Below are 72089 nucleotides of genomic sequence, written 5' to 3'. Positions count from 1 at the left end.
CTTCATAAAATTAAGGTTGAACCACTGGAGTCACATGGACTATTTTAACAATGTTTTTACTACCTTTCTTGGCCTTGAAAGTGTTAATTAAACAGCTGTCTATGGAGGGATCAGAGAGCTCTCGGATTTCATCAAAAATATCTTAACTTGTGTTCTGAAGATGAACGAAGGTCTTACGGGTTTGGAACGACATGGGGGAGAGTAATAAATTACAGAATTTTCATTTTTGGACGAACTATCCCTGTAACTTAAGAAAAAAAATACTAGTGCTTTTTTTATAGGTTCTAGTAACATATTAGATCAAAGATATCCTTACCTTAATAGATACTAGTTCTATTTAAATAATCAGTATGCAAATAATATGTTAAATAATGAACCAACAACTTATCAAAAAGAGATGACACAGGAAACAGGAGAAGAGAGGAGAAAGAATTAAGGTGCAAGAATTGAGGTTGCTGATTCGCAGAAAATGCATTTATATATAATTAATAAATATAATAGCCTACCTTTTTAATGGTATTAGAGTAAAAACATATAGGCATATGTAATATGCATACATGACTCACATTCTCAGACGCAGATTCATATTCAGAATTTTTGATTGTAAGGAACTAATCTCTGGGTATTGTGGTTGTTTGGCTGGTGGGTATGAACCAGTTTTTGGATCTACTTAACTGTTGTTTGGATTGTATTATTGGCAGTTAAGTCTTTATTATAGCCTACTCTACATTCAAAACAATAAATGTCATATTAAACATATATTTCCTTGCGTTCATGCTAACCAATTAGCTAGATAAAACAAACAAAGCTAGTTAATTTCAAAAAAATATATCTTCTATAGCCTTAGTTTAGCCTGCATTAAAATATGAACTCTGATTGGATGGTTGAGAGTATACTCATGTTTATGTAATGATTTGTTTGAAAGAAGATATGTCTTAATGTTTTCTTACTAGTTCCTTATGTGTCACATGTTTGTTGTGTTCATTGTGTTTTTCATTAAGTTCCTGTGTCCTGGGCTGAATCCGAAATCGCCCCCTATACCCTCAAATAGGGCATTATTTGAAGGGACATCCATTTGGTGGACGAAAAAATTGTGGACATTATTGAGTGCACTCATTCAATCCCACATTGCACCGCAATAACGAGTGTAGAGCCGATGTACACACAACGGCTGTCTGACTTCACGCACTCATTTTCATTCACTCCTTCAAGTGAACTATATTAGTGGACTAACGTAGGGAATAGTGAATGAGGGTTTAGGGGGCGATTTTGGATTCAGCCCAAGTTTTTCCCAGTCAGTCTAATTAGTCATGTCTTTCACCTGTACCTCATTAATCACCCCTCTGGCTGCATCCGAAACCTGGAAAATGCTGCCTTCGGAGGACACATTTCAAGGTAGGAAGTCACCAAGGCACATCCGAATCTGTTAGCTTCACTTCCTGTCTCCTGAGATCCCTTCATCTGATCGATTTTTGAAGGCAGCACAGATGAGGACCCAAAGGCGAAAGCAGGTAAATAAGTCTTTAATAGAAAATAAGTAAACAGCCACTGAAGACGACAAACAGAAAGTCTTTCTTGACAAACAACAACTCAAGAGGCTGTAGACCCGGGTAGGCAGACCGGTCCGTAGATGCAAAATGTCGGTGTCGGGCAGGCGGCCGTAGAGAGGAGAACTCAAAAGTTCCGATGGCTGCAATCAGCGGCAGGTGAGCTGGGCAGAGCACAGATTAAGCACAAGCATATAAGCCGATCCCGTAGATAAGAAGGTCGAGTAGACCAGACAGGACAAGACAGGGGTAGGTGATAACAGGCTCCGACACATCTGTAAACAGAGTTAATAATCTGGCAGAGAACAAAGGGCCAACAAGGACTAGAAGTAGAGAAACCATCAGAGAGGAAAAGGGGAACAGGTGTGGAAAGAATGAGCGTGATGGCAACAGGTAATGAGGGGCAGGTGAGTATATGCGTGTGTGTGCCCGTAGGAAGGGCGAGAGTCTAAAGCCGCGTTTCCACCGCAGGAACTTTACCCCGGAACCAGGAACTTTGGGGGGGAACTCGGTGTGTTTCGACCGCAGGAACCAGGGTCTAAATGAAGTTCCGGGTAAATATTTCCCCCTCCAAACGGCCCTGCTTGCGAGGTGGGACTTTTGAAAGGTTTGCGAACTTTCGGGGGTGGGACTTGGGCGCTGAACATGCTGATTGGTTGAGCTCTCGCAGCTATTTTTTTTTCCACCGCCATATTTACAAGTCTTTTGCGAGGTGAGTTCTGTGGGTTTTGCGTTCAGTACATTTTTTTTTTTGCAACAATGGAGTTCAACAATAAATTCGACAGATGGACCGACGACGAGGTTCAGGCTTTATTGAGCATATATGCGGAGGAGGACATCCAGCGGGAACTGGAAACGGCGACCCGTAATGAAAAGGTATAACGTTACCTGAAGATATCGACTCATTTCCAGTCACACTGGAAAACAGTGCAGAGAGAAATTGAAGAAATTAAGACAAGATTACAAGAAATTAAAGGATCATAACAACCGGAGCGGTTCCGACCGGCGTATCAACAAGTGGTATGACCGCCTGGGACGCGTTGCTGGGACACAGACCGTCCTTTTCTGGCGCAGCGGTAACGAAAGACTCGGCTAGTGCGTTGTTGGAAACCATCCAGGAATCCGAGTGGGTTGAAGGTAAATATATCATCTTGTTATCATCTATTAAACTCGTTGCAGTGTTTAAACACGTTGCAGTAACTTTTTTCAACGTGCTTTTCCAGACATAACGAGTGGCCCTGATGAATCGCAGGCAACGGAGACCAGCGTGTTTCCCCCGCGGTCACCAGTACGTTATAAAGCTGACAAAAAAGTGTATATATTTAAAAACTGATGTGTAATCCTTAATGGTTTTGTTGTTTTTAATTGTAAACTTAAATTGCCCATGATAAAATTTGCACACTGGGCATTGTTCAAGCTGGCCAAACAATTGTTCATTATTTGTAGTGAAAACACTTTAAATAATTAATTGATGGTTTCTATTGTTTCATGGTTGCCTTGTGTATTAATTTCCATGTGTTTCTGTGCAAGTTTTCTACTTAGGGAAAAGGAAAAAGGACTGTGACTTTTTTGATGCACTGAGGGACATGGAGGAGCTGGGCCGTCCTGCAGCATGGACAAGAACAGCCTGACCAATATATTCAGCTGTTACTGGAGAGCCAGGCCGAGGAGAGATGAGGAGGCAAGAGTTGGCATTCCACCAGTCAGAAGCGGAAGAAAGCTGACGGCAGCAGAGGGACTTTCAGACCGGGTTTCTGTCTGTTCTTGGACAGTTTGTCCAGTCGTTCAAGAAGTAGCCACAATGACCAGCCGCTTGAATGAAGCATTTGCACTACCACACTTGTACTTTATATATTGTACGTGTTGGCACAGCTCTTGGAAAGGTTACTGAAAAATTTACTTTTTTTTTTATATTGTTGTTTTCACATTTTATATTTTCATTTTATTGTTCTAGTAATTTATTTGTCTTTGCACACTTTTATTTTAATTTTGTAAGAACTAATCTGTCTAAAATAAAGTAAAATGTGTAAAATGTCACTGTGTCTTTAATTTCCACATTCTAACTATATAACCACATTCTAATTGTAGTCATATAGTGTAGGAAGCAAATAAAAGGGCTGCTGCTCGCAAGTCTTTCTGAATATGCACATAAACATATCTAGAAAACCCAAATATTATATTTTTAAATGTATAACTATGTGAATGTAGTATAATAACTTATAACCACAACTTAAGTGAAGCCATAAGTGTGGTCCTGCTTCATTTCAAATTTGAGGAAGAAGTCTCTAAAATTATGCATTTAATGAAGCATATTGTAATACTAGTCATGTGAATTTTTTTTTTTTGTGAATGTTAAGAGATGTTATTGTGATAAAAAATAAAATACTTGCAGTCTAGTACCTAATCTTTCAACTGCTTAATTCAGTCTATTGTTTTCATTCAATTAACTTTTCACACATCTGTCATGACTGAAACCTCATTATCCTTTTATAGAAAATGTTTTGTTTTGGAATTGAGCTATTACAACACATTCAGATTTTGGATTGCCCATCATCGCATTTTGCATTAAAATGGTCAAACCAGGTGAAAGTGCACGTTTAAATAAACAGTGTTGGTAATGTGTGTACATAATCAGCAAAAGCAGCGCTGCTTGCATCACCTACACTTGTTATTGTTGCAGACAGTATCGCGCAATAGTGATTACTGTCCGTCGGTGACTGGGAGAAGCAGTCGCGCGCATTCCCACGTCACCGGACTAATTTGCCTAATCTCCCCGGTACTTTAGACCGCGGTGGAAACGCAGATTGTAGCAGGTCTGGGGGAGAAAAAGTTCCTGGGAAAAAAGTTCCTGGTACAAATAGTTCCGGGTAATTTCGGTGGAAACGCGTAGTAAGAATGTCCAGCAGAGGGAGAAAGAGAGAGGGAGCCAGGATCATGACAGTGCCTTCCTGCACAAACGCTGCCTTTCAAGCCATTGTCTGATAAGGCAGCGAGGCAACGAGTCAGCTGCCTAGGTTTTCGGACGCAGCCTCTGTGTAAGTTCTCCCTCAGTGTTTGTCCATCTTTGTCTATGATACTACGTGTATGATGTGAATTCTGTGAGTTTTGTTATTAAATATTCTGTTTCCTGTTCCTCCTTGTCTTCGTGAGCTGTTATGCTACACGTTACGTGACATTATGAGGTTGAAGATATCTGCAAATGAGTAGATACTAGTAACTATTCTGTTTTGATATCATCTATTAATTTATGACTAGTAATTATTCCAATATTGACTAGTATGATTTAAAATATTACTAGTAGTATTCATTAGATGCTAGTACTTATTTATTGTTTACAATTACTTTTCATTCTATACTATTACCTATTTAATAGATACTAGTAGTTATTTGTTAGGTACTAATACTTATTTATTAGACACTATAGTATCTTTTTTTATTGTAACAAGTAACATTTCTTATCTAACTAGTCACAACTGCTTTTTTACTTGTCTTATGTTATGACTAGTCAGAATGGCCACTGTAGAGTTCAATTAAAAATCTTACTAGTAAAATAAAACATTTGTAATAAATACTAGTATCTAATAAATAGGTACTAATATAAATCAATAAGTACAAGTAGCTAATGAATAAGTACTAGTACCTAGTAAATATGGAGTAGTCACAATTGGAATACATTAGTCAGAAATGAATAGTTAATATCTGAATGACAGATCCTCAGAAGTCAATGGCAAAAATGTGTTACTAGTAACAAAAGAAAGTTACTATCAAAATAGGTACTAGTATCTAATGAATAAGTATAGTATCTATTTAATAGGAATCTAATGAATAAGTTTTAGTATCTAATAGTAAGTACTAGTAACTAATGAATAAATACTAGTATCTAATAAATAAGTAGTACCAATTTAATAGGCACTAGAATCTAATGAATAAGTATAGTGTCTATTTAATAGGTACTAGTATTTAATGAATGAGTACCAGTATCTAAAAATAAGAACTAGTATCTAATGAATAGCTATATTTTAAAAAGTATCTAAATAAAAGGCACTGGAAGCTAATAAATAAGTACTTGTAGCATGAAGATAGATACTAGTTCGTTTTAAGGATTAAATGTTATAACGGTTTGCCATATCCCATATTGATTTTATACGGGACACATCATTTTGCCTATAAATATGGGACGATTTCGTGTGGCAACCCAAGTAATTACTTGTTTTTTTAAGGCAAAAGTCATCGTTCATAGTGAGAATTGGACCCTAGTCTAAAGTGTGACCGAATTTATGTTGTGTATTTTAAAAAATTGTAATTACACATTTGTAATGATTAAGTTGCAATTTAGAACATTTAACATATATTAACTTTAGTTAAATGTAGTATTGAATAACACACTACAGTTAAATTATAATCAAGTAAGGTGCATATTCAATACAATAAAGGACACTTGTTCCCATTCAGTCGGTCACGTTCGACGTACGTCGGACGTACCGAAGAATTGGGATCACTTCAGGGAGCCCCTATCAGCTTCGAGATATAGAGAACAGGCCAATGGGCCATTGGCGTGCGAGATTTGCATCTCGCGCTCCGCCTCACGCTCCGCCCCGCACCACGGGTATAAACAGGAAGCGAGAGCGAATGCACGCTGTCATTCACTTCGGAGCCGAACGGCGTTGATGAAGCAAGACTGCTTTTCTAAAAGAGAGCCTATCTGCAAGAGAGATGCTCCAGAGAACGAAAAGGACGCTCTGTGTTGGCGAAAAGGCACAATCAGCGCGACCGCATGTTCACCGCTGCATCAGCATTACAAACTGCTGTTCTCACAGCAACTGTCTGTTTGGTGAGGGCGTTTGTTTCAGTGAGTGCACCACAGGACTGCACTTACCACCTGTGTGTTGCCGCGGTCTTCCCCTGGGTGCTTCAGCACTGTTTAAAGAGCGTTTCCTCACAAAAGAGCAACACGGGTGTGACACTGCGTCTTTTTCAAGACGTCATTCCACTCGTGCGTTTCTGGATGCGGTTGTTTCCTGTCCTGACGGCCACGATCCCTCTCGCATAAACATGTTGAGACTGTGTCGTGGGTGATCCATGTTCTCTCAGGGGAACGGGATCACGTCGACGCGCTGGTCATCTCACCTTCCGTGTGAGGGTTTGAGTGTTCAGCGCGCCGTGTGCCGTCTGGCTGCTGGGTGACAGCGCGGGTTGCCACGGCAACTCTGCGCGCGTCACTCGGCGCCTCCGATGCGCGGTCGAGACTATGATGCCTCAAACGGGGTTGAGTCCCTTCGCTTATACCCCGATCTAGTCTCTTTTCTGGTGCACCAGAGGGGGGACTATTTTGGCTGATAAGCCTGGGTGGCCTGAGGATTACAGTGAGGCTTCCCCGCCGCGTACATCTCTGTGGGCCCCTCACTCCTCTATCGCATCGCAAGCATGTTGAGACTGTGTTCGAGGGTGGTCTATGCTCTCTCATGAGAGCATAGCCACGTCGGCGCGCTGTTCGTCTTGCCTTTTTCATAAGGGCTTGAGTGTTCAGCGCGCCGTGTGCCGTCTCACGGCCACGCCCACTGTCTCACGTGTCTGCTGGTAGCTTACAGATGGGATTGCTGGTCCTTGAAAGGGGACCTAGCATTTCATTTGGGGCTCTAGCAGAGGACAGATGTCAATCGCTGCATCGGAGAGAGGGCTGTTATGTGTTGAAAATGAAGATGATGCTGAGATTCCCACCGTAATAGTGGGCGCTCGTGCTGAATCAGATTCATACTTGACAGCCATGCTTTCCCGGATGGCTGAGGCATAGTGCAACGCGTAAATCGCCTTGCCTGCCCCTTGCCTTTTTTCGGATGTGCATTGGAAGGCTTTGGCATTGTGGAACTATTGGTGCCAAAATATGGAACACCAATAGGGCCATAATCTGTATAAAGTTTTCCTCTCTCTCACTACCCTCATCGGTGGGGTGGCAGTGCCACTGGCAGGCCACCTCCGCCCTGCTTAGTGCACGAGGGTAGTTCTGAGCCGAGGTTGAGCTGCGCACAGCGCTGGCCTTTGGCTAGACGATGTCCACCCTGGTCCAGAAACACAATTGACCCGGATTTGGTCTGGAACTGTTCTTCCCCGGAGGAGGGCCGGGTGGAAAACCATTAGTAATTCTGTTCCGCCACTGATGTTAAAAACAGCCAGTGGTACCCAAAAAAAAAATTAAAAAAAATGAGCAGTTCCAATACCTCTGGGTCTCGGGAGTTAAGGAATGGCAGCGTGTGACGCTACAGAGCCTCGCCGCTTTCATTCCCCTCCCCACAAGAGGGCGAGAATGGCAGTGTGTGACGCTACAAAGCCTCGCCACTCTCATTCCCCTCTTCTCAGCGGTGCGTGGACAACAGTGCGCGACGCTATGCCTCGCCACTCTTGTTCCCCGCTGAGGAAGGAGGTGAGGCAGACCGTGCGCAACGCCACAAAGCCTTGCCATGCTCAGCCCCTCCTTCATTTGGGAGCGCGCTTGGCGGTGGTCGACGCTCCCATGCCTCGCCACCCTCAGACGCCTCTCCCTTCGCCAGCAGGGGGCGCCGGCTGTGGGAACGCACTCAAGCGGCCTCCCCACACTCGCACGCCCCCTCCGCGGACGCAGGTAAGTGTTGCACAGCACACTCAGATCCCACTTCGGGCCGCTCCATGCCGTCCGAGTCGGATCCCTGCATTCCGCGTCGCTGCCCCGCTGCGGGTACGTCTGTGGTTAATCCCCTTGCTCGGTGTCTGGAAGCCTAGCTAGAGCTTCCCAGCCCATCTCGGGGCCGTACCATCAAACTCGGCTATGCGATTCAGTTCGCCAGGCGTCCCCCTAAGTTTGGGGGCGTTCACTTCCCAGTAGCGAAGGAGAACGCCCCCGTGCTCCGGGCGGAGATCGCAGTCCTACTGGCGAAGGACGCGATGGAGCCGGTCCCTCCAGCCGATATGAGGTCCGGGTTCTACAGCCCGTACTTCATTGTACCCAAGAAAGGCGGCGGGTTATGGCCGGTCTTGGACCTGCGATTCTTGAACTGGTCCCTTCACAGGCTGCCGTTCAGAATGCTAACGCAGAAGCACATCTTCAGGTGCGTCCGTCCCCAAGATTGGTTTGCAGCGATCGACCTGAAGGACGCGTACTTTCATTCTCGTTTCCCCTCGACCGGCCCTTTCTGCGCTTCGCGTTCGAGGGACGGGCATGTCAGTACCGCGTCTTGCCCTTCGGCCTGTCCCTGTCGCCCGCGTCTTTACGAAGGTTGCGGAGGTGGCCATTGCCCCCATGAGAGAGCATGGTGTTCGCATTCTCAACTACCTCGACGACTGGCTGATCCTTGCCCAGTCGTGAGAGCAGTTGTGCGAACACAGGGACAAGGTGCTCAGTCACCTTAGCCAGTTGGGACTTCGGGTCAACTGGGAGAAGAGCAAACTCTGTCCCACACAGAGGATCTCTTTTCTCGGTATGGAGATAGACTCGGTCGCCATGACAGCGCGCCTCACCGAGGAGCGCGTCCAGTCAGTGTTGAACTGCTTGAATTCGTTCAAAGGCAGGACAGCGGTACCACTGAAACATTTTCAGAGGCTCCTGGGGCATATGGCATCCGCAGCCGCAGTAACACCGCTCGGATTGCTTCATATGAGACCGCTTCAACGCTGGCAACACGATCGAGTCCCGAGATGGCCGTGGCATAGCGGTTCCCTCCGTGTCCAAGTGACTCCGAGGTGCCGCCAAACCTTCGGCCCATGGTCAGACCCTTTGTTTCTACGGGCGGGAGTTCCCCTAGAACAAGTGTCCAGGCACTCCGTTGTCTCCACGGATGCCTCATCCACGGGTTGGGGTGCCACGTACAACGGGCTTGCAGTTTCAGGTCTGTGGACGGGGCCTCAACTGCAATGGCATATCAATTGCCTCGAGTTGTTAGCAGTTCGCCTTGCACTCAGCCGCTTCAAAGTTCCGCTCAGAGGCAAGCACGTTCTGGTCCGTACGGACAACACTGCGACCGTTGCGTACGTCAAAAAACAGGGTGGTCTACGCTCTCGTCGCATATCACAACTCGCCCGCCATCTCCCCTTATGGAGTCAGAAGCATCTGAGGTCGCTTCGTGCCATTCACATTCCGGGCCTGCTCAATCGTGCAGCCGACGAGCTGTCACGTCAGCCGGTGCTTCCGGGAGAATGGCGACTCCATCCCCAGGCGGTCCAGCTAATCTGGAGTCGTTTTGGGGCCGCACAGGTAGACCTGTTTGCCTCCCCAGAGACGACCCACTGTCAGTGGTTTTATTCCTTGACCGAGGGAACCCTCGGGTCGGATGCCCTGGCCACAGCTGGCCCCGGGAAGAACGCAAGTATGCGTTTCCCCCAGTGAGCCTTCTTGCGCAGACACTGTGCAAAGTCAGGGAGGACGAGGAGCAAGTCCTGTTGGTCGCTCTATATTGGCCCAACCGGACTTGGTTCCCGGAACTAGTGCTCCTTGCGACAGCACCTCCCTGGCCCATTCCTCTGAGGAAGGACCTCCTGACTCAGAGACGGGGCACCCTTGGCACCTGCGTCCAGACCTCTTGAAATTCAATGTCTGGTCCCTGGACGGGACGCAGAGGTTCTAGGTGACCTACCGCAAGTGGTAGTTGACACCATCACTTCCGCTAGAGCCCCCCTACGAGGCGCCTCTATGCGTTGAAGTGGAACCTGTTCGTCGATTGGTGCTCTTCTCGCTGAGAAGACCCCCGAAGATGTTCGATCGGATCTGTGCTTGCCTTTCTACAAGATGGGTTGGAGTGAAGGCTGTCTCCCTCCACCCTCAAAGTCTATGTTGCCGCTATCGCCGCTAATCATGAGCTAGTAGATGGAAAATCTCTAGGTAAGCACGATCTGGTCGACAGGTTCCTTAGGGGGGCGAGGAGGTTAAATCCGCCTCGTCCTCCCTCCATACCCTCTTGGGACTTAACTCTGGTGCTAACTGCACTACAGAGAGAACCCTTTGAGCCTCTGCAGTCAGCTGAGTTGAAAATTCTGTCGTTAAAGACAATACTCCTGACTGCGTTGGCCTCCATCAAGAGGGTAGGGGACCTGCAGGCATTTTCGGTTGACGAATCGTGCCTGGAATTCGGGCCCGGTAACTCTCATGTGATCATGAGACCCCGGCCTGGATATGTGCCCAAGGTTCCCACTACTCCCTTCCGGGACCAAGTGGTGAGCCTGCAAGCGCTGCCTTCGGAGGAGGCAGACCCAGCCCTAGCTTTTCTCTGTCCCGTCCATGCTCTCCGGACTTACGTGGATAGAACGCAAAGCTTCAGGACCTCAGAGCAGCTCTTCTTCTGTTACGGAGGACAGCAGAAGGGAAAGGCTGTCTCCAAGCAGAGGATGGCCCACTGGATAGTGGATGCCATCGTCTTGGCTTATCAGTCCCAAGACGTGCCCTGCCCGCTCGGGTTAAGAGCCCACTCCACTAGGGGTGTTGCCTCTTCCTGGGCGCTGGCTCGTGGCGCCTCGCTGACAGATATTTGTAGAGCTGCGGGCTGGGCGACACCTAACACGTTTGCTAGATTCTATAGCCTCCGTGTAGAGCCGGTTTCTGCCTGTGTGCTCACTTCCCATAGTCAGTAACACCGAAGTGCCCGTTCTAGTGTCGGCTTGCTGCGCCATTCCCTCCCCTATGGTAGACGGATGCGTGCGCTTATTCTGCTCCAGTCGAGTTCCCCGGATCGGCGAACCCTGTTGAGTCCTCCGCAACCCGCGGCAGTCGGACGTGGCGGAGCGTTCGACGCAAGGTCTAACACTCGTATGCATTGGTGGAACTTGTGTTAGGCTGGGTTCCATATGTGGTGACCCCCACGGCGGTCCCATGTGTGTATTCTTCCACGGTACGGCTCCCTACGGCGAGCCCGTGTCTTTCCCTCGGCAGAGTGTCCTCTGCCGTCCCAGGTACGTGTTGTCCCCCTCCACGAATTGGCCGGGGCCACCCCTGGGACTTCCGTATGTTGTGCTGCCCACGGCCAGCCCATACGTGTATTCTCCACATGTTAACTCCCTCTGGGCATGATGTGGCTTCCGCAGCTGCCTTCACAGGCACGCTTTCCCAGCGTTATCCAATACAGTCAGCTGAATGGGTCTTGCGGAACAGCAGCTTGGACTCTCCCTGCGTGAACTTTCCCGCCCGCATCAGATCGGGGTCTGAGGGGCTCATCGCTGGGCGCTGGAAGTGGTAGTAACTATGGCGTTTTCCATAGGGGATCCCAATTCGTCGGTACGTCCGACGTACGTCGAACGTGACCGACTGAATGGGAACGTCTCGGTTACGTATGGTAACCCTCGTTCCCTGAAGGAGGGAACGGAGACGTACGTCCCGTCGCCACAGTTGCTGTACCATCACTGCAGGTTGAGCCACTAAGTTCGGCTCCTCAGTGAAAAACAGCGTGCATTCGCTCTCGCTTCCTGTTTATACCCGCGGCGCGGGGCAGAGCGCGAGATGCAAATCTCGCACGCCAATGGCCCATTGGCCTGTTCTCTATATCTCGAAGCTGATAGGGGCTCCCTGAAGTGATCCCAATTCGTCGGTACGTCCGACGTACGTCTCCGTTCCCTCCTTCAGGGAACGAGGGTTACCATACGTAACCGAGACGTTTTATTTTCACAAGGGTAAGACCTGTTCACTACATATCCATAGTTTCATATAGCTTTATTTGGTTATAAGGCCTTTTGTAGGTTTGCCACATTGTCACTCAGTGACTACAGCTGTAAATATGTTCATTCAACCAAATGCATGGAAAGACAGTTTCCTCCTGGTAGAAAATAAGAAATGTATTTTCCCAAATACACCATACACATAATAGCTTTCTAAAAAGGGAAACATAACGTTTGTGTTTGTTTGTTGCTAAGGAGTTGAATTGTCTTACAAAATTATGAGTTTGTCAAAAAAAAAAATTTAATTGGCGTCATCATGACTTGATGAAACCAGTACAGATGAAACTGATTTTGTGCAATTTCTTGGTTCTTATAACTTTCTAAAGGAAATGGTTTGGCTTGTTGGAGCAAGTAAAAAAAAGTCATAACAATTAATTACTGAATATTTGGGAGGAGCCCTGTTTGTTTCCTGATCATTGGGGTGGGATATATCTGAAGTCTGTCAGGCTTTTGACACAGCAAACACAAATAGTTTTTCTTGATTTGCTTTGTGTTATTTTTTATTATACCATTTTCATTTCTGTTTTGGATTACTTATCTTTACTTACATGCGTACTTATCTACGCATCTTTTTGGCAATGACATCACTCCTGATCACCGCAATGAAGGTTACGGGTGCTTTGTACATGAAGTCAAGGTCTACAGGGTTAACCAAAGTCTTCGAAAACTTGAAAGGTAATGCGTAGGCTCAAAGTGGTTTGTGTGGAGCATGCTGAACATTCATTAAAAGCAGTGTATGTACAAATTGAAACTTCAAATTACACATAGGGGAAAGGGGAAAAAAACGATACAGCATATGTAGCAAATTAGCTCAAAGGGGAAAATATTAATAATTATTCATATCTCGTTATGATTATTCATTATGATTAATTATAAATATTTGAATCAGTTAATGAGATTAACTTGATGTAGCTACATTAAGATTACAATCAATCAATCAGTTCATTCTATGAACACTCAGTATTGATTATTAATTCTATGAAAAGGGTTTTTTTCATGGCCACAGAAAAATTCAATTCATGATCATTTAAGTGAAAATTTGTTTGCAGGCAGGGAGTCAGAACCAGATATGTATTGTGCACACATTTTATTAAATAATTCACGAACACGACTAAACTAGCATAAACACATACATACAAATCACACACACACGGATAAGATGGTGTGACAGAATGAAGAACTAGATCGGAACAGAGGAATGAAACACCTGGGAGAACCATCAGTGACTACAAGCTCCTTTGTCTGAAAAAAAGGGGTTTATAGCTTTTACTAACTTCACAGAGATTTTTGTATATCGTACGTTATATAGCCTGAGATATTGAAGAGCGTCCGATGTAAAAAAAATAATTTTCAGCAGTTTTCTCAATAACAATGGCAAGTTTTATACGGCTTCTATTTGCGGCTTGCAATCATACAACTTTACTAGTAAACAAAATCTTCTGTTAGGGGGAACAGTTCTGTCAGACCAGTTCTGTTTTAAAGGCATGTGAAGAAAAGCAAGACAAATGCCTTCCAAGACTAAAATCTTCTCCGCTCCCTTTATACTTCCTATTAAATACAAATGTTCACCTCTGTCTTCTATTAATAGTAATTTCCCACTGAATTGAAAGTGTCCATATTTGTCTTTCAGGAGGTAGTGACCTAGAACAGTGTTTCTCAACTGGTGGGTCATGACCTAAAAAGTGGGTTGCAACAGTTGTGCAGTCAAAGAAACAACAGTAAACATAATTCAATTTGATGTTTTTATGAGAGACTTTTATTTTGAAAGATGCGAGTGAACGCTGTTGACCCTTCTGTTAAGGTTTAAGGTAAGTGTGCCTGAGAAAAACACTTTGTCCTCATTCAGTATCTGCTGTCAGATTTGATGTTATCAGGCTATATGTCAGGCCCTGTTTAAACCTGGTATTAAGATACGTTTGGGTCCAGATCACAAGTAGATGAGGCAGACACATACCCGTTTACACCTGGTGTTTTAATCTATGTTTTTTGTCCACTTTCAACCACTTTTGTCCTGATTTCTTTGAGTGGAGGGTCTATGGGGAGGGTAAATGTATGGTTTTTGTCAGATCTTTCGATCTAATGGACAAAATCATTTTCAAGTATAATTGCGCAATTTACATATGAACGTACCCGGAGACAAACCAAATTTGGGTCTCCAGCCGACAAAGTATATCCCGTCTGGCTAGTGCGCACTTCTCATAATGTTTATGCAGGTCAGTATAGGCGGAGAGTAGGTGGTCTTCTGTTAGCCTGGCTCCGCCCTCCTACGTAATTCCGTTCAATTTTAATTTTCCTTCAGAACTCCGTCTGGGACTGCGGTATATTCTTAGGTTTTCTCCAAACAAATTTTTAGCGGTCCAATCAGTGAACAGAGGGAGTGGCTGAGAACGTTGACGTTGATGTCGTGCGCTAGTTTTTAGAGTTGTAGTTCAGTAATGGCGGCGGATAAAGATGCGAGCGAAGCCATTCATATCCAGAAGTTAAAGCTGGAGCAAGAACAAACTTTGCTGAGTTTTGTTGGTGGCCATGATCTTGTGGCCCGGGAAAAGTTAGATTTTCCAGCTCGCTCCGTTAGTGGTGAAGGAGTTGGATGAAGCCCCGGTAATTGTTTCTCGTGCGTTCGTAAGGTATTGTCATCATTTACAGCGGCTAGTCAGTGATTGCCGTCCGTCTCCCACCACCCGCGGAAAAATCCCCGGCCGAATGACCTACTGTTTTAGACAAACACCAAGGTCGTGTGGTAATTGAATTGCTGTCCGAAACCACATCGCTGAGTTTTCAAGAATATATCACTTTAAAATTCACTGTTTATATCCTTTTTGACCACTGCAGAGCACTGTGCGGGTGCGCTTCGCTGTAATTTGGATGCATTTCTAGACTTGTTTCTTTAAATGCTTGCAAAGATTTTCAAGAGCAATATATTTCATCACCGCTCAAAAAACAAAAGGAAGAAAAGAACGTAAACATTTGAATTGGGCCGTTATTTACGGCAGGATTTATTCTTCTCATACCAAGCATATGATATTTTATTTACAGCATACAATCATGTTATGGACCACGTGAGCAGCGCGTTCCCGATCACAAAACTCTCCCCTCCACTGTGAATAAATCTCAATCCGAATGCACAAGGTTTTATCACTGAGGTGGCTACACATTTATTTTTACGGACTTCCATGTGAGAAATAAATGCATGACATACGTCATAACCAACCGTTAGCGATTGGTTATGGCAGATCCAGAGTGGCTTTGGGCAAATCCAATAGTTTTAAACTTCAACAGAGTACCCGCCTTCAAGGAAGTAAACGCTTGTCAATGGAGAGAGGCCAGACTCTCTGTACAAATGAAATGAAACGAGAGTCTGGTAGGACCAGGCTAGTCTTCTGTGGCAGTTTTGAACCAAAAAAGTTTTTTACGAAAGCAATCTGGTTGAATGTGTTTTCGACTACCTCTGGAAGTGTGCAAGCTCAAAATGTTTTAGACCGTGTTTACACCTGTATAGCGTCATCCACTTGTGATCCGTTCGCCCAAAATGCATCTTAATACCAAGTGTAAACAGTGACTGAAAGATAATGTGCTGATGTCGACTCTTATGCAAATGATAGATGACTTCTAAGTGAAATAGAAAATGTGTCATAGTTCTAATGTTAAAAAGCCTGAACTTTCCTGTCAAGCGTTATACTGTACTCACGTGCAAATGCGGAGGCGCACGCTGTGTATCACTTCAATATAATTAATTAGCTGGGAATTTCAATTAAATTAAAATGTATTATAGTTTACATTTATATTAAATGCAATTAGTTGAACTTAAGAGTGCTTTTGACCCACTCAAGTAGGACTTAAGTACATCTTTATATTTAATTTCTTATTACTTATATTGTCTGAAATATGTTTAAGTGTACTGTGACAAGCATTTACCAATTTCTTGGTTCTTATAACTTTCTAAAGGAAATGGTTTGGCTTGTTGGAGCAAGTATAAACTTCATACCAAAGAATTACTGAATGTTTGGGAGGAGTCCTGTTTGCTTCCTGGCCATTGGGGTGGAATATATCTGAAGTCTGTCAGGCTTTTCCAGGCAGTGACACAGGACACTCTTCACAAATCGTTTTTCTTTTGATTTACAATATTTGTATTATTTTTTACTATACCATTTTCATTTCTGTATTGGATTACTTATGCATCTATTTGGCAATGACATTACTCCAATATACTGCTGATCACCACAATGAAGGTTACGGGTGCTTTGTACATGAAGTCAAGGTCTACAGGGTTAACCAAAGTCTACGAAAACTTGAAAGGTAATGCACAGATTCAAAGTGGTTTGTTCGAGCATGCTGAACATTCATTGAAAGCAGTGTATGTACAAATTGAGAAGAAAATCTTCAAATTACACATGGCCACATGTACAAAGACAAACATGTACATTATTCTCGATTCGACATCTGTAGTTGGAACTTAAAATTGCATGTTAAAGTTCACAATAAAATATAACATGCAGAGGATCTGAATGTATATTGTACTTCATCAATCTGTGATGACGCACACGGTTAAAATGCAAAAATTGCAAAAATGTGCTGAAATCATAACCCTGGGGCAGTACCGTCAAATTCCCATCTTTGTGCCGTACAGGCAAGTAAAAGTTACATTTTTTAGTAAAAATGAACAGATCTCACTAGCTATACCAAGAAAGCCCTACAAGATCTATACATCAAATATATTGCTTGAAGAACAAAGCAGCATATCTGGCGGACATGACGTAAGTAAGCAAGGACCACGTGGAGTCTTACAAATTTGGCGCCATTTCACAGATCTGACCCGGAAACAAGGAATACCTCCAAGATTCAGAGTGATTACAATCACCCATCGATTAGTAAAAGCAGGTGTAAATTACAAAGGAGTAAAATCAGATACATCCATTTTTGAGATCGGAACACATCATAACTGTTCAACGACAGTTTAAGTTGGTTCTTTGTCATCTCCGAAGCTATGGTACGTACAGCACGGAAAAACATTACTGTCATCATCCAATTTCAGTTGTACTGTTTATAGCTAGGATAATTCGCTTAAATCTATAACTTTTTACCATAAATTGACTCTATAACTCATTACGACAGTAAGAGCACAGTATCTTCCTACCATGTAAAGACAACTAATGTGTTTTATACTTTTGTTTATGAGCTGACTCTTTAAATGATTGTTGAATGTATTATAGAGTGTGACACGAGAAGAAAACAGTGGAGAGATTCACCATGAAGTCCGTTTTGATAATACAAACTCATCTGAAGTGAGTAAATAATACCTATTGTTAGTTATACACTATTATTATATCACTGTTATTTGCTCTGTTATTATAGGTGGCAGACTTTGGATAGCCAACTCAAATGTTTAATTAAAGTTCATTTGTATTTGTTCAAATCTTTGTTCAATTTAAAGTGATTTTTTTTTCAGTTCTGTTGTTTTTATTTTTTTTATTTTAAGGTTTCTGTCCAATATGTGGACAACCAAGAAGGAATTTATGAAGAGACATTTGAGGAGGCTAATATATTAACTGACCCATCTGTAAAGGTACTGAGAAGAGAGATTGGATCATGATTTCTCCAACTGATTTAAGATTAATGTCTAACAATTACGCATTTTCAGCTTTCAGTGCAGTGCGTGGAGAACCAGAGTGGCCTTTGTGGGCAAATTGTGTATGATGATGTGTCATACCCCATCCATTTCCAACTTCAGGCTGAGCCAGATATTGATGATGAAGGCATTGTGATCGACATGGAAGAAGATTAAGGCCAGAAACTGGATTAATGTTCAATTGATGTCAACTGCATCATGAGGATGATCAGGGGAGGAAAAGCTTGAAGGTCTTTTGCCAGCCCTAGTTAACTCAGTTTCAGCAAGATTTCACATAATTTTGAAAGCACCTCTAGGGTTAGCACCTCTAGGTTATGAAGTCCTGCATCTGAGTAAAGTTACAATGGCTTTGGTTATGCATGTTCAATAGTGTTGAAACTAAATATTTCACAGGCACTTTTACTTGAAGAAACAAGTACAATTCAAAATGAAGAAATCAGTATGAAGGCATTATTTGTTTGAATTTTGAACAACCGCTCAAGTGTGGATTCTGTTATTCTGCTGGCAAACTCTGTCACTTTATATGTCTAAAATGTGATGCAATGGGGCATTTATTTGATGACTCAGGAAATCTTTTGAAGTATTGTTGTCTAACTCAGCATATACTGTCTCAGTTGTCTAACTCAGCACTATGCATGATGTTCATTTATGTTCTTCCATCTGTATGGTCTGAGTTTGAGTCTATTGATCTGGCTTCCTGTAACAATATTGTCAATCACCTAAAAGCTACTATTTGTGCTCAGGATATTATTCCACCTCTTTTCCTGAGACAAATCATGAACACAGTTGGCCCTGACCTGTTGTTGGTTATTAACAAATGTTTGTCTACTGGTTCCTTTCCCTAACAGTCTAAAACTTGCTATGGTGATGGCGTATCTTAAAAAACCAAACCTTTATCCTTCTTCTCCTTCTAACTTTCGTCCTATTTCTAATTGACCTTTAATATCAAAGATCCTTGAGAGAGTTGTTCTGACTCAATTACAATGTTATTTGGCTGCAGAGGTGGGTAGTAACGAATTACATTTACTTCGTTACATTTACTTGAGTACATTTTTTGGGTAACTTGTACTTTTAGAGTATATTTAAAGATGGGTACTTTTACTCTTACTCAAGTAAATTTCTTGTGAAAAAACTGTACTTTTACTTAGTTACATTCGGTGGCGTTCCTCCATTACTGTCAAATGGTAATAATTATATATATTAAAATAAGTTAATATGACTTTCTCAAGTCTCGCGAAACGTTGGAGAGGCTGCTTCGCGAGAGGTTGCTACGCATCTCCCGCTTATAATTAGCGCGCGTTTAGTCGGAGGATGATGGCCGAAGCAGAGGAAGATGTGTGTGAGCTACGGGAGGCAGATCACCCGTGGCATCAAGTTCAGTCTATGTTTTCACTCCAAGATGTCAGAAATAATAGTTTCATAATGTGTGTGCTGTGCACCAAAACGAACTGATATCTCAGCATACAAGAATTCCCCCCTGAAAAGAACATAGCGGTAAGTGTCACAATGATGCCTATATTTGAACACTATTAACGGTAATTTGGTAACTATGGGAAATTTTCCCTTATTATAATACTATTTCACACAATTCCGAGTGTTTTCCTCATATGCGCTCTTGTGCAAGCAATGACAAATCGTTTGAATCCTCCAAACAACACACGTCCACGAACAAACGTTCACATCTGCACATTTACATATCCTTTTCTTCACAAAACGAAACAAATTGAATAGCCTCCCAGCCAACATTTATATGTGGGGCCCATATGGGTATGAAATGGGCTGAAAAATGGGCCCCATATGGGATTGTCCGCGGGTTCCATAATGGCCCCATGTTAGTTGCCCACATGGATTTCATATAGGATGGCACTTGCCACTAGGTGGGACCCAAGTGGGCAACATGCACAAGACCCATCTCGGTCCCAGCTTTAACCCAGACAAAATTTATATATGGGGCCCATGTGGGTATGAAATGGGCTGAAAAATGGGCTCAATATGGGATTGTCTGCGGGTTCCATAATGGCCCCATGTTAGTTGCCCACATGGATTTCATATAGGATGACACTTGCCACTAGGTGGGACCCAAGTGGGCAACATACAGAAGACCCATCTCGGTCCCAGCTTTAACCCAGACAAAATTTATATGTGGGGCCCATGTGGGTATGAAATGGGCTGAAAAATGGGCTCAATATGGGATTGTCCGCGGGTTCCATAATGGCCCCATGTTAGTTGCCCACATGGATTTCATATAGGATGACACTTGCCACTAGGTGGGACCCAAGTGGGCAACATACAGAAGACCCATCTCGGTCCCAGCTTTAACCCAGACAAAATTTATATGTGGGGCCCATGTGGGTATGAAATGGGCTGAAAAATGGGCTCAATATGGGATTGTCCGCGGGTTCCATAATGGCCCCATGTTAGTTGCCCACATGGATTTCATATAGGATGACACTTGCCACTAGGTGGGACCCAAGTGGGCAACATACAGAAGACCCATCTCGGTCCCAGCTTTAACCCAGACAAAATTAATATGTGGGGCCCATGTGGGTTTGAAATGGGCTGAAAAATGGGCTCAATATGGGATTGTCCGCGGGTTCCATAATGGCCCCATATTACTTGCCCACATAGATTTCATATAAGATGACACTTGCCACTAGGTGGGACCCAAGTGGGCAACATACAGAAGACCCATCTCAGTCCCAGCTTTAGGTTTTATGTGGGTACTACATGGTTCCTATATGGGCTGAAATACGGGCTGTAAGTGGGTTTGTCCACGGGTTCCATGTTGGCCCCAGCAACTTGTTCATGTGGGTTTTAAGCAGGATTTCACAGGGCTTTAGGTGGGGCACAACTAGGGATCATACGCATGGGGCCCCATTAAGGATCATCTGGGTTCCATCTAAATGAGTAGCAACACCACACAAATACATTTTAAAGCATTAGAGCACACAGTGAGATTAAAAGTTTTTCAAATATCAATTTTATTGAAACTACCAATCACATTATGCTATATTCTGACATTTGCGGAGACAATATTTAAGCTGTTTGAAGAGTATCTTTTTAAAGGTATATACCTAATGTTTAAATAATTGAAATAATTAAAGTTAATACACATTTTGAACCTGTATTTAAACAATCTTTACTCAAAGCTTTGGGCATTTGAACAGGAAATACAGTGAATTAGTGTTGTCAAAAGTACAGACCGCAATACCAAGTCGGTACTGAAATTAAAAATTGACGCTTTGAGCACTGTTGATCAGAATCGTAAATAACTCTGATTGCCCATTGTGCTCACACGCTCATCAAATGTGATTGGCTACAATGACCAGCGCTTCAAAAACATGTTGTTAATATAAATCAATTATGCTTTTCACTGAGCGCTTAAACAGATACACACGGGAGTGTTTGAATGCAGGTGCCTATCAACCTACCGGTCCGCTGGTTGATGCCTGCTTGTGCTTTCAAATGCTCCCGCTTTGAAAACACTTTCAAACACTTCTTTCTGCTTTCAAACGCTCCCGTGCGTTGATCATTGTATCCAATCACAGACACATCCAATGAGCGTGTGAGCACAATGGCCAGTCAGGTGTTTACGATTACAGCTCAACAGCGTTCATAGCAGCATTTTTAACATTTCAGTACCGACTTGGTATCGCAGTCGGTACTTTTGAGAACACTAAAATACATACAGTGGGGACAATTACAAGCAGCAGCCACTATACATTTTTCAGTACTGCTTACACTGTAGACAGTCATTTGTGCATTCTAGACACCCTCAGTCCTCCTCCGTCTCTTGTCCCAGTGAACCATTTTGAGAGTTCCCACTCAGCTTCTTGCCGGTTGATCTTTGACATCACCAGTGCAGTCTTTTTGAGAGCCTCTGCAAAACAATTTGTTTTTTAGATATAGCTATACAATATAACATTAAAAATTTCACTTTTTTGCTTGGTTTAATCAGGGTAATATTAAAAATGGTGCTAAATCTGACTAAATGTTATTTTCTGCAGTCGATTTAAAATGTTTAATCTGAATGTAAAAACTGTTTGAATTAGGGCTGTCAAGCAATTACATTTTTTAATCTAATTAATCACACATAAAATTTGCCTGAGAAGTTAGTCCAAAAATATAATTTAAAGTAATCAAATAGAAATATTTTTGGGTGAACTTTACTGTTTGTTTTTATTCATATTGAAATATGAAATTATACTCTAAATAATAAACTAAATGTCTAATGGAGTAAGTCATTGAGTCATTCATTCGATTCGCTCAAATGTGAACGCAACACAGACCCGGGTGGGCAAGAAAAGTAACCTGCGCATGCGTTTTATCAGATGATGTTGTATTTAATTCAATAAAACACATGTAAGGGATGATGGTGTTGATGATTTACCTTGGATACGAGAGTGAGTCTGCAGTGTATGTGTATTCGCACACAGCACCGGCAGGAACATCGCGCTCTGACACGGACAGTGTAAAAACGCCCAGAGACTGAAACATTTTTGCCCTATATCTTGCATTTTAGGCACACCGTTTTCTTAGGCCTTTTATAGAATTGCATTCTATAGGGTTCATTACGCAGTCAGTTGTTGCCCTGCATCATATTTTTCATGACCTAAGTAGGGGTGGGGCAAGTGCGCTAAATGCGTTAATAATTTTAACGCATTATTTTTTACCGTAAGTAAATAATCAAAATGTACGCGTTAAATCGACACCCCTAGTTTGAATGAATGATTTAATGACTCACTAAAATACATGTTTCATTACTTTTTTTAACAAATCTCTTGTCGCCACCTACGGGTGTAACAATGTGACAATTTTTATTTTAAGTGTCAAGTTCCTTTCAAAAGGTGATTTACTTGCTACTGTAGACAGTGTTTATATCTAAACCATAAACTTTTTACTTCTGTGATCATTTGAATAATTGTAACACAGAAATAACAATAGTGTGGTTAAAAAGACCTGAATATTAAGTCTGCATTTTAAAACAAAGGAGGATGGTTAGTATGCAGACCTGCAAACTCAGAGTAAAAAAGGTGACAGTGGGGGGTGGGGGGTGCGTACCCCTGGCTCGGTTTTTTTTGTTTGTGATTTTAATATGCAAATTACACATTTCTGAGCGTGACTTAAAGTGAATGACATTTAATATTTTAAAAATAATTTTATTTACAACAAAGAAACGCCTGCAACTCAGGGAAGTGTTGTGACGCATGACACAAATAAAAAGAAAAGACTGACATTAGGGGTGTAACGGTACACAAAACTGACGTTTCGGTACCTTGGTTTAGAAATCACGGTTCGGTACGAGTTCGGTACAGCAGTTTTACAAAATTGCTTTTTATTTATTTTTATATTTAACAGTGGTTTACTGAAGAAGAAAAAGTGTCTGTCCTTAAATTAATAAAAATCATATCTAAACGTTTATTGAAGACATTTCTGTAAAATATATAGGGAGCCCTTACTTGCACACTAATATTAAAGGTCCCGTTTTTCGTGTTTTTTTTTAAGCTTTGATTGTGTTTACAGTGTGCAATATAACATGTGTTCATGTTTCGCGTGTAAAAAAACACAGTATTTTTCACACAATTTACTTATCTGTATACCGCTGTTTTCACTGTCCTCAAAACGGCTTGAAAGATTTCCCTGTTCTATGAAGTCCCTCCTTCAGAAATACGTAACGAGTTCTGATTGTGCCAGCGGTTCCCGTGTTGTGATTCGACAGCAGCTTAGCGCACGCAGAGCGCACGTTACCGGAAAGGTCACGCCTCTCACCATAACGGGGATGCATGCGCTCAATGATCTCTAAGTACAGCGTCCCTGGGAAAGCCAAACAAAGGTGACTTGACTACGGGATGAAAATAACAGCGTCTCGACGACATGGCGACAAACATTATACAAACGCAACCGAACGCAACACTTCCTCTTCTCCACGCGGGAGCAACAAGACCACGCCCCCTTTTTCGCGTACTCTTGTGGGCGGAGGTTAGTCGACATACTGCTCTACTGACGTAATTAAAGCAGGATGTACAGGGATGTAGTCCCAACCGGCCGTTCGCTGTAGGCTTTGAAAGGGAACTTCTGTTAAATAAAATATCTCGCTTGGCATTGAACTTTGAGCTTTATAATTTTACAGGTATTATATATGCTCTAACAGCAACATTACACACTAACTAAAGTTTGAAAAATGGGATCACGAAGAACAGGACCTTTAAAGGTTAACAACAGAGCCAAAACTATTAGCCTAAATTCAGTTGCTATTTATTTTTAGGTATAATAATCAACACTCAAATAACACATTGTATGCAAACATGTAAACTTCGCATAAGGCAGTTTTTGCATTAACTTCTAAATCGAATTGTAAAATTGTTTTTCATCCAATTCATTGTTGAAATATAATAATTTATACAGTGTCTGTCATTTTCATGACAGGTTTATTTAACATGCTTGAAATAATCAAGACATCACTAACAGGTAAAGTAGAATATAATGAATAAATAGGCTAATATAGTGCATATATTTATTGAAAGAGTTGATTTCTCCAGTGAATTAAATTCTGTGGACACTGAATGACTGCCTGAGGTAAATGTGATGCTAACATTACATGACAAGATGGGCATTCATGTTTATTGGTCAGTGATCAGTCACACCACATCGAGCGTCAAAATGGCATTTATCGTTTGAATTTCGTGGTAAAATGGACTGAATACTTAATATGTTCGTGTGGAAACTCGAAATTGAAGTGTGTTCTGCGCTTAAAACAAGCCGACTGTGAACTGTTAAAGATTGCATTCGGAAACAGTTCGGTAACGTTACACGCTTGTGACATAACGCACACATCAACCTGATCACTTTATTTCGTTTATTTCTACTGGCAGTGAAAACGCAGATATGAATGTTAGCTGTACAACGAATCGTTGTCATTTCGGAAAAAATATTGTGTGGGTGTTTGAAGCGAGATCACAATAATTTAACAATTAATCAGTAGCTCTATTTTCTGATAATATATGTGGCTCTGTACATTTCTGATATGTAGAACTATTACACTTATTTCAAAATCCTAACTACACATTGTATTATGTTAATTGTGTAAAATCTAATTAAGTAAGTACATTTAAAGGAACACTCCACCGTTTTTAGAAATAGGGCTTACGGTATTCAACATCTTTCCTACATTTAGATATGTGGGCAAATGCATTTTTGTCTCAGTGCATGCATTGTTTTAGTTTGGCAGGGTCGCCGCTAGCTTAGCTTAGCATAATGAATGGAATCCTATGTTGCCAGCTAGCATGTCCTGAGTAAACATGATAAAAAAAACCCCAACCTAATTACTTCTTGTGGCCTGCATATTCACAACGAGTACAAACAGCGATGCAGATTAAGACTAGGCGATTTCCTAGGCACCCGGGGTGCGTGTCCCAAAACCATAGTTGCTAACCTGTTAGCAACTTAGGTCGTTGGCAATGGGAAATTGCATTGCAACCAACAAAGTTGCTAACTTAGTTAGCAACTATGGTTTTGGGAAACGCACCCCAGATATTGACTTGGGACTATATTATGGGGAAGCACAGGCGAAGCACTGCTACTTGGGCGCAGAGATATCACACAACACATGAAATCCCCAAACTTCCGTGAATAGTAGGTGGCTATTTTTCATACAGTACATGAATGGCGATGAACATGGCTGATTTTGTTAGAGACGAAGAGGGTTACTTAGAAAGTCAAGATCCAGAACCATAGCTTGAGTTTTCAGAAGAGGAGCTACGCCTGCGTGCTTTGGAAATAGAATGACAAGAGGAGGAAGTTGCGATCGCTCAACAGCCGGAGGACGTGAGGAGGATTTTTCCGGTGTGATAAAGTGAACTGGAAAAAACTGCATCGCTATTTGTACTCATTGTGTATACGCAGGCCACAAGAAGTAATTAGGTGTTTTTTTGATCACTTTTACTCGAGACATGCTACCTGGCAACATAGGATTCCATTCATTATGCTAAGCTAAGCTAGCAGCGACCCTGCCAAACTAAAACAATGCATGCACGGAGACAAAAATGCATTTGCCCACATATCTAAATGTAGGAAAGATGTTGAATAAGCCCCATTTCTAAAAACGATGGAGTGTTCCTTTAATTAAATTAAGTAAAATCAAAACACCTCACATATCACAAAAGGTTAATGAATCCATTCCATACCATAAGTGATAGTGCAGCAGTGCTCCATGCAGTGTAGCAGGTGAAGAACAATCCTCCACCAAATCGCCATTAATCAGCGGAATCCCCGGTCAATCTGGGGTGGGGTCGGCTGACAAGTCCTTAAAAAGAAATGTATTGAAAAATACAACAAAATGTATTGAAATTCTAACAACATTTGCCATTATAAAACATTCAGACAACATGAACAAATGGTGAACTTTGAGACTTAGTTTGTATACAATTAAAATGTTAAACATATTTATATTCATATATATATATATATATTTATATTCATATATATATATATATATATAATATATATATATATATATATATATATATATATATATATATATATATATATATATATATATATATATATATATATATATATATATATATATATATAAAAAAAATGAAATACCCAAATTACATTGGATTCACAACAACGGTCTCTTTTCCTAGATGTATCATAGCAAGGTAAACAAAATTGTAGCTTTAAAAAAGCCAAATGGCACACAGATATCAATCTAATAAATTTACCTGCAGCCGCATTTTTCCTGTCATGACATCTCTGAGAGTCATGAGGGTCTTTCCCTTGATGTTCTCCAGTGAATTAAATAAAGGACTGATGATGATGATGGTGATAAGTTCTTCTTTCTTTATGTCACTTCAGAGGAAGAAAAGACAAAAGTTACTCAGATTTATTATCACTAGTGGAGGAAAAGGAAATGTCTTACAAATGTAATTTTGATGATGAAAATAACTTTTAACTACATTAATCCCAATGTAAGGTTTAGAAACAATGGTTAAAACAGACTAATATCTTACTGCAGTTGATAAATGGATTCGTTTCTGGATCTTCTTCCAGTGCTTGATCAAAAATAAATGTAAACAGACATCTTATCATTAGCAGTTGGCTGTGTTCTACATAGAGTTTCCTAGTGTAAATGATGCTTTTATCAGTCACTTTACTAATTCCAATGTCCCTCGTTTTAAACTAACGTTACAACATTATGATACATGAGAGGAAACATTGAAATACGTGCAAATACGCTAATCGCGATTAGCATCTCATTTCAACATCTTTAATGAAGCAGTAAGTTACACAGACACTGCAGGTTGTAACGTTACGTCTGTTACCCATTTCTAAAGCTCTCATGTGTACACAGAGCATTTATTTAAGTTAATGAACACCATTAACACAAGATTTGTTTATCTGCATTATTTAATATTCCATTAACTATATTAACACGCTCATCCGCTTATTTTAATTGGATACCTTTTAAACAAATATATTTATTTAGGCTATTCATCTATCTGTGTATCTAAAATGATATTGGGATACATACATTAAGTAACGTTACATGAACACACAACACAACTTTACTATGACTGAAAAATCTCTTACCTGATATTGCATATGTTTGCAGTACCTCACAGATCCAGTCTGAGTCTGACCCTTCCTCTGTGTTCTCATTCCAGCTTTTGTTCTCCGTTAACATGCCACAACTCAAATTAGTTAAAAAATAATAACTTAACAGACACATTAATCGGGGACTGACAGAAATCTTGCTGAGCAGTAGCACGCGACTCGTTACCAATTCAAACTCACGTATTTTGAAACTCGACCTGTAAAAGGGCGCGCACAGTTGTCATTGGCCAGTTACGTAGATGACAGCACGATTAACCAATCATGATGCAAAGAAGCAAGGTGAAACAACCAATAGCAATTGTTTCAGCATGGTAATGGAAAGATTATTTTATTTTTCAAAGAAATGTATGTGTTTAGTGTTATTTGTAGGCTGTATTATTTGATTAGCTGGTCGAATAGTATTTTCATGACAAAGTATAAATAAAATACATTACTGCATGGTAAACTATAGCCTCACACACAAAATTGTACACAAAATCACACAAAAAGTTTATGCTGCACTGCTCTCCAGGATTAAATGACATCCATTATTATTATTATTGATAGCCTACTTATAATAATTATATTTTAACATATACATTTAGATTTTTGAATGGTTTTGAACGAAATAGATAAAATGCTAACAAAATAATAATTTGAAAGGCATATATTTCTTGAAGACATGACATTGAGTCAACATACAGATCTGGAAAAAAAAATGTATATTGATTTATAAGGTTTTTTTTAACCTTTTTCAATAGCTTAGCATTACATGTTATATCAACATTGTGTCAACGTTGAAACAACAACTTACATTATTTTAACCATATTTAAACTTTGAAGGAAAGTGCTGACTAGGATTGAAAAAGAAAATTAAACTGCACTTTATTATGTAACGTTTGCTTTATTAAAAAAGTTTGTTTGCTGCAAGTATGATTTCTTGCAGTTTTTTGTTCGCTTTGTTACTATTTTCACAAGCAAGGTGTACATTTTCAAAACTCATAGTGCTAATATCACAAGATCATCAAAAGTGCACTTTTTTTCAAACATTTCAGCATATTTTCAATTGTGTGAATACAATACACAAAACCACAAAGTATCCTTTTCACTATACAAAATAAGTGTTTCATCTTTATAAATGTTTAATTCACAGTTCATTGGACCGAAATATTTGCAATTTGTGAATAGAGCAGAATAGAGTATAAGGGAGTGGAAATAGTCAATGACGGTGTAACATCAGACAGATGGCATGAAATATAGCATTTTATATTACAGTATGTATGCCATGTGATACTGTAAACCGATTACCATGGTAGAGACTGTCACATTACTGTAACTGTAACCCTTATAAAGCTCAACTACAGTAGATTCAGTCATATACAGTGAGAACACTTATTGGCAGCAAACTCTGATATAGCACAGAACCTCATGGCAGTGTCATAACTTTATCACACCAGATAACACACTGAATACTATTACAAACATCATGGGTTCAATGACACAAGTTAGGTAATGTAAGTGTATTTTCTAATGAGGCATATGTAGCCTGTGTTACTGTAAATAATTCAGCAACGAGGGAGATTTGAAACAAGTATCTTGCATTGTTCGCTGTTGGATGAACTGATTGTTTAAAGTACTAAACTGAAAGAAGATAATATTGTGTTTCGGTGATTAAACCAACATATTATAATAATCTTGTGTTTGAAACAATGATTATGTGGGCTGAAAATATGTGCAACTGAATGAAAGCATGAGATCAGGTTTTGAAAGAATGACGAGCTGTTACAAGTGTGAGCAGTTTAGATTTTTGTACCAAGAGTTTTGAAAATGTACACCTTACTTGTGAAAATAGTACCAAAGCGAATAAAAAAAAACTGTAATTTACATTGGATTCCCTTCAAAAATATGAATTTCCATTCTATCTTTCTTTACTTGGGCTATTTCACCATCTGATGAGCCTTACCTTTCAATGTTCAAGATAATATACCTCATCATTTATATACTGAATTATATACCCAGGTAGAAGAAATCAAAACTAGCAACAACCATGTGCAACAGCCATTATAATCCCATTATTTTGATAGATTAAGTAGCCTTGTGTAACCCATTCTTCATTTTCATATTCTTCATATCAAAATATTTTGAACAATTTGTATACATTTTAAAATAACTGTATGGAGATAAGCATTTGCTGTAACTCACAAAATCAGGCACTAAACACATTTGATATTTAATGTTAATGACTGTGTCTCTTGCCCAATTTCAGACACTAAAATATGTGTACCAGGCCATTTCTGACACCACCAGGGTTTGACCTAGTTTACCTCTACCAGGGTTCTTCAACTCCTGACTTCTGAACTCATCAACAGCCTTTAAGATCGTTTTTCTTGCTGAGTTTAATTCTAGCTTTAACCAAACATGCCAAACAAGCTAATAACAATGTTCCAAATTACTTGTAAGTTAAAACAGGTATGTTTGATTGGGGTTGGTTTTAATGTCTGCTGGACACCAGCCCTCCAGGACTGGAGCTGAACAGTCCTGGCATATATTATACTCACATATAATGCACTCCTAACCATATTTGGTTTGTCCAAAAGTGCTCCATATGTATTTCTCCATTCTGACACTGATCCAAATATCACCTATGTGGGTACTACCCATAGACTGTATAAAACATGACGTCTCCAGTAGGTTTCTGAAGAGCATTTTTAAAGCCCAAAGTGGACGGAGCCAGCTGGAAGGTTGCCACTTGGTGCTACCTTGGACCCATGTAGGCAGCCTATATGGGGCTGATTGTGTGTCCTACTCATATGGTTTATCAAAGCGGGCCCCATATGAGTTTGCCCATTCAGAACCCATATAGAGATTACCTATGTGGGTACTATCTTGGGCCCATGTAGGTAGCCTATATGGGACTGATTGTGTTTGCCCATGTCTCACCCATATTGTTTATCAAAGCGGGCCCCATATGAGTTTGCCCATTCAGAACCCATATAGAGGTTACCTATGTGGGTACTATCTTGGGCCCATGTAGGTAGCCTATATGGGACTGATTGTGTTTGCCCATGTCTCACCCATATGGTTTGCCTAAGCGGGCCCCATATGTATTTCCCCATTCAGCAACCATATAGAGGTTACCTATGTGGGTACTATCTTGGGCCCATGTGGGTAGCCCATATGGGACTGATTGTGTTTGCCCATATCTGACCCATATGGTTTGCCCAAGCGGGCCCCATATGTATTTCCCCATTCAGAAACTATAAAGAGATTACCTATGTGGGTACTATCTTGGGCCCATGTGGGTAGCCTATATGGGACTGATTGTGTTTGCCCATGTCTGACCCATATGGTTTGCCCAAGCGGGCCCCATATGTATTTCCCCATTCAGAAACCATAAAGAGATTACCTATATGGGTTCTACCATGGGCCCATGTGGGTAGCCTATATGGGACTCATTGTGTTTGCCCATGTCTGACCCATATGGTTTGCCCAAACGGGCCAAATATGTATTTCCCCATTCAGAACCCATATAGAGGTTACCTATGTGGGTACTATCTTGGGCCCATGTAGGCAGCCTATATGGGACTGATTGTGTTTACCCATGTCTGTCCCATATGGTTTGCCCAAGCGGGCCCAATATGTATTTCCCCATTCAGAACCCATATAGAGGTTACCTATGCGGGTACTATCTTGGGCCCATGTAGGCAGCCTATATGGGACTGATTGTGTTTACCCATGTCTGTCCCATATGGTTTGCCCAAGCGGGCCCAATATGTATTTCCCCATTCAGAACCCATATAGAGGTTACCTATATGGGTACTATCTTGGGCCCATGTGGGTAGCCTATATGGGACTGATTGTGTTTACCCATGTCTGACCCATATGGTTTGCCCAAGCGGGCCCAATATGTATTTCCCCATTCAGAACCCATATAGAGGTTACCTATGTGGGTTCTACCATGGGCCCATGTGGGCAGCCTATATGGGACTGATTGTGTTTGCCCATGTCTGACCCATATGGTTTGCCCAAGCGGGCCCAATATGTATTTCCCCATTCAGAACCCATATAGAGGTTACCTATGTGGGTACTATCTTGGGCCCATGTGGGTAGCCTATATGGGACTGATTGTGTTTACCCATGTCTGACCCATTTGGTTTGCCCAAGCGGGCCCAATATGTATTTCCCCATTCAGAACCCATATAGAGGTTACCTATATGGGTTCTACCATGGGCCCATGTGGGCAGCCTATATGGGACTGATTGTGTTTGCCCAAGTCTGACCCATATGGTTTGCCCAAGCGGGCCCAATATGTATTTCCCCATTCAGAACCCATATAGAGGTTACCTATATGGGTTCTACCATGGGCCCATGTGGGTAGCCTATATGGGACTGATTGTGTTTACCCATGTCTGACCCATTTGGTTTGCCCAAGCGGGCCCAATATGTATTTCCCCATTCAGAACCCATATAGAGGTTACCTATATGGGTTCTACCATGGGCCCATGTGGGCAGCCTATATGGGACTGATTGTGTTTACCCATGTCTGACCCATTTGGTTTGCCCAAGCGGGCCCAATATGTATTTCCCCATTCAGAACCCATATAGAGGTTACCTATGTGGGTACTATCTTGGGCCCATGTAGGCAGCCTATATGGGACTGATTGTGTTTGCCCATGTCTACCCCATTTGGTAAACCCATATGGGGCCCATTTGTGTTGCCCATTTTAAGCCCATGCACTCATTTCCCATTTGTGACCCAGCTAGGACCCACATTGGTAGCCCACCAGTTTTCTCCCATATGGGACCTTCTTAGCTGACCCGAGTGGGCCCCATATAAGATGCCCATTTTTGGACCATGCCCACTTGGTTCCCATGTAGCCCAAGCATAAACCACGTGGGGCCCACATATACATGTTGGCTGGGCTAATGTGACGTCTTGCATTTATACACAAATCCGGACAGACACCTGTCTGAAGTGTAGAAAATACATACAAATAAAAACGGTATTGTATTTTATTCCTACCTAAAGAATAGCCTATATTCTTATAAAAATATAAGTATATATGTTTTAAAAAGAGCTCTAGTTAGCCCAGCGCACCATTAATTTACACTGTTTACCATTAATCTCACACGCACACGCACACACACACACACACACACATATATATAAGGTTCATTACCTTACATTAGTTAACATGAACTAATAATGAACTGCACTTATAAAGCACTTATTTAACTTTATGTTAATTTAAACATTTACTAATGCATTTTTCAAATATTGTTAGACAATGCACTGTGAACTAACATGAATAAACCATGAACAGCTGGATTTTTATGAACTAACGTTGACAAAGATTAACTAATGACGAACAGAGGTGTTGTTCATGGTTAGATCATGTTAACTAATACCTTAACTAATGTTAACTAATACAACCTTATTGTAAAGTGTTACAGAGAGGTGTGTGAAAGCTCTCCAAGTAGCCTGAAATTCAGGGTTTTCGCTTCTTATCAATCAGATCGAAAGTAACTAGTAACTAACTACTTGAGTAGTTTTCTCATCGAATACTTTTTTACTCTTACTCAAGTAAATATTACGATTGTTACTTTTACTTTTACTTGAGTAAATATTTCCGTAAGTACTTGTACTTTTACTTGAGTACATATTTTGGCTACTCTACCCACCTCTGTTTGGCTGTAAATTCTCTTCATGAAACATTTAAATCTGGTTTAAAGCTTTACACAGTACTGAATCTGCCCTTTTAAGAGTTTCAAGCAATATTTTCACAGAAACTGATTCTGGGAAATCTATGGCTATCGTTTTATTAGATCTGAGTGCTGCATTTGACTTGGTCGACCATGAGATCCTTTTGAGACGCCTGGAGATATCTGTGGGCCTCCATGGCGCAGTTTTACAGTGGTTCCGTTCTTATCTGACCAATAGATGGTTCAGTGTTCGTATTGGTCATCAGTCCTCTTCAAATATACCTCTTGATTGTGGAGTCCCTCAGGGATCAATCCTCGGACCAGTATTTTTTACCCTGTATATGCTACCTTTGGCTTCCATTTTTAACAAATATGGTATCCTTTCATTTCTACGCTGATGATACTATTTTCCCTTAAAACATAATGATAAAAATTGTTTACAATCGCTGTTGGCCTGTTTAAAAGAACTCAAGCGTTGACTTTCAAGCTTTCAAACTTTGAAATAATTCTATTTGGGCCCAAGGAAAACTGTGTGTTTGATGTTGACCGTGGTTCTCTTGCTCCATACAAAACTCACTGCGTTAGAAATCTAGGCGTTCTGTTTGGTCATAACCATAAATTTGATAAACAGATCAGTACTGTTCTGAAATCATGTTTTTTTAATCTGCGCCAACTCTCTAGAGTGAAACCGTTTCTATCCTAGTGTAACTATGCAAGTATGAGCCGGTGACTCCTATTTTATCTGCACTTCACTAGCTACCTGCCAAATTTAGAGTCGATTTTAAAATTATTTTATATGTTTACAAATCCCTCAACAATCTGGCCCCTCCCTGACTGATCTGCTCCTTCCGTACACTCCATCGAGAACTTTAAGATCCAGTGAGCACTGTATACTCATCATGCCTAGATCTAGACTTAAAAAACGCGGTGATCGCACTTTTGCGACGGTAGGTCCAAAACTTTGGAGCAGTCTACCTCTTCACATCAGATTAGCTCCCTCCATTTCCACCTTTAAATCTGCTCTAAAAACCTATCTATTCTCTCAGGCTTTCAATACTCCTTATAGGTTCGTTATTGTTTTATTATTTGCTGTGTGCTCATTAAGTTAGATTTTTTTTATGTACAGCACTTTGATCAGCCTTGTTTTTAAATGTGCTTTACAAATAAATATTGTATTGTATTGTATTGTATTGTATTGCATGAGCAATTTATGAATTAACACAATTTCCCATTTCCTCCAAAAGAGTTTAGTACAGTGGTTAAAGCAATATCACCTGGATTAATTCCCTTTATTAAATGTCACTGCATATCTAATCCAAGGAATACAGTTACAATACAATCCACGTTACTATTGGATGGAATTGATCTATTAGATAAGAAATGTACCAATAGACATGTATGGAAAATGTTTCAATTTTAAAAGAAAATTTCAACAAGAGGAAAGTTCTATTGGCAGTCCATGATATTGACTGGAAAAGGGCCTGACTTTTACCTGGGAAATGTTGTATTTTCAATTAAGCAAAAGAAATACATTTCGAAATTTTACATAAACCCTGTCAACTCTAACATTTGTAAATATTTGGACATTGACAGCTCATGTTCTTTTTGTAAACAAGCAGAGGAGACATTTGAACACTTGTTTTTTGGTTGCCCTATTGCCAAACAATTCTGGTTTGACCTAGGTTCTCACGTTTTAAAAATAGACCTCTGGAGTATATTGTACATTGTTTTAATTTATATGGAAAAATTTTCATTCATAAGCAAAAATCTGCAAACAGTATTCCATCCTACACCCACTTTGAAATTGAATTAGCTCACTACTTAAATCTCTTTATCACATAAAGAATAAGAAAACACTAAGATTCCTTAAATACTATGAAGAAATATTTAAAGAAAATATGTATTTAAAGCTTTCCATGTAATTGTTTGTATGTTAGTGTATTAATACAATTGTGTCCTAGCAACTTATGATTTGATTCTAATTATTTATTTTTTTTGTTTTTTTCTTATATGTATTTTAATTGTGTGTATTTATGTTTCTATATGTATTCCCAATGTTCTTATGTTCGTTAATTGAGCATAAAAAAAAATAAAAAAAAATCAGTCAAGAATTCAGTCTTTCTCTTTGTGATTTTTTTTTATGTTATAAACAGGGAACCATTAATAGCAATAGGATACGTTGAAAGTCTTCACACCGCCATCATTCATGAATGTTGCAACAGCAAGTCATTTAAGTTGAACTAATTGAAAATGAATCAGTATGCGACCGTAATTAAAAGACATGTAAATGTATGAATACAGTGGCAAGAAAAAGTGAACTGCTTGCAGAATCTGTGAAAATGTGAATAATTTTAACTGAATAAGAGATATCATAAAATGCATGTCAATTTTTATTTAGTGCTGTCCTGGATAAGATATTTTGATGTCCCACAGTCTTTCTGTGAGATCTTCTCTCAAGATTAGTGAGTTTTATTGTTGCTTGGGGTTGTATATCAGCTTTTATCTTAGCAGCAAAACCGATCCTTACAGGTTCAATATTTTTACAAATGTCTTAAGTCTCTTTGATAACTTATATCTTAGGGGTAACACATTACTTATGTCTCCGAGCCAAATTTCAAATATGGGCACAGACTCAGATTTCCATTTCTGTAAAATTGCCTTTGCTAAGATCATGCATAATGATCATGCCTGTTCTTCATTGAAAATGTACCAAAATATATTGATGTCTGCAGGGTAGACAGATGTACATTTTTTCTTCTCCATAAAATGCTTTTCCCCCCAATAAAACATACTGTTTCCTGATAAAACACTTGTGCTGGTGTTGAGGTGGGATACGGGTAAGGTTAGGGACAGGTTTGGTTATAGATGTAAGAGTGGGTTAAAGGGTTAGTTCACCCAAAAATGAAAATTATGTCATTAATTACTTACCCTCATGTCGTTCGACACCCGTAAGACCTCCGTTCATCTTCGGAACAGAAATTAAGATATTTTAGTTGAAATCTGATGGCTCTGAAAGTCCTCCATTGGCTCAATGGCACGTTCACTCTCAAGACCCTTAAAAGGTACTAAAGACGTCGTTACAAAGTCCATCTCACTACAGTGGTTCTAAAATAACTTTATGAATCGGTGACAATAGTTTTTGTGCGCAAAAAAACCCTAAATAACGACTTACATAGTGATGACGATTTCAAAACAAAGCGTCATGAAGCTTCGAAGCGGTTTGAATCACTGAGCCGAATCATGATTCGGATCGCGTGTCAAACCGCCAAACAGCTGAAATTTGGCGATTCAAACCGCTGAATCGACTCAGTAATTCATAACGCTTCGAAGCTTCATGATGCTTTGTTTTGAAATCGTCATCACTATGTAAGTCGTTATTTAGGGTTTTTTTACTATTGTCTATTGTCTACTATTGTCTAAAACTATTGTCGCCGATTCATAAAGTTATTTTAGAACCACTGTAGTGAGATGGACTTTGTAACAACGTCTTTAGTACCTTTTAAGGGTCTTGAGAGTGAACCGTGCCATTGAGCCAATGGAGGACTTTCAGAGCCATCAGATTTCAACTAAAATATCTTCATTTCTGTTCCGAAGATGAACGGAGGTCTTACGGGTGTCGAACGACATGAGGGTAAGTAATAATGACAGAATTTTCATTTTTGGGTGAACTAACCCTTTAAGATCTAAGTGAAGGGTCAACACATGCAGGTATTTTTAAATATATAAGTACAATGTAAAAACATTTATATTCACAATAAGTGCATTGCATCAAATTAATAATTTATATGTTAGTACAAAGTTAAAGAAGTTCATATAAAGTGGGCCCAAATGCAATCTACATCTCAAACTATCTAAAAGCATAGAATTCTCTAGAATTTCTCACAGAAATTACTGAAATAATCAAGTGTAACAAACATAGGCCAGTTCAAGCTGTGCATGTAAACCTTAAGAGGCATGGTAGCGACTGACGCTAGAAGCTGTGGTCTTTAGCATCCTTGTTAGCGGTGCGCTTCCCACACCGGAGACCACGGTTTGAATCCCACTCGGAGCGGGTCAAGTAGGACCAGTCACATTTGGTGCCGTGACCCGAATGGGAGTGAGCTTTAGGGGGATGAGTGTAACCGATTCAGGCCAGTAAGAGCTGTGTGTGTAAACCTCAATCCCCAGGCCTCAAGAGGTGTGCTAGTGGCTGACACATCCTTATTAATGTGCCTACCTCCCATGCCGAAGACCCTGGTTCGAATCTTGCTAGGAGTCGGAGTTACACAAGCCCATTAATTACTTTCCATAGAAAGGGATGACCACATATTTTTGGTTAAATAGGGTACATCCTGCTAACTAAAAGCAATAGCATGTAGCAAATCATGGATCATTGCTGTGATCAAAGCAAAGGCCACTATAAAAAGAGACAAGCCCATCCCTACCATATGTTCAGCCTTAATTTACAGTTTCAATAGGAAATACATCAAATCATTAAAATTTAAAACAAAAAATTAAAAGGCTTTATATCGGAATCTTAATACACACTGGAAGAAAAAAAAAAAAGATAGACATTGAATCCCCAGAGACATTCCAGTGCAAAAGCAGCACCATCAAAAACAAAAAAAAAAAACAAAGAATTAGCACCTTATACTTTGCAAATAATCTGGATTGAGCAAGATGGGAAGAAAACAACCATATAGTGCAAGCATGCAATACTTAAAATGCATCAGTACCAATATGATTGGTAGAAAACAATCCGTGCATGAAGTCATTACTCCCTCTCGTGGTAACAGACGGGACACGTGTGACGATGACTGATGAGAGATAGCATTAGTAGCCAGAAATGAACCAGTCGAAGTACTACTGGTGTAGCCTGTGTAATCTAGTCATCTTCTGTATCTCTGTGTTTATTTTTTATTTTTTGTTTTACTGTTGCGTTGGAGCATTTGAATGGTCTGGCTATATTTATATTAAACTTGAACACTTCCTGCAGGTTTAATACACACATCCTGCATCTTTTTTTTTTGTTTTTTTTTTTGTTGTTTTTTTTGTTAGTTGATTCAAAAATGAATGTTTTTACTCCCCTGTTGTCTCCTGTATTTTTCTTAAGTGGAACAAAAAAAGATAAAGTCTAGGCTGGTTGTTTTTCCCATGCTGAAGTCTTCAAAAAGAATCATACATGTGGGCCTAAAATAGTATAGACAACTCATGCCTTATATATTTCAAGTCTTTGAAGTCATACAATAAGCTTTGTGTGAGAAACAGGACAAAATATAAATTCAATCCATTGTTCACTGAAAATAAACTAAAATAATCTGCTCTAGCTCTCCTTGAGAGTTCATGACAGAAGTAGTGATGTCTGATTCATGAATAAATAATTCAAATTGGTTTGTGAACTGGTCTGGACCAACAAAATGTTTAAAAGAATAAACTCAATTCATTCACAGATTCAGGATTGTTTTACTAGGATTTCAATCAAGCATTTTACCATGATTATATCAACTGTGTTGTCGAGAAACAAATGATTTTAAGATTTGTAGTGATAGGACTATATGAGATTAGGTTAATGTAAGTAGTTCCGATTTTTTTACCTCTGATCGTTGATCAAGAACTGAGAATTGATGACTGCTTAGTTTCTAGGTAATGTGGAAATGGTAAGGTTGCATTTATTTCTTGAGGTCCTTGTTATTTGTCTATGAGTCATGAGTTTTCGGAGGTTCTGTGGTTCCTTTGGTCACATTTCAAAGATCAGATCTTCTTATGTATTGAATCATCACCTAATAAGTTCTGAGAACCCTTTCTTGCCTTCTCATGAATGTGATGCTGGAACAAAAGCATGCAGTAGCATTGTTGAGATCTACGTTCAAATAATTAGGAGGATGTCCTGTAGACTTCATTTGGATCGTTTTATAGGGTGTTTATATATATTTCACAAATTTTCATAATATTTTTCATCTCATTTTCACTACTATGTGGACTTAACTCAATGGACTACTTTTTTAAATCCAGAGAAGACAACTTTAATGGACCTATGCTTTGATTTTTGCAGGTAAATTATTTTTTCAAATAAATTACCATACCAATGATTGAATATTACATTTCAGATGTTATTTATCAGTGATATGGAAGTACTTGTCTTTTAAATTGTGTATTAAAAAAGATAATTTTACAGCAATTTGATCCTGTGAAGAAAGCTTGTTTAGAAAGTTTGAAATTCTTGAGAATTTTTGAGTAAGTTTGAGAAATACTTCATTTATTTCTTTACATAATTTAAGGGATGTACGGTACCTTATCTGTTGAAAGATGTACAGTAAGCCAGGGACAGAAATGCCGCCCATTTCACATTGACATGATGCTTTCCAAAAAGTAAAGTACCTAAAATTTTTCGAAACTAAACTTTGTTGATTTCCTTCCATTCTTTTTTCCTTTATTAAAGCAAAACAATAACAGGACAATAATTGATACTGATTTACTTGACTGGTATGTTTTAATATTTTAATTTAATTTAATTTGCATGCCATAATACGTTCAGAATCTCAAGTTCAGGTACAATAAAGTAATGACAGTTGTAACTTTTTTTTGTTTGTTTCTTTTTTTGATTCTTATTTACCTTTAATACTTATTTTGAATTACTTTTATGTAAAGCACTTTGAATTACCATTTTGTATGAAATGGTACTACATAAATACATTTGCCTTGCCTAGTTTTGTAGTTGATGCTTTTAGATGTTTGGTACAGTAGCTGATGAAAAACATGAAATCATCAAATTCTTTTGACAAGTATATGATGGTTTTAACGCATTGATTTTCACATACGTACAAATCCACCAAAGGTCACGTCTAGTGACGTGTAATTTCAACCCGGAAGGGTAATATTTAGGCTATATGCAATTGGCCAGTGTACGATCGTTGAAAGACAATCCACATACAAAAAACACCAAGCCATTTTCCGAAAAACTGTTCGTCATAATATTTCATTCGTTTATTTTTTTTATATACAACATCTTTTATTATACAGCTTGACACAGATTTTCAACATAATGGTAAGGCAAAACTAGCATTGAATGCAAACACTGAAGTGTTTTTAAAGAAAATGTCAACAGTTTGAGTTGTAACATTACATATTTTATATATTCTAGACTCTAGAGTGTAAAATGTGCTTTTCTTTTAAGATAGTAATAATGCTTCTCATTACATTAGGGTAAAACTTGTTGCAAATTTGTTCGAGAAGACCCTTTGGACACTCTCTTGACGGAAGAGGATGTGACTGATGAACTAAGTCAACCTCAGGTATATTATTGATATAGAGAAATAATTATTTTAGGATTATGGATAATCTCTACAAATGCCTGCATGCATCTTTCAGATTTCTGTCCAATGTAAGGAGAATCTTGAGGGTCAAGATGGAATGGTGGTATTTGACATGGAAGCCTTTCCCATGGTCAACATCCTCTGTGTAGAAGATCTTCCTTAAGGTCCAAATAAACAACAGTAGCTCTCTGAAGAGCTCATCAGCATTACTCAGGCTCATTGTCATTTTTATACTTTAAAGCTAGCACGTATGGAATGCCAAGAGTGCCAAAACTAAAGGTGTCATGAACTGGCTTTTTTATTTTTTGTGACTTGTGACGTTTGCGTGGTTTTTACATTCAAAAACATCATAATGAATAAGTAATAGGCTATTTTCTGCCATGGTGTTGAGGCTCTTGGCTCATGGAACGCTCGGTTTTGATGGGCGTGCCGCACTGAAGACCTGGAAGTAAACGTCCACGGCTAGGATTGGATAAGCTTTGCATATTTAATGAGCTTCGGCTCCCACATGAGTAGGCGTGAGGCATTGTTTTGAAAGTGTGTGACAAACGGCAACCGGAACACCGGAACAAACACAATGATTTATCTCTCATCCACCCGCAATTAATATGAATGTTATTTTATATTACTTGGCCCACCCCATCGGTGGATATACGCACGCGCCAATGTTGCAGACAGCATGATCAAAACTTCCGTGATTGTATTTTTCCTTCAAACATCAAATCAAGAGAGTGAACGCACATCAAGACAGGAATGTTATTTCACTATTTATTATGATATGTATTGGTAGCTTGTCTGGAAAACACATAGCCCCGGGACGTTGGGATGCCCTGTGACAGTGGTAAGTTATTTTTAGTTAGACATGTACACAATAGCCCCGTTTCCACCGAAATTACCTGGAACAATTTGTACCAGGAACTTTTTTTACAGGAACTTTTTTCCCCCAGACCTGCTACTGTTTGCGTTTCCATTGCAGTACAGTGAAGATTAGGCAAATTAGTCCAGAGACATGGGGCAACGCGCGACATTAGTGTGTTGCTTCATGGATTCATGTAATATCATCCTGTTGGCAAATCCAGTCTCTTATTTACAAACGAATCCGGTTAAATGCAAATACCTGCAATGTCTTCCCCACATGAGCTGGAACTTCATTAAAAATAAAGTTTATCCACTCATTAATTCCTATTATTATAATCCGAAGGAAGCTTATGCAGGGACTTCCACAACCAGGCACAGCGCAATGTATTACTCTCTTCGGCATGTTTATAGATCCGTTTAGCTGCAGGAGTCGGTGGGCGGGGCTACAGAAGCAGACGTACATATTTATCTGTAGAGGCGGCGTTTCTGCATCCTATTACGTCAGTGGTCGACATATTCTGAGAGCTCTCGTTTTCTGGGCCTGGTGTCAATAAAAACTTTTATTTGACTAACAAGGAAGTTTTCAGTTCTGAAACTTACAGGATATTCTTATATCACGATGAACTTTTATATATCAAAGGCTAAAGGGAAAGTTGATTTCTCAGTTCATCCCCCCTTTAAAAATAGAATGTAAAAATAAAGAAATGTAGAAATACGTACATGTAAAAATAAATAAAAGTATAAATAAATAAAAGTAGAAATTAATACATGTGGAAATAAATAAAAATAGAAATGAATAAATGTATAAATAAATAAAAGAATAAATAAATGTGGAAAAAAATTAATATATACATAAATAAATGTATAAATACAATTTGTTTTGCTTTTCTACGTATATTTATTTATATATTTATTTATTTTTAATTTTGGCCGACTTGGCATTCCATAAGCACCATCCAACTGTTCTTCAACCATCTCCTCCATTGGCTGCCTGTAACTGCCCACATCAAGGGTTCCGATGTCCTCAGCTTCCAGTTATTTTAGCTGTGCAAAAATAGTCCATTATGCTGCTTAACTCTTTCCCCACCATTGACAGAATTTTCCGTCAGTCCATGGGCACTGTAGTAGGGGGCGCTATTATGCATCTTTTAAAGAATCTTCGGATCAAAACAAGACATACTAGCATTGCTTAAACAATAACTATACTAGAAACCACACCAGCAGATGATATTGTTCAGTTTATTATAAGTGCATGCCTGTCTGTCACTTTAAATGCTCGAGCGTTACAGCAGGATGGATTCTGATTGGCTGTCAATGTTTTTTTTTTTTTAGCATTCATCAGTTGGATAAAATCGTTCTGAAATTAATCCAATGATATCCTTCCTCTGTGCCGTTATCATTATAGCTGTGGTGTGAACTCTGCTATTCTTTAATATTAAAAGATTTTTAGAACTATATCTTTATCATTATCATTATGGTTATCGTCCTTGGTGCAAACAGGCCTTTATTCTAGTTTACTATATGCCACTGTAGTAGGTACACATTCACAGAAAATAGCTTACTTTTACAGTGTAAATATCCTTTCCTTTAGGGTAAACAAAATCTGTGTTTGCGTTGGTGTCACTCAACCAGAAAACCACCACAAGTCAGCACGTTTGAGCATCTGTCTATTTACGGGAAAACGTAACTATTTTAAGAACATAACCTTCACTTTGGCGTATAAAGATGATTGTATGAAAACATACAAATGATTGCCAAAATGTAAGGTATATTATGAGATGCCATGAGATTGTGTTGGTTTACCATATTTGATGTGCTCTATGTATGTGTATCCGAAGGGGGTAAAGCTGAGACGAGAGGATAGGAAACGAGGATCACAAATAAGAAATGAGTAGCACCCCGTGTCTTTTTTCAGTGGACCCGATGAGTGGTCCATAATTGTTGTTCATAAAAAGTGAGTCATTAGCCATTTTAAATGTAAAATCTCTTATTTATTTGAAAACAAACATGAAAAAAGACATGCAAAAGACAACACTGCACCATCTCAGTATCTAAATATCCTTCATCTGTGGTAAAACCTTGATTTAACAAAAAATATGTATCTTCATTTTTAATGTGAGCACAAAATGGCCACAAGATTATTTAATATTTATTCCAGAATTCAAGAGTTCAATATCTTCTGGACCACATCTATGGAGGCTTTAATGAAAATAGCGTTGTCTCTGATATAGTTTCTTTTCCTCATCTCCTCATGCGTGATGAACTTTGGGTAGCCGAATCCCAACATACTCTCATCCAGACATCCCCCACGAACACTTCCCAGAGCTCCAGGCCGCGGCCTCTGGAAATTCTTCCAGGTGGGATCCGGGTTGAAGGTCTCTGTGATGTGCTGGGGTTTGGAGAGTGCTGGATCGCTCTGATCCAACAGCGAGAAGGAAACACGGCAAGGGAAAGGCCACTCCAGCAGCCCATCGTACTCTCCTGGTAGAACTCGAATGTAGACTGACAAGTGAGAGCCCTCACCACTGCCGTTCCCATTGGGAAAGGCAGACACTTGCAGACGGTAACCATAGTTATGGGAGTAGAAGGCAGGACTAAACAATTCCAAACTTCCAGAAGCCCTGCTCTTAGCTTCTTGTAGTCGCTGGCTGTAGTCTGTGAGCTTCCAGAGCAGTGTGCCATCTCGACATCCAGAGAGTTCCTCCACTCCACGCCGCAGTTCCCTGAGCTCCAGCCTCTGACGATTCACCAGACCACACAGAAGAGAGAGGTGGGTGTGGGTGCCCTCTTCAAGGTGTTGTGCCACTGCAGTCTTAGGGCACTATGAGTAAAACAGAGAGAAAGATGTTAGGGTCATGATACTGTGCTGGACATTTTGAATTGAATTTCTTAGTAAATATGACTAAACAAAAGAGAGGTACTGTGGTCCCAAAACATATTTTTTGTAATTTTGGAGCAGTCCCAATTCCTATTCAATTTCATTAAAAGAATCACAAATATAAATAAGTGCATTGAGTAAAAAAACTGTATTTTTTTGTTAAAAAAAAGTTTTGGTCTTAATAAGTTATCTCTATATAGTGCAGAAGTGTCCACTAAAGTTTGCTTTATAAAAAAATCTTCCTGATCAGTTTCAATACTTGATGGCTTAGATGTTACAGAAACTATTGACTCTCTCTTGTTCAGCACTTTAGACATGGTTGCTCCTTTGCCCTTAAAGAAGATTAAAGAAAATAGTCCGACGCCATGGTATACCGAGCACACTTGCGGCCTCAAGAGAGCAGCCCAAAAATGGAGCGCAGCTGAAGAAAACAAAACTTAAGGTATTTTGCATTTTTTGGAAGGACAGCATTACTGCATTCAGAGAGGACTGCTAGACTTGCTTATTTTTTGACTCTCTTAGAAGAAAACAAACACAACCCTAGGTATTTATTTGATACAGTGGCTAAATTAACGATAAATAAACCTTCAACTTCAGACATTTCAAAACAGCAGAGCAGTAATGACTTTATGAATTTATTTACTTACAAGATGGATACTATTAGAGAGAAAATTATAACCATGCAACAGTCTACTACAGTATCACATCAGACGTCATACTATAGACCCTCTAGGACACAATTCCATTCATTCTTTGCTATAGGAGATGAAGAATTGTCTAAACTTGTCAAATTCATCAACATGTAAGATCCTATACCAACTAAGTTACTGAAAGGGATGCTTCCAGAAGTCATAGATCCTCTTCTTTATATTATTAATTCATCATTTTCATTAGGATAAGTACCAAAAACCTTTAAGCAGGCTATTAAACCTCGTATTAAAAAAAATTGCAACCTGATCCTACTGAACTAGATAATTACACAACCATCTGGAATCTCCATTTTGTGTCAAAAATACAAGAAAAGGCAATATCCTCACAACTATGTTCCTTTTTAGAAAGAAATTGTATCTGTGGAGATGATTTCCAGTCAGGATTTAGACCGTATCATAGTACTGAGACTGCTCTCATCAGAGTAACAAATTATTTGCTCTTGTCATCCGATCGTGGTTGTATCTCTCTATTTGTGTTACTGGATCTTAGTGCTGAATTTGATACAATTAACCACAAAATTCTTTTGAATAGACTCAAAAATTACGTTGACATTAATGGAATTGCATTGGCATAGTTCAAATTTTACTGATTGAAGAGATGTCATACCGATCACAAGTTCAGTATGGAGTACCACAAGGCTCAGTATTAGGGTGCTTTTCACCCTGTACATGCTATACCCTTGGGATATATCATTAGGAAGCATTAGTTTTCACTGTTACGCTGATGATACTCAGCTCTATATTTCTTCACGCCCTGACGAAACATACCAATTCACAAAATGAATGGAATGCATAGCTAAAAGGTTCAATAAATAGTAATTTCCTACAACTTTTTTTTTTAAAAAGAAAGTTTTAAATATTAGACCAAAAACCTACGCACGTAATAACCTACGTTATTGCTCTGTCAAGTTTTTTAAGCTCCAAAAAGCACATCCATCCATCATAAAAGTAATCAAAAATGTATAAACTATAATCACTGGCTTCCGGCAATGGCAGTATGCACGTTCACGAGAGAGTCAAGTTCTGGCGGAAGTGTGACCTCTGACCCGACGTATGGCGTAGGACGTAGGCGTAGCGTAAGCTAAGGTGAGAATAGACGCCGCTTGCAGAATCCAGGTCTCAAAATTCTGGCCAGTTTATAAAACATAGAATATAAAAATCAACTGCTGGCAGAAGATACTTTTCCTATTTAGCACCCAAACTCTGGAATAGCCCTTCTAGCCTTGTTTGGAAGCAGGCACTCTTAGTTTAAATCAAGACTAAAAACACATCACTTCGACCTGGCATACACATAACACTATAATTCACATCCATTAAAGGATTGTTAGGCTGCATGAATTAGGTCAACTGGAAACGGGAATCGGGAACCCGATTGTACTTGTTCCATCGTAAGAAGAATGGCATTTACTCTAATATTAGTCTCTCTGCTTATCCCGAGGTTACCGTTGTCAGCTGTATCCGGTCCGTATCCAGATCAGATGGTGGATCTGCACCTGAACACGACCCCAACACAGCCCTGAATGTCAGCAGAGGTCCTGTCAACTAGCCAATCCCCTGTGAAGGCCTCGTTGACACGACATCCATCAGCACAGATCCTCAGCAAAGACCTCAAGAACCAGACAAGTCCCCTGCACAGATCTATGACCAGCTTTGTCTCCATACTGGCGTACTGAATCCGATCTTCAAGCAAAAGGAACTGGATGAAATATTTGAATGCTACCGATCCACAATCTGATTTCTGACTTGTAATGCATAATCACACCGTGATTCGTTCACGAGATTAACTCTGTTTGCATCATTGAATCATTTTCATGTTATCAATGCTTTGAAACAATTTGTATTCTATAAAGTGCTATATAAATAAAGGTGACTTGACCCACTTTTTCAGCTGCCTGGTTCCTAGAGTAATCTTTCCATTTTCTCATTGGAGTTTTTTTTAAAGTCTTTTTTGACTTGAAGAGTTACAAGTCATGAATCATGAACCAAACCAACCAACTACGAGATGAATGACCAAGTTACAAAAACGTATTTGAGAATCCGACAAAAAGAAAAAGGTGTGAATTTAACAGCATTGAAACTAAAATCCAGCTTTTGTCACCATGAAATTAAAATGGACAATTATTTTTTTTTTGTATTGAAATATTGCAGTGTTTATTATAAATGATTAATCTGTGCTCAACAAAAATGTAACTCTTCGCAGGCGATACTAAACTCGGCCACCAGGCGGCACTACCAGAAGGTACTATATAACACTTAAAGGGATAGTTCACCCAAAAATTTAAATTCTGTCATCATTACACACCCTCAAGTTGTTCCAAACCCATAAGGCCTTTTCTCTCCCATAAGATCTTTTTGATAAAATCTTACAGTTTTCTGTTCCTCCATAGACAGCTACGCAACTACCACTTTGACACTTGAAAAAGTGAATAAAGAAACTGTAAAACTTTAGTCCACATTTTCTGAAGAGACTTGATCGCTTTATATGATGAACAGATTTAATTTAGGCTTTTATTCACATCGTTATATTATTATCGAGTCGCTATAGTTGTATATAGTTATCATCCTTGGTGTGACCGGGCCTTTACAATATGACAGAATGTCAGTGTTACTTTATCTATTTATAGCTGTAAAATACAATTACCAAAACGTTTTGCAGAGAATTTTTTTAATAACTATTTTTTAGAGACTAAAATAGTATAGAATTTTATTTTGGTCATCGGATGATATCTGCATAACATGATAGTAATTATCGGTTTCCCGTATTGTACAGAATTTTAATATCGATGCATTCCAATTGAAAAGTGTTGCTTGTTCTGACTTTCTTTTAAAGAAATACCACCAGCGCTATTTTGTTATCTAACGCAATGATTGTGCCAAATACATTTTGGGCCACCTGTACTTCTCACATACAAGATATGACGTCTAGTATTCATCACAGAGCTATTATATATGCATAACTATAGTAGATCATACCCTATGTTTGCATCCAGCCTCCTTAAATGGGCAAAGCACCATGGCAGTGCTGCATCCTTCCTTCACATGTGCCATTAAAGTCTCTCGAGTGATAGCCGGTGTGCCGCACCTGTTAGGGCACTGCACAGGGAAGCGTGGACACTGCTGCTGATGAGGCTGTGAATACAAAACACCTATGAATGCACTCCTTTTACCACAAACAAAACAATACATTAAAAAGGTAATAAAAATAACTGAAAAGTGTGTAATGCTGTATGTGTAAATAAATGACAATGTAGGATGGTAGCATAAAGTCCACTGACCTGAATAGTGTCATAGAGGAACTCTTTTTTGCAGTATCTGCAGGGCAGTTTGCGTTTGGGACACTCTGACACAGAGTGCTGGTCCAACAGTCTCCGCACCATACGAGCACCACATTTATTCTCACAGTACACACTCTCCTCAGGACAAACACCCTGGTGACTCTGAATGAGGACAGAGAGGATCAGCTGTGGTGCAGTGTTGAAACAAAATGTTTTTTGCTGACCAAATCTTAAAAAGTTGTTTATATAAATGCATTACCATCTCTAAATCATTACAAATATTACTTAACTTAAACGGTTTGTATTTGTATGATAAATTGGGACTGTGACAAAACAACAAAGAAGAATTCATGTGTCTGACCTCATATGCCTCCCCAGTGAACTGGTCGCCACAGTGATCACAGTGTAGTTTTCTCTTAGCGCAGTCATGCTGCAGGTGCTCTGGCAGTTCACGTCGCAGCAACTTCACAGAGCAGCGGTTTGGACACGACACCACGTTAAACTCACACACGGACAAATGGGCCTGGAGGGGCAGCGAGAAACCCAGTGTGAGAGTGAGATTTGGGTGTTTATTGCATGTCCTGCCTCTGCGTAACGTTCAAAAGTTTGGGGTCGGTAAGACCTAGGCTGAATTTACTTGATAAAAAACAGTGATAATGGTAATATATTTTAAAATGTAATTTATTCCTGTGATGGCAAAGTAGAATTTTCAACATCATTACGCCAGTCAGAAATTATTCTAATACGCCGGTTTGCTTCTCAAGATTTTTTTTTTTACTATTATCAATTATAATATTTTTGTGGAAACCTTGATCAAGGGGGTGGGGGGTTATGATCTTAAGCCCGCCCTGTGATGATCTGAACCCCCAAAACGTGTTTTAAACCAGAACATGGTATAAACCAAACACAATTTTAATTAATAAAAAAAAAATGTTTTTAATTTATTTGATGTATCTATTTATTTGAATCTTCTGTAACATTGTACATGTCTTTACTGTCACTTTTGATCAATTTAATGTGTCCTTGCTGAATAAAACTATCAATTTCTCCCCCAAACTTTTGACTAGTAGTCGGTAGTCAGTATGTATTCGCATGTAGTGTACATTGAAATAAACAGACACTAAAATGCAATTCTTAAAGGGTTAGTTCACCCCAAAATTAAAATTCTGTTGTGATTTACTCACCCTCATGTCATTCCAAACCCATAAGACTTTCGTTCATCTTCCAAACACAAATGAAGATATTTTGGATGAAATTTGAGTGATTTCTGTCCCTCTGTGCCTGACAGCTACACACATTTTCTGAAGAGACACAGTCGCTTTAAACGCTGAACAGATTGAATTTAGGCTTTTATTCACATATAAACATTCATCAATGCACACATCAGTTGTGGTAAAGGAAACTCAAGCATGTTCGCTTGACGTACGAGAACCAATGAAGTTCATTCTCAATATCTTAATTTGTCTTACGGGTTTTGGAACGACATGAGGGCAAGTAATTAATGACAGAATTTTCATTTAACAGGACTTCTCAAACCATGAAGAAACCCATACAATCCTACAAAGATGTATGCAAAAATATAGAGTGAGATTTGGGTTTGTGTGCTAATGATATGCTGTTTGTTGACCTGGAGAAGCTTGTTTTGCGCGGTCCAGCGGCAGCCCTCCTCACTGTGGATGCAGCGGATGGGCAGGGACAGAATCTGCTGTTCCAATTCCAAATCTGGAAAAATCTGCAATCAGGATTCCACATTTAGAACTGTTTACTGGAGTATTCAAGAACATTTGAAATTTAAGAAATAAAACAAGCAAGATTGCTGTGATTACTAGCATTTTATACAACAGTTCAATAAACAGGAAGTTCAAATTTAGTAGCTTATATATTGAACACAATATTGCCAGTAAGTTTGTCGATTTTTGAAAGAAAATATTTCCAAATAAAGTCAAAGCCAAAACAACTGTAGCACACATCAGCGGCATATCTGAAACAATTAGTGCTGTTGAATAAATCACTTGAATGAATGATTTAATGACTCATTAAACAACATTTTAACAATTTAAAAGTTCCCAGTTGGACTCCGTATGAGCGCTCAAATTCGAGGACAGAAACTGTTGTATGCAAATGTAATATATTCAGGACTGGCTTATGAATAAATAAATAATACGTTTTCTATTTTCTATTTCTCTTAAAGTGCCTCTATTATGTTTTTTCGAATATTCCCTTTCATGCAGTGTGTGATATAGTAGCTGTTTGTGAATGTAAATGTTCTTTAAAGTTGAAAGTGCATGATAAATAAAGTTATTACCTATTTTAACGATCTGAGGGCATGGTCTAAAGCGCATGGCGCAGGTGCACTAATGCTGCCTTCACGTGCTGTCAGAATTATCGTAAATACGAGTTTCCTAGGTAAAAATTGCACATGAAGGCCCTCCACTTTCGAAATTTGAATGGGACGAGCTTGTAATCACGACTTCAGAAGTGGGAATTGTCTAATTTCCGATAGCACGTGAAGGCAACATTAGGGTGTGTCCGAATCCACTTTTGCTAGTTTGACGGAAAATTCAGTCGGCGAGCCAGGCGCATGGTCCAAAGGGGTTGTGCCTATTCTCTTAATGAGTCATGGGTGTGTTTTGGGCGTAACGTGATTTGCTATTTACATGGCGGAATTTGCGAGTGGAAAGACTGAACGCTTCTCCAGAAAGGAATCCATTTGTTTTCAATATTTAAAAATGTTTGTGTGCTGCTGCGTGTCCCTGTGTGTGTAATAAGCAGAATGTATGTGCGTTGTGCCACCACCTATAAGCATATATTTGAATAACGCGCTCTTTAAAGGTGCTCTAAGCGATGTCACACGTTTTTTAAGGCCAACATTTTTTTTTGTCACATACAGCAAACATCTCCTAGCTATCTGCTAGCTGCCTGAAAACACTGTAAAAAAACGCGGTCTCTGTAGTCCGCCTAAGCTCCACAAACTGCAACAAAAGCAAAGGTCTGCAGGCTGGACCACAAAGCACAACAAACAGTGCTCCAGCCAATAGCCGACAAGAATGATTTCCACCCTCAAATCATTCTTGTGGGCTATTGGCCGGAGCACTATTTGTTGTGTTTTTTTAGGCCAAAATGTTTTGGCCTAAAAAACGTGTGACATCGCTTAGAGCACCTTTAAATAACAAAAGATACTGCGCTATTGTTTACACCCGCCTATAAGTGATACCTTGTTTTCAGACCAGCATGCCCATGGGTGAACAGATGTGCGCTTGTGCATTTGCTATTTAAACAACATGGCGCTGGACGTGAAAATAAAAAACTGCGTCACGCTGAAACTAGCAAAAAACACTTGATAGGGCCCATTCTCCCAAAAGAAAGAATAAACTGTGAACAGCCTATAAGAGTCGTTTGTATTTCGAATCCTATCGTTACGGTCCTACGTCACTAGAAAATATATTAGCCCATCTATGTTGTACATTGTCCGCCCGCAAACAACTTGTCCCGCCTCAAACACGTCCTTTTACTGACGACTGCTTCTCAAATCTCCGAGTTTCTCCACGGGATTCACAAAACACTATCTCTTGAAAGATGGGTCAGTACACAGTTTATTTGCTCCTCAGAATCACAACCTGTAAGTATGAATAATTATTGATGTATACATTTTCTACCAGGTGTTCAAAATACATTGTTTTCTGTTTCCGACTAACTCACGTTATTACTGTCTTACTGAAATACTTCTGCTAACCAGCTGTGGGCCACTATTACTGTCTATTAATGCAGATTGTCTGTCGTTCTTACTACTTTGAGTAATGATAAAGGATGGAGCAAGATTTGTTACATCAGTCATTCACGTTAGTGCTATAGGCTAATGTATGCACTGTTATTGATACAGTTCCCATATGCGCACCGCAATAAATTAGAAATACACACACCAGTTTGTTAATGGATATGTGTTAACGCTGATGGTGAGGAATTACAGTTGCAACATCTCATAATGTATCTCAAAATGAGTAGCGTATCACTGAGAAACGTCCTTGCGATGGAGGTTCGGGTTGAATAACTAGTTCTTCCAATGTTTCATCATTGGCCTTGCGCTCGGATTGATATGGTAAAATCGACGTCATCATTACAGTCTTTACAGTGTGTAAAATCTCTGAGCTTTAGGAAGCCTCCGAACGGAGCTGAAGTTCAGTTATGGTAATGGGCGTTTAGCTTCTGATAAGCGCTGTACGCAGTAGACTAACTGACTGGGTCATCTGACCAATCAGAGCAGGCTCTCGGAAAGGAGGGATTTAGAGAGTGATTTATCCATAGAGTCGTTTGAGAATCAATGTGGTGATGTGCAATGTATATTATGAGAAAATGAAAGCATTTTGTTTTATCTTTGATGCATGTAAACCTGTTGTAGGAGACCTCCAAAACAAAATTAGGAGCCTTTAAAATAGCATAATTGGGGCACTTTAAAACACCAGAGGAATGATCCTCCTTGTATTTGAAACTGTAGTTTGTTATGATGATACACTCACTTTGGCATAATCCAGTGGCAGATGGTCCTCTGGGCACTTGAACACACCTTCACTATTAAAAGCAAAGTTACATGTTATTCAATGAAGAATATGTATTTGACTTGCTCACGTGTTTCTGCTTCTCGGCATAACAGAAAGCGACACATGAATGTGTTAGAATTTAATTTGCATTCGATGCATTTCTACATTCGTGGGTTGAAAAGTTCACAACTGCCTCCGACTGATGCCTCCATGTTATAAAGCCTAAATGAATCACAGCAGAACTGATTTGACAGGAACTTCAGAATCACCTCCCACACCACAAACTGACGGAGAGCCTTCAGGAGAATGTGAGTGAATCATCCATCTGGGATGGTGACGCCCCCCAGCATACATAGCATGGGGAAGCAGTTCAATCAACACATCACATATTATTAGAGCTGTGATCTTTCCATTACGTGTGACACAGAAGCACGTCGTCATTTCAAAATCCTATGGGGAATTTTCCCAAAAGTCCCACGAGGCTTCATAAGAAGATGGAAAATGCGATAGCTGCATTTTTGAGGGAGATCAGAAGTGTTGTGCATGTGCCCATTCGGATATTTTAAACAAATGGATGCAACTGACATTACATAACCCTTATTTTGATTGAAATAGTGTTTAAAATAACTGTTTTCTATTTTAGTGTATATAAAATTGGCTGAATTTTCAGCCTCATTACTCAATGATCCTTCAGAAATCATTCAAATATGCTGAATTGCTTATCAAGAAACATTTCTTATTATTATCAATGTTGAAAACAGTTGTGCTGCTTAATATCTTTGTAAAAAACATGATTTTTTTTCAGGATGCATTGATAAATTTATTTCTAATCAAAATAAATGCTGTTTTTTTACTTTCTATTCATAATATTGTTCCTTTGAACTTTTTAAAGAGCACCTATCATGGAATTTTGAAATTTACCTTTCATGTAGTGTGTAACATAGATCTAAGTGAACAAAAACATCCTGCAAAGTTTGAAATATGACAGTGCACCGTATATATTGTTATTTTCTTTCAAAAGTAAGAGTCGACTCTGGGTCATTTTTAAGAATCGTTAGAAGACCGAAGCTTTTTCTCTGACTAGATGACGTCAACTTGTCAAGTTATTTGAATACGATACACCCACTTATTGCGCTCCAAGACGCCAGTGAAAACTAGAAAACATCATGGCGACGAGACGCTATGTTCTGAAGTGCGCCTCAAAAGCAAACTTTTTTCATCTGCCCAAGGATGAGCATTTGAAGACTAAGTGGCTTGAAGACAAACCATACATCGTCGCGATTGTGTGTTTATAAGTCTTCAAATGTCTCTATTTGCATGTTTCGCGATCTCAGGAAGCTTTTATTATGGACTTCTATTATGGCACATGGTATCTTCTTCGTCTGTCTGTACCATATATGGACTACATGTGCACAGAGCGCCCTCCGGCTGCCAGTATGAATTGAAAACAACACATAAGAGACTCAATTGCTCATGATTAGGCTACATCTGCGCATTTTGAGGAAGTATTGAATAAAAAATACTCCTCTGTTTAGAAATTTGACACAGACATATGAGAATCTATCAATATTTCTCCTCATCTGCACACTTTTGAACTAAAAGCCCTGAGGGATGTTGATTTGTCGCGAGTCTTCGTGAGGAGAATAGAGGAGTTTTTTTATGAATGAGATCAGCTGAGGCTCATAATACAATCAAACGGTACCGACGCGGTTTTCATATTCATAACTCCTGACACATATTAACAAATTACTGTCACTATAAGACTTTGAGAATAAAACAGAGGTAAAAAATGGAAGCTTGACTCTTAGATCTTTTAAATGATGTATAGATTGACATGGTAATTACTTACATCTGACAGTCATTTGAGCTAATTTAAACAAATAAAGCTTGAGGACGAATGCGCCCTCAATCCAGTTAAGAGGTTCCGAAAACCATTTATGGTGATGGGCGTTCCCTTTCCGAAAATATCTGCACAGACTATACCAATCACAACTGACTGGGTCATCGGACCAATCACCGCAGATTAGCGTCACGTAAAGGCGGGGTTTTGAAAAGTGGATCACTAAAGGAATCATTTGAGAATCGCTGTCAAAACAGGTAAAAAATAAATGCATATTATACGAAAACTAAAGTCTTTTTTCTCATTGCATGCATGCAAAACTGTTGTTGGGGACTTCTAAAACAATATTTGGAACATTTTAAATGCCATAATAGGTGCTCTTTAATTGTTATGAATTACTCACACTTCAACAATAATTTACACTTAACATTCATGTATTAGATATGTAATAAACACCGATCAATGACATTATGACCACTGACAGGTGACGTGAATAACACTGATTATCTCTTCATCACGGCACCTGTTAGTGGTTGGGATTTGTTAGGCAGCAAGTGAACATTTTGTCCTCAAAGTTGATGAAGCAGGAAAAATGGGCAAGCGTAAGGATTTGAGCGAGTTTGACAAGGGCCAAATTGTGATGGCAAGACGACTGGGTCAGAGCATCTCCAAAACTGCAGCTCTTCTGGGGTGTTCCCGGTCTGCAGTGGTCAGTATCTATCAAAAGTGGTCCAAGGAAGGAACAGTGGTGAACCGGCGACATTTTCTGATTTGGTCATGTCTTATCTTGACTAGGACACTGAATGAGTCAGAACAGCAATTGGAGCCCCTGGAAAAGGTAGGTGCATCAAGCCCTTCAGGCAGATGCATGCTATATCATGTTAAAAAATGTAGCAATTTAACATCATAAAGCCTGTATGAACCATATTGTTCCTAACAGTATTGCTATTAGGTTAGGTAAGAGAGCAGACCATACATTGACTCTTTCTTGGTCACATTTTAAATCACTGTTTCTTCACAGCAATTCAATCCACAGATTTACATTTGAATAAATAATTAGTTTAAAACGAATAGAAAATGAAAAGCATGTGTTAGCCTGATAGAATGTGAATGGACGAGACTGTCAAACACTGTGATAACATCCACATGATAACACGGGACAATGAATGTGATTGTTCCCCTCATTACACCTGAGAGCCACACAAATCTGCATTATGACTACGATACCGAGAAGACAAGGCATGGAATGCAAAGAATGGGTCATAACCCAAAACTGTGCTAGCTTACAGTTGAGTAATACTACCAAATAAACTGACTCACTGCATACTTTCTTTTTACATGAAAATCCTTAAGGCTGTGTTCAAATGGGGATCACAAAACTTCTTTAAAAAATATCAGAAGCATTCTGCAGTAATTCGATTGTGCTATAATTTTAAATTGTAAAAGAGGAAAACGTGTCATTTTATGTAAACATTACTTTGTAAAACATATAGACAGAAAGGACTAAGAGTCTGTTGCCTGAGGGATTTTGTGTCACTCTGTCATCTTGCTTGACCTGTTTGGCGCTTATTTATTACTACACTGTCATAAGAGCAATTCTTTTTAAGTGATACTTTCACATAGACAATGAAAAATGTAACAAGAACACGAGATCTATTAAATTATTTAAAAATACATTAAAAATGCAGATGGTGACTTACATACACCTGAATTTCTTAACCCCACCACATTTAATACATATTTAATACATATGTTTTATGAAATAAAAGCCGGTTTATATATTATTTACACTACTGTTTAAAAGTTCGGGGTCGTTAAGATTTATCAATGTTTTTATTAAGTCTCTTAAAGCTGCTATATTTAATAAAAACAGTAATATTAAAATATATTTTAATATATTGTCTTCACATGATCCTTCAGAAATTATTCTAGTATGCTGATTTGCTGCTCAAGAAACATTTCTTATTATCGTCTTATTAAACGTCTTTACTGTACTTTAATGCACCTTGCTGAATAAAAATCTTACTGACCCAAATGTTTTGTACTGTAGTATATAGCCTACCTTGAAAAATAATTATTAGAATTATTCTTATTTGTTATTAATTACTTACGTCAACAATGATTTACACTTAACATTCATTTTAAGTGTAGATATTTTAGTCGAACTGTTAAAATAAAATAAAAAAAAACGTTTGGACACAAATACAATGAAAACGAACACAAATTTAGAAAGATTTCTTTTTTTTTTTGTTTACTTTTCCTTTCATTATTCATTAGTGACCTAGATAATATTATGGTCTGTTTTGTCCAGTTAGTGTTTTATATCGACGTCGCGCGAATACCTCATCACACTTCACATTACAGCGCGCGTGTTAAAATATAACTTAAGCATATAATTACATGAAAAATTTCAAACGCAAGCGGCCACAGTTTGAGCTCGCTTCCGTCGGACAGGTGTAGGTTGAGCCAGCGTTACCTGAGATACTCCTGCAGGCAGGTGTCGCAGAATCTGTGTCCGCAGGTGGACACCTGCACCGGGTCCCTCATCGGCTTATCACAAAGAGGACAATACAGTCTCCTCCTCGGTCTCTCCAGAAACTTTAAATCTAAACCTGGCATAATATACCTTTGTGGATATCAACTTCAGACTGTAAACTGACCAACCGCTTCAATAAAACTTTACAAATAATCTCAGTGCAAAGATGAAGAATCCTATTAGTAGGTTAAAATCCTACAGTAAAAAAAACAATCGATATATCATGACATTTCCGTCTTCTTCTTCGGTAAGGTACAGCACAGGGGAACGTTTACTCACTCCAACTGTGCGTCTGCACTTCTGCTCCGCCCACAGGAGCGAGAGGAGGCGGAGCCACGAGCCTCCACACTTCTACACCTAATATTGCAATGTTACTTTACTGTTATTATTGCAGAGATACTATAACCCTATTGTTTTATTCATATTTTGAAATCATTTTTATTGTCACATTTTCCATTTTAGTCATTTGTATTATTGTTCTTCTTATTATTATTTTAAATAGACTATGTCTATAGCCTATAGTTTTTATTTGTATTTATGTTTTACTAATTTTAGTACAACAAAGAAAATTAGAAATGTTACCTTGGCAGCTATAACAATATGGGCTGTGTTATTTCAGTGTCATATTTTTTAAAAGGTGGGTTAAGACATAAGAGTATAATATGGTGTAAAGTTGTGTGTAAGTCTGTTTTATGTTTTATTTTACCTTCTGATTCTCTCTTTTTTTTATTAATTTGTTTAAAATATATTTTATTTATATTATTTAATATTGATATTGAGGTCAAACTGTGTTGCCAATTTCTTTATTTTACATTGTGAACCTTTTAAAGTTTTGATATTTTATATTATAGTATTTTATTTTATACTTACATTGAGATTCTGTGTGAAAAAGTATTATTTGTTTTTATGTTTGTCAAGCACTTTGAGTTTGCATTCCATGTATGAAAAGTGCTATACAAATAAATGTTTATTATTATTATTATTTGTTTTTATTAACATTTTGATTGAGTTTTTTTTTCATTTTCCATTTTCATTTGAATGTTTATTCATTTTGTTGTGTTTTTGTCAATTTTATTAGTTATTGTTTTGTTATTGTGTTTTTTTAAGTGAAACAAAACGAAAATGAGAAATGTAGATTAAATTATATATATATATATATATATATATATATATATATATATATATATATATATATATATATATATATATATATATATATATATATATATATCATTAGAGTTGATGTTTTAGTAACAAAAATGTTTTTCATTGTTTTAATTTTAATTTCCTATAATAACCCTGAATATGGTAATCCCAATTAAAGTTGAATTGAAACAGTTTGCTTTCATTATGCTTAACAAAACCAATGAGAGCAAGACATTGATGAACAAAAGATCTTTCCTCCTTCCCGTCCACCTGTTTTACAGTATTAGCAAAACACCCTCAGTGTTGATGTTGATATTTGATCCCTCAGCACCTCCACAGGGATCACAAGTCAAATGGTATGAAAAACAGTGTCTCAACCAGTGAGAAGTGTTCATTTATCACATGCATTTTTGATTTACTACATACATATTTTAAAACACCACAAACATCCTTATAGTGGGTTATGTACAGTGCATCTTCAGTACTGATTCTCGTCTTACTAGAGTGTGTAAACGTAGAAGCTAGTTTCATCGAAACAGGTTACAAGCTGCAGAACCAGTTTTACTTCCTCGTTCCACAAAGGAATATTCAGGCTGACCTTAGACTCGTTGTATAGGCTATATCAGCAGTAAAAAGCAGAGCGTGTTCAGTTCATCTGCGTTAAACTCCATGTTGAGTTAAACTCCATGTTTGGAGCAGTAACAAGTAAAATACACATTTATGCTCAGCTATTGTGACTCTTACAACCCCTCTGTGATGAGTGAATGAAAAGAGCTTTTGTTTGTGTGTAAAAATGATTCATTTTAGTTAATCTGTCAGTTTGCCGATTTAATTGGTGTTAATCACAAGAAGGAGTACATGTGTGCTTCTGTGTATATGTGTAGGAGGACAACAAAGAGCCAGATAAAGAAAAGAATAACAAAACAGAAGCAATGACAAACATTTTTCCACCTGCTATGCAGTCAGTGGGATGCCAGAAGCTACACAATTAAACCAGAAAACCCACATGCAGCTGTGTAAAAACAAGTTTATTGTTGCATTAAAAATTATTTTCTGTCATAAAAGTCTCTTAAAGTACTACAAATGTGTTGATCCTTCAGATACAGAGCATACGAATTTCAGCATATATTATTAGAGTGAAATGTTGTCAGGTATATTGAAGAAATATTATTAGGAACACATCACATATATGGTATAGTTGGTCTGCTTTCTTAAAGAAATTGTTTACCAAAATCACCCTGATTCTGGTGCAAACCCATATGGCGTTCCCCATTGTGTGACAAAAGAGCAGCATAACTATTATTCAACATTCCTTCATTTGTGTGGTTTGGGACATCTTTTTTTAGTGAACTATCCATTTTAAAATGAAACATTCAGGATAACTATGTATTATATCATCATAAAAATTTTCTTCATGACACAATTCTTCATAAATAAATCTGGCGGAACCCATTAACTGCAGCACAAACTGCTTGTTAAGTGTTCACTTGAAATGTGCATTTCTTGAAAATGCTGGACATCTTCTTCAAAATACATATAAACACATAAGTTACGTGTTTATATATTGCTTAAGAAATCATGAAATCTATTCTGAGGGACCTTCATTTCCTTCATTAAAAAAACATCCCAGACATAGACCGGGTTGGCGAGGGCCTGCATAAAAAGTGTATTCTAAAATAAACACTGATTAAAGTGCTTCAGATATCATAATTATTAGTATTAAAACTGCACGTTAGTTTACTTTTAATGACCTAAAATGCAGCATTGTCATAATGATGAAAATTAATCATGGCCATGATAATAAAACGAAGGCAAAGGAGAGAAGCAGCACTTCAGTAGGATCTGACCCAGGTCTTCTGGGTGGAGGTACGATTTCTTCATATCATTCACATTCTTAATCGGTATAGTTTCTCTGTAAAAAACAACAACAAAAAACAACAATATGAGTCTGTCAGGAAAGGTTCATGAGGAGGGACTTTTTAGCTCTAAAATCTGATGAGCCATGTGATTCAACTTTCTATTTTTTTTTAAAGAAAAAAAAAGTTTAATATTATAAAAAAATTTATATATACAGTATAATAACATACTATAATATAAAAATATTTTTAAAATCATGTTTATATATATATATATATATATATATATATTGAAGGAGGACTTGTTTATTTTGATAATTATTAAAAATACATTTTATTCATTGAACATTGGTGTCTTCAGTCATACTAGTATAGCCGTTTTATAAAAATATAATATAATATAAAATTGTTACAAAAACATCACGTTTATAAATACCAGTAACAATACATATTTATATATAGATCATGTTTATATAATTATATATGGAAACAATCTATATTAGTAAAATAAACATTATCATTTGGTGGAAGAATTATTTATTTTGATAATTATTATTAGTAATAAATTCTATTAAACATTGGTGAATTCAATTATATATATATATATATAATAAAGTTAATAAACTATACTATTTGGAGGAGGAATTGTTTATTTTGATCATTATTAATAATACACTTTATTTATTGAACTTTGGTGTCTTTAATCATATTGGTATAGCGGATTTATAAAAATATAATATATATAAAATAAAATAAAAATATTTAAAAAAAAATGATGTTTACTAGTATTGTTTTATAAAAAAGTTTGAATATTATAAATATATTTTATATAATAATATCTATATAATACAGTGTATTAAATATTACAAAAAACATTTATATATATATATATATAAACAAAAATTATACTTTAATATAAAAAATACTTTTATGATTGTATACTTAATTTGAATAACTAAATATTATAAAGACAAATCTATAAAATACTAAATATGATATGACTAAAATGAAAATCTATGATGATAGTCTTAAAAATCTTATTTCACATGATAGTCTGTTACCTGTAAAATCACTGCAACAAAGACCGCCAGCAGAGCCAGCAGAGCCATGCGGCCCAGACTGCCAAAGTCGACGTGTTTGAGGATGAAAAAGCGTGCCCAGCCCAGCTTATCTGCTGTATGTGGTGGATACCGCATCTTATTCACCCCCTCCATCTTCAGCTGTTTGATTAGACAGCCACGCAAGTGGCTCAAGTGATCAAAGCCGTACTTGCCATGATAGCGGCCCATCCCACTGTTACCTGCAGGGGGAGTCGAAGAGCTGAGCTACAGTCCAGTCCACACATCATGACATGAGTCATGACATGCAAGCTTCTGCAGCTTCTTTCAGAGATATATCTTTAATTCTCAGAAAAAAAGAAAAGAAGTTGATTTAAAAAAGAACTCACCAACTCCACCAAAAGGCAAAGAGCTTACTGAGAAGTGCATCAAACAGTCATTGGCCAACACTCCACCACTAGAGGTCTCCGCAATCATACGCTTGATCAGCTGTAATGAAAGGACAGATCAGTACAATTGTCTTAAGTAAAACATAATATTTCTCTATATCACGAATGGGTTATCAATTTAAACCTTGTTGTCTGAAGAGAAGATGTACAAGGCAAGGGGTTTCTCTCTCTGGTTGATGAATTTGATGGCTTCATCGACACCGCTCACTGTCAGGACGGGCAGCAGAGGCCCGAAGATCTCCTCCTGCATCACCTTGGCATCCGGCTTCACGTCCCTTAAAACTGTTGGAGCTGTGAAGAGATGCATGTTGAAGAAACACCTTATTTTGTAACATGGAAGTGAGCAATTTTCTGTGAATGTGCAAGACTTCTGATTCATTAGCCGCTATAGGGAGATAACTAGAAGAAGAATAAAGTGCAGTAAACGCTAAAACTATTTGCGCTGCAAATCAGTGTATTAGTTCATGATTATGATAATGAATTCAAATATGATAACAAATACCAGTTCGCAATATAAATCAGCAGTTTTTGTCAATAAATGGAAGCGGATGACACCGGAAGCCGTTCAAAATAAGGTGGATAACAAAGAGTTATAAATGTGTTTACACTGTGATTAAACAATAAATCGGTTTCATTATCTTCTGAAAAGCTAGTAACTTAGCATTAGCAATGCAGCTAAAGTATACCAATGTAGCACTCCGACTCATCGTTTTCACCCCCCACAGCGACGGTGCTGCCCTCCATCAATGTCATCAGTCTCTTGAAGTGGCGCTGATTGATGATGCGTCCGTAATCCAGACATTTTTGGGGGTCTTCGGTATAGAATTCCTGATCATTACAAATGAAAGCATGTATTAGCTCATTTGACAGTTTATATTTTGTAGAATGTTAAATAGTGAAGTATAAAAAAAGCCTTATATTCATAGGATAAATACAATCACCAAAAGCACCTTTTATTTAGACTTCAGTAATTTCTAATAATTCTATATATAATTATATATAAAATGATTGTTTATATACTAGTAATCATACATCAAAATTTTCATTATTAGTCTTCTAAATCAATAGAATTTATGTTAACACTTAACAATAAGATTCTATATTTTAATGATAGTTAATGCATTAGGTATCATGAACTAACTATGAACAATTTATCTTAATAAAATCTTTTTTTATGACATTTAGGGCCCTATTTTAACGATCTGAGCGCATAGTCTGAAGCACATGGCACAGGTGCACTTAGAGCGTGTTCGAATCCACATGGGTGTGTTTTGGGCATAACGTGCAACAAACCAATCAGAGTCTCATCTCCCATTCCCTTTAAAAGGCAGTTGAGCTTGTTCCATGGTGGAGTCGCTATTTACATGGCAGAATTTGCGAGTGGAAAGACTGAACGCTTCTCCAGAGAGGAATCCTTTTATTTTTAATATTTCAAAATGTTTGTGTGCTGCTGCATGTGTAATAAGCAGAGTGTACGCACGTTGTGCAACCGCGTGCATATTACTAACATGCCCTTTAAATACAGTGGCAAGAAAAAGCATGTGAACCGCTTGCAGAATCTGTGAAAATGAGAATAATTTGAACTAAATAAGAGGGATCATACAACATGCATGTACATTTTTATTTAGTACTGTCCTGAATAAGATATTTTACATTAAAAATGTTCACATATAGTCCACAAGACAAAACAAAAGCAGAATTTATTAAAAATTACAGATCAAAAGTTTATGAACCATTGATTCTCAATACTGTGTCGTTCCCTGGATGATCCACGGCTGTTTTTTGTTTTGTGATGGTTGTTCATGAGTCCCTTGTTTGTCCTGAGCAGTTAAACTGTCCAATGTTCTTCAGAAAAATCCTCCAGGTCCTGCACATTCTTCAGTTTTCCAGCATCTTTTGCATATTTGAACCCTCTCCAGCAGGGACTGTACGATTTTGAGAGCCATCTTTTCACACTGAGGACAATTGAGGGACTCAAACACAACTATTAAAAGAGCTGGGGGGTGAAAACCTATTGAATCCAAAAAAAAAAAAAAAAAAAAAAAGGTATTGTACTTAATTTGTCTTCCGATAAACATGTAAGTATCTTCTGTTGCTTCTGAAGGGCAGTACTAAATAAAAAATAAAAAAGATATTTAAACAAAATAAGAAAAATGTGGATCTTCATCCTGTTCAAAAATGTTCACCCCCCGGCTCTTAATGCATTTTGTTTCCTTCTGGAGCATCAGTGAATGTTTAAACCTTTTTAACTAGTGTTTGAGTCCCTCAATTGTCCTCAGTGTGAAAAGATGGATCTTAAAATTGTACAGTCCCTGCTGGAGAGGGTTCAAATATACAAAAGATGCTGGAAAACTGAAGAATGTGCAGGACCTGGAGGATTTTTCTGAAGAACATTGGACAGTTTAACTGCTCAGGACAAACAAGGGACTCAAGAACAACCATCACAAAACAAAAAACAGCCGTGGATCCTCCAGGGAACGACACACAGCACTGAGAATCAATGGTTCATAAACTTTTGATCGGGGTCATTTAAAAAAAATCCGCTATTTTTCTGTCTACTGGACTATATGTAAAAAAATGTTATGTAAAATATGTTATTCAGGACAGTACTAAATAAAAAATAACATGCTTTTTGTATGATCCCTTTTATTTAGTTCAAATTATTCCCATTTTCACAGATTCTGCAAGCAGTTCACATACTTTTTCTTGCCACTGTAACTGCACTATTGACTTTAGACCAGGTTTTGTTGGTCAATGGCGCAGTCGTTTTCAGTTGCCTCAAAATAGCAATGTGCCAACAATGTACCTGAACACACCTCGTTTTCAGACCAGCACGCCCATGGGCGAACAGATGGGTGCAAGTGCATTTGCTATTTAAACAACGTGGCTGGATGTGAAAATGATAACTGCGTCGGGCCGAAACTAGCAAAAAACACTTGCATTGCGCCGGGTGTATAGGGCCCTATATATTAATTTAAAAATATGCTATTGTCCGTTCATGTTGGTTTAAAATGCATTTCCTGTGAACATTTACCACTTGCAAAGCAGAAATGTATCAATATATATTAACATTATACAAACTGTCATTTACAAATTAACCTACATACTTTAATATTCTTCTTGATCTCTTCAATCACTCTGTCTTGCATACTGGGGTCACACAATATGTAGTCTGGAGCAATGCAGGTCTGACCACAGTTTGAATACTTCCCCCATGCAATACGCCTGTAATGTCAGAGAGAACATGTATTCAAAATCATTTCACAGACTCATTGCGTACAAAAAAAACATTCATAGTGCATTAGTGCCCGTCCATTGGTTGCAGTATTCACCAGTATTTTTTCTATTCATTTCTCCCATAGGGATTTCAAAACCAATGAACCAAGCCAATCAGCTATGAGGTGAATCATAACATTACAAACTTTGATTTGAAGCAAATAGTATTTGAAAATCCGACAAAAATGCAAAGGTACAAGACTGTGTACTTAACGTCTTTAAGAAAGAACGTGAAAGAAAGAACTACAATCCCATGAAGCATTGCAAACAGTGAACCAATTAAAAACGATGGAGAAATATAAAACTACTTGTTTAAAATATTGATTATAGCGTAGAGAGGTTTGAGAGTGTAGGGAGACACACGGCGCATCATAAGAATGGGCGGAGCTAAAGACATCTTTTGGTGATTTTTACTTGTTTCGACTCTCTGATTGGTGGAATTTTCTGTACTGTTGCACTCTATCGTGAATGGACTGACCGGCAGGCGACGGCGAGGTCACAGTTCTTGTCGATGTAGCACGGGCTCTTTCCGCCCAGCTCCAGAGTGGCCGGGGTTAAGTGTTTCGCAGCAGCCTCCATGATGATTTTAGCCACTGTGCCGTTTCCAGTGTAGAAGATGTGATCAAACCTCTGCTTGAGCAGCTCCTGGGTCTCTGTCACCCCACCGGTGACCACAGGGTACAACTCCTGAGATCAGAACCATCAGTGTGAATCAATTACACTGTATACTAATTCAAATGTATGGTTAGAGTTGCTATCCTTTTTATTTGGTTAGTTTAATTTATAAACCAATTTGTGTTTATACAGAAATGTATCTTACTTTGTCCAAGTACAGTGGTAAGAGATCCTCCATTACTTTGGAAGTGTGAGAACTGACTTCAGATGGCTTGATCACAACTGCATTGCCTGCCAAATAACATAGTATTCATTTTAATATGACAATATTATTATACATTTTCTTAAATATTGACAGGCATCTCCACATGTAAACTTACTAGTAACACCCACTGATCTATATACATTATAGAATATAAAAAGAATATACACAACATTAAACACTTCAAATTTAACTCTAATTCTCTGTTTTGCAAACCTGACTTTTTACTTAGTAAAGGGTGACAACATTCTTTAAGACAGATAACAGAGAGGGATAAACCCCTAAGCTATCTGTATATAGTGATAGTGAGTTCAAACGAATTACAGCATTTTAAAAAAACTAGCAAATAATGTGCACAACTTAATAAAAAGCCTTATTTTTAAAATGGGACAATAACTAAATAAATACAAGAATCCTGGGGATTCTTTTTGCAAGTTCTGATATTGTTCATAATGACTAAGGGAAAGGGACAGTATTGTACTTTGGTCTCTTAGCACAGGGCAGTGTCACAAAAGTAGGACAAAGTACAGTGTACCATGATAATCCTTAAATACGCTCTCTATTCATGTTACTAAAATGTTTTTATCCTGTAAACACATGATGTAAACCCGATTCTTTGGACAAATGCCTCATATATAATGTTTTAAAGTGGGTGGAGAATGTACAAAAGTCTCAGTCAGACCACAATGGTCAGATGGTCAGATCTGGTATTCAAAATCGAAATGAAACACTTTTGAAACGTAAAAAAGTTATGATGTACATAGTTAAGAAATGTTTGAAACGCTTGATTATTTTTTAGATCAGAATTAGTGCTGATGAATAACACAATAATCAGGTTTTAATAATCAGAGTTCATGCAGCTCTAGTGCTGCTATCATTAAAGGGGCTGTATGTAGAATTCAGAAATCCTCCCTATTAGTGTTAAGTGAACTACATCCAGCAACTTTTCATCATGCGGACAGATTAAGTAATTCAAATTACAGTTGTGACAGTTTGATATACTTTGATTATAAAGTATATTTGAAACTACACTATACTATATAGATCTGGCTAGGTGACACTATAGTTTGAATTAACCCCTTTTCTTTACATGACACATTCACATTCAGGGCCGTCTTTAGGGCGGTGAAACCAGAGAACCATGGGGGAGCCCTGCCACCCTACCCCGCAACATGATCGCAAACGGACCGAGGGGGATCCCCACCACCCTACCCCGGAACTGAACGGACCATTTTTGCTACCCCGCATTGGGCCCCGCCCCATGCTTGGGACAGCACTGTTCACATTACAGTACAGAATCCTGTACATTATTTAAGCGTTCATTCCATGTGTCATTGAACGGAAGAGAGGCTCTTGAGAGTGCATGTAGTCGTCACAACCTAGGAAGTCGGGGAAGGTTTTGTTTTTTAAGTTTCGTTTCAAGCTGTTCACACTATAAGAAAGTGATTAAGACATGAAAATTCTTACATATAACCCCTTTCATGCAAATGGGATGTTATGCTGATAATATCACACAAGGCCTCTGGATATATGCAACTTATAATACATAGATAATAGGCTACATAAAAAAAAATCAGTTAAGCTCTAGTCATAATATTTAGCACTTTTTAAACGTGTGGTAAGCAATTTCTGAGAAATGCTGTTGATATTTCAAATCACCAAAACAAACACCCTTAAGGCCTGTTCACACCGGGACGATTTTCGGGCGCGTTTATCGCCAACGTTTAACGCCTCGTGACAAAACAAAGGGCGCCAATGTGAGTGTGCACACCAACTCGAAAAACGCCAGGCGTAAAAGCGGCATTTTTAAAAAAACGCCTCGGGTTAGTTTTTTTATTTTGACGCGGCGCGTTAAAAACTGGCCGACCAATGAGATCGCCGGTTCTGCTTGCCAGTTAGTAAAAAGTGTGTGAATGGTTTTGGCCATAGACATAATATGTCTAAGGTTTTGGCAAGCACGTAAATACTGTCTCTCTTCTTCTTCTGTGTGACAAGCGAGTGTCAGAAGCGTAAAGTGCCGCAACACCACCTTGTGTACCGGGAGCACATCTACTTAATGTGCACGTTCACTCTGTGAATCGCCAGTGGAAATCGCTTGGGTGTGAACACTCAAGACGCGCCGAAAAACGTCACGAAAAACGCTGGCGATAAGCACGCGCGATATTCGTCTCGGTGTGTACAGCCCTTTACTCAAAAGAATCGATTCGCACCCCTTCCTTTATAGCTCCGCCCAAAAAAAAAAAAAAACCCAAACACACTATGTAACACAGGCACCTCCCCCTAATGAGTACACCTTTACTGCTGATTGACTACAAGTTTGTTGTGGTGCTCAGTCCGATCAACTTTCAACAGTGTTCCTCAGAAATCGCTTACTGCACCTTAGTGAATGGATTCCCATGGTCCTTCAATAGACCTCAATTACCTGCTGCTATAGCTCCTATGAGGGGCCCGATGGTGACTGCCCAGGGGTAGTTCCAGGCCCCAATGACCAGCACTACTCCCAGGGGCTCAGGCTGGATATAGACCTGGTCTGAGATGGTCATCATGCTCTTGCTCACAGGTCGTGGAGCTGCCCAATCTTTCAGATTTCTCACAGCCAGGTTAATCTCACTCTCCAGACCCAGAGTCTCATACAACGGAGTTCCAAACTCACTCTGCCGGCGGATATATAAAGGACAGATCACATAAGCAAACAGGGTTTAGAACTGTACCATACACAAGTGGACGGGTCACCAACCCTTCTGAGATCCTTTTTGAGGCCCTCTGCGATGTCCTTTTGTCGTTCTCTGACAAAACGCAGCAGGTTTTTCAGCTGTGTGATGCGGTACTCCAGTGATTTGCTCCGGCCGGTGAGGAAGGCCTTCCTGGCACGCTCCACTGCTTTCTGCTCTCGAGACATACTGTGAAAGGGGAAGTCATTCATTTCACTCTGGTTACACTTCTGTCACATTTAGGTAAACTTCACGCAATGATCTCATATATTATAAGTACGAGCCAAGTATAACATCTATAATGGATTGACAAGCTGAGCCCTTGAAAAGTGAATGATGGAGCAAACTGATATTGCATAATATCATAAATCAGATGACAGCTCATGACCTAATTGCAACACAGTTGTCCCTGCATGTTTTCAAAATCATCCCATAACATCTATTCTATTTATTCATTTGAATTGATAATTTCTGTCATTTTTCAGTTTTCAGATTTTCATGTGCAATTCAATTCAAAGTGGTTGAGAAAGTTCAATGAGCTTATTGTTGCAGTTTGTAACTTTTACACAACTTTGATTAAATAATAACTGTTATTATTATGTGCTATTTTGATAATTTAATAGTCTAAATTAAATATATGTGGACCACAAAACCAGTCATAAGTCGCACGGGTATATTTGTGGCAAAAGCCAACAATACATTGTACGGGTCAAAATTATCGATTTTTCTTTTATGCCAAAAATCATTAGGATATTAAGTAAAGATCATGTTCCATGAAGAAAATTTGTAAATTAAATAATAATAATTTATTATTAGTAGTAACATGCTTTGCTAAGGACTTAATTTGGACAACTTTAAAGGTGATTTGCTCAATATTTAGATTTTTTTTTTTGCACCCTCACATTACAGATGTTCAAATAGTTGTATCTCGGCCAAATATTGTTCTATCCTAAAAAATGTCAATGGAAAGCGTATTTATTCAGCTTTCAGGTGATGCATAAATCTCAATTTAAAAAAAAATTACCCTTATGACTGGTTTTGTGGTCCAGGGTAACATATAATAAATAATCTAAATAAAATATACTACTAAATTAATAATATTATTATTGTACTACTATTAATAATATTATTAACTACTAAAATAACGGCAGCACTTTATTTTACAGTCCTGTTTCCCTTGTACATACTATGTACTTATTATAGCAATTATAATTACTGTGTAATAACTAGGCAACCTACCCCTAAACCTAACCTTAACACATATAATAACTTTATATAACCCAGTATTTTCTTAGGTAAATACACTGTACTTAACTAAGTGTTATTTAAAGTGCAACCAACGTAATAATAATAACAATAATGTCTATTATTATTACTATAGTAGAAGAAATACATACTAGTGAATAAATACCAGTATGTGATGAATAGTACCTAATATTTACTAATTAAGCAATCAAATAACTATTATAATAAACTTGATAGTACTTTTAACAAAAAAAGAAAAAACTGTAGTCACCTGACAGTCTTGATTTTAGTCTGGGAGCAATGCACTGTAGAAGTTATGCAACACACATAAGTTAGCGGACTAAAAGTCATACTAATGCGTGCATGTTGAAACACAATGAATCATGTATTTATTAGCCGTCCACACGGTTTACTGTGTTTCATCCCTCCTGATGACTATATGTCTATCTTTAAGCGCTTAATGTGCCCTGCGCAGTTGCAATTACATGTTTATAACAGGCTGGAATCACAGGAGAAGGAATGGGATGAAAGGAAGCTTCCTCTTTGCACAACATCGCTGCAGTCGGAGCCTAATAGACAATCGGTTTCGAGAACAACAACGAAAAGCCTTACGGTTATGTACATTACCTTGGGTTGTTTCACAGTGCGTCCAGGCCTTTCGCTGTGGCGATCAGATAAAGTCTCCGGATCAGATAGTTCAGTCAAGCTGAACGATGGTAACATTAAACACAACAGTTCCGTTAACAGTCGAGGCGCAAGCGGAGGGGGCGGAGTCTCGAGCGCGGGCGTGGCCACAGGGCTTCGTAGCAGCCCGGAGGTAGTGTATTTAGGTACAATAAACACACTCTTGACTGACAAAGGATTAGCGCACGCTACTTTGCATTAGGGTTATTGCGTCAGATATGTTTTCAGAATCAGGCTTCACCTCTGCCCAACTCATTTAATGCTAACTTATGAGATCATGTCAAATGAAACAAAAAAATGCTTTATTCTTGGGCCAATTGCACCCAGCAACCATATCACCCTGTAGCCCAAGACTGGTTTCCCACTGAAGCTAAGCAGGGTTGAGACCAACTGGGAAAACTAGGCAGCTGCTGGTAGATGTTAGTGAGGCCAGCAGGGGGTGCTCACCCTGTGGTCTGCGTGGGTCCTAACACCCCAGTATAGTGATGGGGACACTATACTGTAACAAGCACCGTCCTTCGGATGAGACGTTAAACCGAGGTCCTGACTCTCTGTGGTCATTCAAAATCCCAGGATGTCCTTCGATAAAGAGTAGGGGTGTAACCCCGGCATCCTGGCCAAATTTGCCCATTGGCCCCTGTCCATCATGGCCTCCTATTCATCCCCATATATATATATATATATATATATATATATATATATATATATATATATATATATATATATATATATATACGATTGGCTTCATCACTCTGTCTCCTCTCCATCAGTAAGCTGGTGTGTGGTGGGCGTACTGGCGCAATATGGCTGCCGTCGCATCATCCAGGTGGATGCTGCACATTGGTGGTGGTTGAGGAAATTCCCCCCTTCTATGTAAAGCGCTTTAAGTGCCTAAAAGTGCTATATAAATGTAACAAATTATTTTTATTATTATTAGTAGTAGTAGTAGTATTAATTGTACAAAAAGGAAAGTCAAAATTTGTCAGTTAAATATTGCACAGAAACACAAAATAGCAAACAATGTAAAGGCAGCTGTATTTATTAATTAATTAATTAATTTAATGAATCAGTCAATGACAGAACAATGAGACTGTGCTCTCACAGTGGTCACAAATGTGACTGCTTGCATGTTTATTTGTCCTATGAGCATTTATATGAGCAATCTTATATTAATGTACACTATATTGCCAACATTTTTGGGACATCTGACTTTACATGCGCATGAACTTTAATGACATCCCAGTCTTAATCCGTAGAGTTTAATATGGAGTTGGCAGCTATAACAGCTTCAAATCTTCTGGGAAGGCTTTCTGCAAGGTTTAGGAGTGTGTTTATGGGAATTTTTGATCATTCTTCTAGAAGCGCATTTGTGAGATCAGGCACTGATGTTGGACGAGAAGTCCTGGCTCACAGTCTCCGCTCTAATTCATCCCAAAGGTGTTCTATCGGGTTGAGGTCAGGACTCTGTGCAAGCCAGTCAAGTTGCTCCAAATCAAACTTGCTCATCCATGTCTTTATGGACCTTGCATTGTGCACTGGTGTGCAGTCATGTTGGAACAGGAAGGGGCCATCCCCAAACTGTTCCCACAAAGTTGGGAGCATGAAATTGTCCAAAATGTCTTGGTATGCTGAAGCAATAAGAGTTCCTTTCACTGGAACTAAGGGGCCAAGCCCAACCCCTGAAAAACAACCCCACACCATAATCCCCCCTCCACCAAACAT

General features: G+C 38.7%; 2 protein-coding genes across 2 annotated transcripts; both read right to left on the bottom strand.

Moving 5' to 3' along the window:
- Nucleotides 1-43263: 43263 nt before the first annotated feature.
- On the bottom strand, nucleotides 43264-57353 carry traf4b (tnf receptor-associated factor 4b). Its single transcript, XM_079835395.1, has 7 exons — nucleotides 57006-57353; nucleotides 52669-52720; nucleotides 49782-49886; nucleotides 48516-48677; nucleotides 48155-48316; nucleotides 47853-48008; nucleotides 43264-44112 (listed from the first exon to the last, which is right to left on the bottom strand). The coding sequence occupies exons 1-7, from the start codon at nucleotides 57146-57148 to the stop codon at nucleotides 43453-43455; spliced, it is 1440 nt and encodes a 479-aa protein (XP_079691521.1). The 5' UTR covers nucleotides 57149-57353; the 3' UTR covers nucleotides 43264-43452.
- Nucleotides 57354-59220: 1867 nt separating this feature from the next.
- Nucleotides 59221-70536, bottom strand: aldh3a2b (aldehyde dehydrogenase 3 family, member A2b). Its single transcript, XM_079834936.1, has 11 exons — nucleotides 70311-70536; nucleotides 68465-68627; nucleotides 68150-68381; nucleotides 65671-65756; nucleotides 65329-65537; nucleotides 64682-64799; nucleotides 62261-62402; nucleotides 61699-61865; nucleotides 61515-61614; nucleotides 61129-61367; nucleotides 59221-60123 (listed from the first exon to the last, which is right to left on the bottom strand). Exons 2-11 carry the CDS (start codon nucleotides 68624-68626, stop codon nucleotides 60106-60108), a joined length of 1473 nt encoding a protein of 490 aa, XP_079691062.1. The 5' UTR covers nucleotide 68627; nucleotides 70311-70536; the 3' UTR covers nucleotides 59221-60105.
- Between the last annotated feature and the right edge of the window lie 1553 nt (nucleotides 70537-72089).

Source organism: Gobio gobio, assembly GCF_949357685.1.
Source record: "Gobio gobio genome assembly, chromosome: 14".
In the NCBI taxonomy this organism is placed as follows: domain Eukaryota; kingdom Metazoa; phylum Chordata; class Actinopteri; order Cypriniformes; family Gobionidae; genus Gobio; species Gobio gobio.
Note: the sequence above shows the minus strand (reverse complement) of the source record. Positions and strands in the feature narration are given on the sequence as shown.

What these genes read in the sequence shown, in the direction of transcription:
- traf4b (XM_079835395.1), bottom strand. Translation starts at nt 57,148, where the DNA reads ATGCCAGGTTTAGATTTAAAGTTTCTGGAGAGACCGAGGAGGAGACTG. An exon ending in TGCCACTGGATTATGCCAAA is followed by an intron (nt 49,887 to 52,668) that starts GTGAGTGTATCA and finishes TCCTGATTGCAG; the next exon opens with ATTTTTCCAGATTTGGAATT. An exon ending in AGGCTGGATGCAAACATAGG is followed by an intron (nt 44,113 to 47,852) that starts GTATGATCTACT and finishes TTTTACTCATAG; the next exon opens with TGCCCTAAGACTGCAGTGGC.
- aldh3a2b (XM_079834936.1), bottom strand. Translation starts at nt 68,626, where the DNA reads ATGTCTCGAGAGCAGAAAGCAGTGGAGCGTGCCAGGAAGGCCTTCCTC. An exon ending in TCAAAAAGGATCTCAGAAGG is followed by an intron (nt 68,382 to 68,464) that starts GTTGGTGACCCG and finishes ATCCGCCGGCAG; the next exon opens with AGTGAGTTTGGAACTCCGTT. An exon ending in CATAGGAGCTATAGCAGCAG is followed by an intron (nt 65,757 to 68,149) that starts GTAATTGAGGTC and finishes GTTATTTGGCAG; the next exon opens with GCAATGCAGTTGTGATCAAG.